The following is a 60948-nucleotide window of genomic DNA, read 5'->3' on the forward strand; positions in this document are numbered from 1 at the left end:
GCCGGCATTCAACCCCAGAACCCAGGTTAGCCGTGAAGGACTGGGTCTCCAGGCAAATAAAATTTCCCACCCTGATGTAGACAGTACTGGATCTGAATAGATCAATGGTCTGACTCAGTAGAAGTCAATTCCCCTCTGTCCCTGTGTAACTGAGCATAGGGATCAGGCTGTTAGTGATTTTAGAGGTGGAGGGAGAAGAAATATAGATAGATATTTTGTGGTTTCAGTTGGATATTTGCTCCTCTGATGCTTTTATGCAGTTTTATGGTTCACATTACATTTCTGTAGTAACTCTAGCCAAGAGCATCCCTAGCGAAATCAGGCAGCATCAAGTATAAACTTGGCCCACGGTCCAGAATGCGAATGAAGTTTTTGGACAGTGAAAAGCTAAAGCAAGCCAAACTGAGACAAATGAAAACCCTGCTGTGCTGTCGCGGAGCAATTCATTATTCTGTATTTTAGAACTGTGTAAGGAAAGTGGACAGAGAAATCCTAAGGGCCAACGCTCAGTAGTAGAGCAGATTTTTTTTTTTGCATGCAGAAGGTTCCAGGTTAACTTTTCAGCACCTTCAGGTAGGGCTGGCTCCTGCCTGAAACCCCAGAGAGCGGCTGCTGGTCAGTGTAGACAACTGCTGTGCAAGATGGGTCAGCAAGTCTTTATCAGTATAAGGCAGATTCCTGTGTTGCTATACTCACACCAGGGCCAGAGATATGCCACTGCTGGGAGGGGGAAACCACACAACTGGAGAATACAATAATGGCATAAAAACTACAGACCCTGTTCCCACCTCAGCAATACCCACATGCTGGCCATATCCGGAGGGAGCCAATGAACTCACAATGGTGGGAACACATGTACCCCACTCCATAAGGCCCAGTCAGCAATGCCCCTGTCCCGACTACTGTATTCCTGTCCCTACAACCTATCCCTATCAGCACTGGTTCAAATCCTCTTGTGTTGTCCTCAACCAGAGTTGTTGGACACAACACACAAAGGGAAAGGAGTGGCCTCACAATGCAGCAACTATACAACTCCTACAGCAGGCAAACAGTCAAGAACACACACACAACTCTCCTGTGATACGCATCCAGGACCTATTCAGGAAGAAAAAGATCCTTTCCTCAAAGAGAGTGCCCAGGACACACCTTGACCAACAGCAGCAACCTCCAGTGATCACTGCATGGGGCACAGAGCTGGGAAGCAGGAGATGGGTGTTCAAGCCCCAGTGATGGGAAGGAGGCAACATGCCCCCATTCACACTTGGAATGCCTGGCAGGAGGTGGGGCAACAGTCATGTCAGGTGGCCAAAGAGAGAGCTATCCCAGGGCTTGAACCCATAGTGTGAACACTGCAGCGCCCTGTTCACCAAGCCACAGGAGCAGACAGGAATTAGGGGACCACTTGTGTGTGTCATCCTCATAACCAACAGTAGATGCCAGGAGCACACCACCTACAAGAGGAGGGATAGGCTGGTGGAAGAGCTTCTGTTTTACATGTTGGAGGTCCCTGGTACAAATACCTAGGACAGCTCCACCCTAGGAATGGGGATGCCCAGGCACACCTGAGCCAATCAGCAGGAGCATCTGAGTGGACCAATAGCCTGACATAAGGCAAACAGTCCCCGTCCCCCGCCTGCAACCCACACCCAATGTTCCCTGATAGATCAATCTTACTAGGAAGCACCTCAGCAGGACTCAATGTAATGTCCCTCCATCATCATTCCTTTCCCTTCACCCCTTATTGACTACTTCATGTATCTTGGCAGCAGCACCCATCCCACCTGTGCACCCTCACAGTCCAGAAAGCCTGATGGAACAGAAAGAGGAGACATCACTGCCCCTGAGCCCTTCACACTCCCTCGCTGCCCTCCCATCACCAGGGTCTCACCTTGAGGCTACCTGAAGCCAGATCCTAACAGGCAGACAGATTGCCAACCCTAGCCACAACGGCACAACACATTTGTCACAAACCCCTAACACGAAAGCCTTTATTGAACATTGTGTCAGACACAGTGATTCAGCACAGATGATAATCACCCCCACCCAGAAGTGTCCTAACCCTCTGAACTGCGTGAATGTTGTACAAGTATTCTTTTATCCATTTTGTCCCTTTTTCTTTTCTTTGTGATGCAGTGCTTAGGATGCAAAATTTAACATGCACTCCAAAAATAAAGGACTGGGCTTTAAACAAATGAGGAAACAGATTCTTCTACGAAGGATTTTTCTTCATTCAGGAAGAAAAGCATTTTACTATAACGTTATTAGATGAGGGAGGGGTGAACCAAATGGAAAAATTGACCACATTCCAATACAAGGTTGGAATGCTAATACAAAACCAGTCAAGTTTTTATTAGGTTAAAGTTAAACAGAGTTTTGTGTCTCAAGTACTTGGCTCTGCAGAGACATAGAAAAATATTTCCTATGATGGCAGCAAAATCAACAAAAGATGAAAAATGTAAACTTGACAGAAAGCTTATTGAAGTAAACAGAGGTCACATATATACTGTGACAATCGAATACTGAGAAGTTATTGTAGGGGTAGCCAATGTGGTACCTTCTGGATGTTGCTGGACTACAGTTCCCATCATCCGTGATCATTGGGCATGCTGGCTGTGGCTGATGGGCATTGTAGTCTAACAACATCTGGAGGGCAACACACTGGCTACCCTTGGCTTATATTAATTGGCAAAAGAAGCCCTACTATGCTGCTGGAACACCTCAGATGTCAGAACATTCCAGAGCTGCTCTGATGGTGAAAATAGGGAGGTTGAACAACTGCTGAGAGACACACATTTTTGTTTCAATCTACCTTTTATTAATTCTCATATCTTTGTTCATTTTTAAAGTGGGTGTGAATTGTAATTTGATGGTTTCATATTGAATGAGATTACTTTGTACACTTATCTTGTGAGATCAATTGCCCTGGAAGTCAGTTTATTAATCTCCAGAAGCTGCCAACTCTCCATGGGCCACTTTGACAGGAGGGCCATCAATCATCTTATGTCCTATTACATCAGGTAATTGAAGGTTCAAGCTTGCTTCCATTCAAGCCACAACTGCAATAAATTGTTTCTTCATTTTGCAGCTAGGATTCAATCTGAGGCTGCAGAGAATTGCGAGAGTATTTGTAGCTGGCATTGTATTATTATTATTATTATTATTATTATTATTATTATTATTGGGACAGCTACTTCTGTCACTGTACAGGGTAGCAGAAAAAGTTATTCCCCCCTTTTTAATGACTTTTAGCTTCATGGAAAGAACTGGGCACACACTTGGAGCACAATCCTAACCCTTCCTTTGCAAGCAGCTTAGAACTTTCCTTTGCCCGCAGTGATATGACACCAAGCACAGTTGTCTGTGGTTTTCTCAAAGAAGTGAGCCTCAATCCCCAGTGGAACAGAAAAAATGCTTTTTGCCTGTACCTATAGTTACTACAAGAAGTTTAAGAATATAGGGTTACTAGTAGGAGTCATACATAAGGCTGCAAGATTGCTAGTTGGAGATTCATGCTATATGTTTAAATTAACAGACAAAGTAGAAGTTGAAGCAACTTTTGTCTCCAGCTTCATTGATTAATTTAAAGGAAATGTGTGGCCATCCAGAGTCCAGGCTGGCAATGCTATAGAAACAAAAACATGGCCACATATCTCTAAGGAAAGCTTGGGTGACCCAGAACAACATGAGGATTTGAGGAGATCTTAAATGCATGCATAATTAAAGTAGCAGTGAAAGGATGGGATGGCAAGGCAAGGCAAGGTGCATGTAACAAAGGGATTCAACACTGCACCCATTGAAAGTAAGAGAGCTACACTGCAGCCATGCCTTTAATTAGCTGTATGAGCAGGTGTGTCAAGAGTGGAATCTCCTAATGAGTTATAGTAGGTTTCCTGTTGTTGTTCATTTAACAGGCATAGTCATGGGGATTTAATGACTGGATAACAGTTGAAGCTAACAACACATAAATACTTGGGAAGGAAGTAGAAGCACCGTTCAACAGAGTATTGGAAAAAATAATAGCAACAGAAATACCCATGAGAGGATGCTCTGATCTGAGAGTTAAATGCAAGGCTGCCATGTATTATCATTATTAGTAGTAGTACTATACTGCCCTTCGTCTGAAGATCACAGGGCAGTTCACAACATAAAAATACAAAATGAGACTACAAAATACATAATAAGAACAAGAACAAATCAATAATACTCCCCCCACTCACTCCCACAAACAAATTTATAAGACCATAGAATGTTAATTAGCCAAAGGCCTGGTACAACCACCAGGGTACTGGAACTATTAAAATGTTTGTGTGTAATAATAATTTTGTTATACCAGTATAATTTTTTTTTAAAAAAAAAAAACCTCATAATGAATAGTATATATACTGAACCACAGGAATATAGTGAAGTGTCTACCTAAATTTACGTAAAAGTGTTTCAGTCCCCCTATGTAGCATAAGACCAAAGGTCTACATGACTGCTTCTCAATAGATGCCACTGTGGAAAAACAGCAGGCATTCTCAGTGAGATTGATTCAAAGTAAACATCAAACGAACGGTTCAGTTTTTGTAAGGATTGAACAGAAATCATATTAGTTCTCTTCCCCCACCTTTTATATCATACAATAAATGCTTTCCAGTTTCTTCTGAGGTGTCAATATTTTCATCCTCAACTGCCCTTGAGGTTGTCCCACTTCAAAAAGAATTCCAGTGTTGCCTGGCATTCTGACTGGTTGGCTCCACAGAAGACCTGGATGTGTTACCAGAAATTCCATCTGATTTCCTCACACATGGAACACATTACCACTATTGTCTCAGCAATGCAATTCCTTAGAAAATTGGAGGGCCTGCTGTGTCTCAGACTAGCTCAGGTAATGCTGCTTTCCAGCTACTCCACAATTATATTTAAGTGCGCGTATGTCTGCTTCTTATCTCAGATATAATGGTAGATATCAAGTGTGAGTTGACTGAAGATGAAAGGATGCCATTTTAAAGTAACAGGAAGGATGAGAGCGTTTGCATTTTAACAACTTTACTTTCAAATATATGCTTGAAACCACATAAAACAGTGGATCTTGTTATTCCCTTCCCCCGAGGCAGAATCGGTATCTAATCAATACCAGTTAATTATAATATGCAGTCTTTAAACTACGTAACTGCTTTGATTCCTATATACTCAAATTTGTTCTCTTAGTTAGCAATCCCCATACTATTAGGAATTTTATATACCTGGGACAGCAGACTGAAGGATAATGCTTTTCTCCTTCAAGCTTTTGCACATCCTGAATTCAAGCTGAGTCTGTGTGCACCTGTGCTCCATGGCTTACGCATCACATCCATGTGAGTCTGGGGGTATAAGAGGACCAGCTGGGTGATGGTGAAAAAAAGGCAGCCCTGAGTCCAAGGTAGATGCTTACAAGGGCAGTGGACATGAGCCTTTGACTTTTATTTAAAAGGAGCACAAGCTGGTCCAAAAAAACACAGTTTTCTACCTGGGCATAAATGTAATTGCAATTGGTAGATGCTGAACAACAGTGGGCCCAGGACAGAACCCCGTGGCACCCCACTCGTCGCTCTTCTCCAGGATGATGATGAACCATTAGTGAGCACTCTTTGGGTTTGGTCAGTCAACCAGCTACAAATCCGCCTAACAGTTATCAGTTGCTAGAAACCACAGGAGGGGAGAGTGCTCCCTGTTGTGCTCCCTGGTTTCTCATAGGCATCCGGTTGGCCACTCTCAAACCAGCATGCTAGACTAGATGGGTCATTGGCTTGACGCAGCAGGCTACTCTTATGGTCTTATGCCCCATAGGTGTTGTTGGACTTTAAATCCCATTAGCCATGGCCAATGGTAATTATAGTCCAACACAGGTTCCTCATTCATGCCCAAAATAGTCTTTACAGAGCATGGCAGTGGCTAAATAATGACAAAGGCATTGATTATTACAATATCAGTGGTGATGCTGACTTCCTTGTTCCTTTCAGCTTCTGCAAAGAGCTACCCTTGTATGAGGGTGGTCCCCTCAAGAGCTCAGCAAAAGTTTGCTTTCTTGGGCTGCAAAAAAGCTCGCCCTGAAGCGCTCTATGCAGATTATGTTCTGTGGATAATCAGAGGATGCCATCCCTCAGCTCTGTAATTTCAGCCCATTTTATGATCATTATAAAAGGAACTGTAAACATTATTAAAATTAACAGCCAGCCTTTCAATTTACTTGGGTGGACACAGCAAATAATTTCTCAGCGTCCCTGGGTTGCTTATTTGAATTGTTTTAATTAATTTAAAAGTGTGACTTGATCCTGCATCAAAACAAAAATTTCAATAAACTAAAACCATCATTACAATAATATGTAACAGTACATGTGAAAAGGATCGAGGGGTCTTGGTGGACCACAAGCTTAACATGAGTTACTAGTGTGATGCAGCATCAGAAGAAGAAGAAGAAGAAGAAAAAGAAGAAGAAGAAGAAGAAGAAGAAGAAGAAGAAGAAGAAGAAGAAGAAGAAGAAGAAGAAGAAGAAGAAAGCTAAGGCTATTCTAGGCTGCATCAACAGAAGTATAGTGTCCAGATCAAGGGAAGTAATAGTACCACTCTATTCTGCCTTGGTCAGCCCACACCTGGAATACTATGTCCAATTCTGTGTCCACAATTTAAGAAGGCTGTTAACAAGCTGGAATGTGTGCTGAGGAGGGCAACCAAGATGGTCAAGGGTCTGGAAACCAAGCCTGACGAGGAGCAGTTGAAGCAGCTGGGTATGTTTAGCTTGGAAAAGAGGAGACTGAGGGAAGATATGATAGCCATCTTCAAATATCTTAAGGGCTGTCATATGGAAGAGGGAACAAGCTTGTTTTCTCCTGCTCTGGAGGGTAGGGCTCAAACCAATGGTTTCAAGTTACAAAAAAACAGATTCCGACTAAACATATGGAAAAACTTTCTGACAGTAAGAGCTGTTTGACAGTGGAACAGTCTCCCTCGGGAGGTGGTGGACTCTCCTTCCTTGGAGGTGTTTAAGCAGAGGTTGGTTGGCTATCTGTCATGGATGTTTTAGCTGAGATTCCTGCATTGCAGGGGGCTGAACTAGATGACCCTCTATGATAAAATAGAGAAGAGGCGATACAACTGACACAATAAATACAGTATAATTAGAACAGCTTATAATTTTTTTTGCTAAATAAAAAATAGTTTTAGCCTTTCTCCAGAAAGACAACAAAGGACAAGTACTAGCTGAGGACCTCAGGGCAGTGTTCCAGGGATGTGGAGACAATATTCAGATATGACATGTGGCATACTATAGGATGCTCAAAAATCCAGTTAAGACAAAATAGTTGAACTGTATCTAAATATTTTGGCTTACCTGATTTACAGATCAAGCTTTAGTCGATTCTGGGATACAATACCTGCCACAATCTTTTTTAAAACAGTCTCTATAAGAAGCAGAAGAGGCCCACTGAAAAAACACACACCCAGTATTCCACAAGTATTTAAAATGCAAATGGTATTTAAGGCCAGCCTGTTTAGAATCTTTGTGTGGATTCCCTACAGCACTGGCTTTAAGACATAATTTTACTACCATGATTTTACTACTTTTGGTACAGAAGATGACTTCAGATGTTCACATATGACATCAGATTCCACATCTGTGTACACCTGTTGCTGAAAAAGACATCTGAAGCATTTCATCCCAGCAGGGAACTTAAGTAACGCTGAAAAGATGTCCATTTTATAAGGGATCAGTTTGAGCAGCCAAGTTTTTGCTATATTATAGTTTGGATTGTGATTTTATTATTTGTTTTTAAATATTGTATTTCGCTGTTCGCCACCTTTGGGTGCAAGAAATTGTCTGTATATTTTTTCCATTCTTTTGTTTACAGCACAGATTTATGCATAGTGCAGGAAATTCCCCTCCTATTCACTTCAACAGCAAGGGGGAGAATTCGAAAACAGATCAAGTGTTGATAAATGCCCCAACCATGACGCCAGGATGGAGGGTAAGATATTGTGTAATTCCACACCCAATCACAGCACACCAGGATATAAACTTCTTGTGACCCTCAGACCCACAAAACCAAAAGTTGCAAAGACCCCAGCTAAGAAACTGGACCTTGGCTCTGAGCCTGAGGTTGGTAACCAGAGGGCTGCTAAATCCAAAACTGGTGTGCAGGAGCCCCCTGGACCAGATCCCACAGCACTAGGGCCTATAGAACCAAAGCTGGCGCCCACATGGCCGTCTTCCCCTGGGCCTGAGGAATCTACCTCATCAGTCCAACAGCACACTAGGCAGGAAGTGATGAAGAAGTGGCAGTCTGCAAACGAGAGGCCTAGCCCTTTATAGACAGCAGTTCTCACAAAAGGGGTGCAGCCTGGGAGTCAGGACTAGAGACAGTGACTCAAAGGCCTCAGTCCACCTCTAGTCTTTGTTGGAGCAAGTGGCTCACTCAGAGCTCTCCATGGTGCTGCTACACTTCATCCTGCCTTGGGCTCCTTTACCAGATCAAAAATAAATACAAAATATAAAGACCAATTCAGGCAACAGGGTGTGCAGTACGAGGCTGTCTTGCATTATGCCATACACATTTAGGGCTCACAAAGGGTAGTGGAGATGGAAAACCTTGGAGAAAGGACACTTTTCACAGAAAGGCTGCACTTTGCAAAAAACAGCCCAGCCTCTCAACACTCATGGGAACTTGAGCACACTGATGACGTTTATCTGCCTAGAACCTTGCCTTGGGATACCCGGCAGAAACACCCAACACAAGCTCAGCGCCAACAATGGGGGTTGCCAGGACAATGCATTCACAGCCAAGTGAAGGCGGGCGGCACATATAGCTGCTGCCACTTCCTTGATCTCTACCTTGACTTCTGTTCAATAACAGGTGCTTGTTTCTCCTTCTTGCTGCCAATTGATTACGGCATCCTATTGACACCTCCTGCCTGCGCCTAGGAAACAGCAGGAGGAACAAAAGGACTCTGGAGCCGATGCTTTGCGAAATAGCATGTTGTATAGCCTGGGCCAGCAGCTCCCTGTTCAAAATATTGCTTCTATTCTGGCTCTGCTTCTGATTCGCTCTGGCAAATTTCACTATTATCAGGAGACCTGGTAGAGACAACAGGGAAATACAGTGCTACCTCGGGTTAAGTATTTAATTCGTTCCGGAGGTCCATACTTAACCTGAAATTGTACTTAACCTGAAGCACCACTTTAGATAATGGGGCCTCCCACTGCCGCCACGCTGCCGGAGCACGATTTCTGTTCTCATCCTGAAGCAAAGTTCTTAACCTGAAGCACTATTTCTGGGTTAGCGGAGTCTATAACCTGAAGTGTATGTAACCTGAAGCGTATGTAACCTGAGGTACCACTGTAGGTCTGCAGCAAAATCCTCAAAAGTGGATCAACATTTTAATCACATCACCCCAACTCTTGGTAATGTTGCCACCCAGGTGAGCCCAACCCCTGGGGACTGACCACGGCAAGACCTGTTGAGAGTCTCACCCTCCACCAAATTGCCTAATGAAATCTCCTAAATTGGGGGGGGGGGAGAGAGAGAGAGAGATCGTGTGGGCCTCCCTTGGAGCACCAGACGCTCAATCTCAGGGTTGTGCGTTCGAGACCCACTTTAGGCGAAATATACCTGCATCGCAGATAATCCTCGTGATCCCTTCCGACTCTACAATTCCAACCCCGCCAGCATGGTAAATGAGTGAAGGGAGTTGTGATCCAGTGATATCTGAAGTGCCCCCCCCCCCCCCCCGCGCGCAACTCTGTAACCTTCCACGCTATCGAGTGGCAGCGTTTTGCACACGCTAAATACACGTTGCGTGTGTATCTAAACTTTTATGAGGAACCATCTCCTGAGAGGAGAAGGAGGAGGAGAAGGGAAGAAATCTAGGCCATTGCCTTTGAAACTGACCTGCCTCCGCTCACCGTAAAATTCCGGTGTGAGAGAGGACTCTTTATTTCTTAACTATGAAGCAGGAGTTTGACTGGCCTTCCCCCTCACGAGCTCGCTCTCTCTCTCTCCACCATAAAGGGGAGGAGGCCGAAGGGGGCGGCTATTCTCTCCTCCCCTCGCCTTAAGGAACAAATGGGATATTCACGGCGAGGGAACTCCTCCAGGGGCAGCGCCGTCTCCTGCCTCAGCGAGCCGCTTTATAAAAGTGCATGCCCCCGAACCAATCCCCAACCACGCCGCCGTTGCCCAGGAGCTGACGCGGCGGCCCCGACTGCGAGGAGCAGGACACCATGAACGCAGCCGCCTCGTGCTCCCTGGCCCTGGGACTCCTGCTGCTCGCGGCCGCGCAGCCCGCCACCAACCGGCAGGCGCAAAGACCCAGGTAAAGCCCGCGAGCAGCCCACCAGCCCGTCGATGCAGGCGCGCGCGCGCGCGGGAGAGAGAGAGAGAGCGAGCAAAGAGCCCCCCGACGGCCAGAGAATCTCCCGCCGCCTGTCCGCTTCCTCCTCTTGCTTGGTTGCTCCTCTTGGCGCCGCGGCGCCGCCCTGCGAGCACGCGACGCGCGCGGTGTCCATCCCCACGTACGAGCACACCCAGTAACTGCGCGCGTCTGACTGGCCTCGCGAGGCGTGCAGAGTTTTCCGGGCGATTCAATTGCCGCAGGTTTATTAATTTGCCCGCTCTTTCCTGATGTTCGTTCTTGTTGAAATGTGCTGCGCCGACGGGGAGGGTCCCTTGCCGCGTGGCCCTGCCCCGTGCAAGAGCAAAAGTCAGGCTTTGCGCGCGCTCTCTCTGTGTTTTCAAAGTATGGGAGGTCTCGCTGCCTCGGCCTCTGGTGAACGCCCCGGGTTTGTTGGTTTGCATCAGAGTTAGGAACGCTAAGAAAATTTGGAGTTACCAAAAAAGAAGTGCTTCTGAGCGTGTGCAGATTGCATTTTCAGACCCTCCAAGTGTCCCTGTTTTCCAGGAACGTCCCTATTTTAGAGAAGCAGTCCCGGTTTCTGATTTGATTCTGGAATGTCCCGCTTTTCCTTAGGATGTCACTATTTTTATTGGAGAAATGTTGGAGGGTATGGAGTTATCCGACCCCCTAGCCGTTGGAAGGCAATTCTGTATAGGGAAGGGGTTTTTAAAAAATGTTTAATGCTTTATTATGTTTTTATATATGTTGGAAGCAGCCCAGAGAGGCTGGGGCAACCCAGTAAAATGTGTGGGGTAGTAAAATTATCATTATGGAGTGGGACGTCCCTATTTTCAACAGAGAAATGTTGGAGGGTATGGATTTCCAAGTAACCCCAACTGCCCCTCCTGTGCATACCTTAGGGAGAGTAAGGCGAATGAAAAAGGCATGGTTTCTATGCAGTCTGTTGAGATTCCTGCAAGGCAGGGGTTGGACTAGATGACCCTGGAAGCCCCTTCCAGCTCTACAGTTCTGTGATTCTAGGAACTACAGCACCTCTTATTTTAAGTTACAGATGTTGGTCTGCCATAGTCAAAACAAAACAAAATCCTTCCAGTAGCACCTTAAAAGACCAACTAAGTTAGTTCTTGGTATGAGCTTTCGTGTGCATGCACACTTCTTCAGATACACATTTTAAGCACAGCCTTATTGGCTATTGTCCTCTGAGATCATCATGCATTTATAAGTATTCACAAACAGGACTGTTTTGAGAGGAGAAAATTACAGTGGACTAGCAGGGGCCTGTCTTTGGTCTTGGAGATATGTGATATGCTGTGTACCAAAGCCGTTTTTTGGGAAGAGGTCAGGGATATATAAGCTTTAGTTCTTTCAAGTTTTCTGACTGAGCTATGTTTCAAAGTTTTGTGCAAATAAGGAACTGGGAACTAGTAACCAACTTCTGAAGAAGAGCCCCACTGTTCTGTTCCATAGAATTAGAGGTGATTTACAGTTAGATGGCATCCAGGTTTGCTACTTTGTTCACCACAGTGTCACCCAGTAAATATGGTGATGTTTGAATGGGATTTTTTTTGAAAAAAGGAAGTCTGCAAAGACATGAGACACACAGTGGACAGATACCGCTATGAACAGCCACAGCTCTCCAGAGCATGCCAGCCACATGTTTATGGATGCAATGTTCTGTTTTAAACATATACAGCACACTGATAGCCACTGCAAAATATAGGGAGTAAGGAGTTTTACATATGCCATATGTTGGTCTAAGGAAAAGGTAAATTATTTATTTTATTTATTATATTGATATGACGTCCGCGCGCACACACACACACACACACAATTTAACAGGGCATAGATTGTTTAATTAGCCAAAGGCCAACTTGTTAATTAAATAATGAGTTTACAGGTCTCTTCATCTGACCTTTTTCCTTCACAGCTGTAAGGAAAACCTGTGCATTTGTGAAGATTGCAGACAAATCTGTTTTGCTGCACAATACATTTGGCAGCCAAAGCTGTCACTCTGTTCCTAACACACACACACACACACACACAGAGAGAGAGAGAGAGAGAGAGAGAGAGAGAGAGAGAGAGAGAGATGTGCAAATGGGGCATGCAACAAAATGTTGCAGCGTCTCCCATCCTAATAGGAAGGCTCTTGTTTTTCACAGTTCTAGGCAGCCATGTCCTCCTGTAGGATACATACTGTGTTCTATCCTATACCCCAGTTTTCTATTTTTCTTTTTTCAACTGACATTCAGCATTCCTAAGTTTGCATTGAGTGTGCTTGGAAGGGCAGCTGCCCTGTTAGCTTTGCTTTTGAAACTATTATTTGAGCATCTGCAAACCCTGGAGGTTCCCCCAATGATGCTGAGATCTCCCTCTTGTTTCTGGTATCCAGTTTTAGCTACAATTCTGTCAAAGCCACCTGAGTTTGCTGTTAGAGTGAGTGATGCTATCTACAAACATGATGGTGTGTTGTCATTTTCTTACACCATTGTAAGGCAAAACACCATGGTTGAAGTGATCTAACTTGTGTCATTGATTATGTGAAGGACTCCCATTTAGAATCTGCGGAACTCCCAATTGTGGCTCTCTTATTACAATGCAGCAACTTGAAGCCTTTTTGTCAGGAATGGGATGCTTTCGTGGACTGCACTCAATCCCTGCAGAACCCTTCAACATGGCCTGATCCTTTCCTGATTCCCCTTTCCATCTGTATGGCAAATGGAAGTAATAGCAGGAGACAACTCAGGTCCTGTGTGCGGAATCCAAAGTGTTATGATAGTACAGGACTTTTTTTTTTACAGGGTGCTGCAGTTTGGGGAATAGATTCCTAAAAGTGACAAGTGGAACTTGCCACAAAGTGTTGCAGTATATCACAGGGATGTTCCTGTTTGGGGTCCCAGCCAGCCATGTCCTCACAAAGGATACTTCATTCAATTTCCCCCACTCTCATTCCTCTCTGCATTTTCCCTTTTCCAACTGCACTCAACGTTACATAGCTACTAAACATACTCATTCCTTAGTTGGCAGAGGAGGCAGGGGTTGTTCCTCTTAAAACATTATCGTATATCTACAGAGCTTAGGGTTTCTACCTCCCAGAGCCTGCATTTTGGCTCCGGTCCTGTTGGCACTCACTACCCGAGTTTGCTATTAGGGTGAGACAGTGATTGTCCAGCCTATTGTTATTCTGAATTGCTTTTCTGCAAGATAATGACAGGCAACAATTGAATTGTGCAGGCAACGATTGAACTGGTGATATAATACTGCTTCTGAAGGTCCATGAGTCTTTATATTCAAGCTGATCATAATAATAATTTATTATTTATACCCCGCCCATCTGGCTGAGTCTCCTCAGCCACACTGGGTGGCTCCCAATCAAATGTTAAAAACAATACGGCATTAGATATTAAAAACTTCCCTAAACAGGACTGCCTTCAGGTGTCTTTTAAAGATAGGATAACTGCTTATTTCCTTCACATCTGAAGCGAGGGTGTTCCACAGGGTGGGTGCCACTACAGAGAAGGCCCTCTGTCTGGTTCCCTGTAACCTCACTTCTCGCAATGAGGGAGCCGCCAGAAGGCCCTCGGCGCTGGATCTGATGAGTAAACCCACTGAGAATCAAATCGGTGCACCTTCACATGAGCCTTTTTCAAGGAATGCTTGATTCATCTGCTTATTTCCACATGTTACATGGAGCCTTAAACTCTGTCTGCCCAGCTCCTCTTCTGTTTGGATGGTAGATGTTGCCCAAAGCAGAGATGCTAGAGTGGAATTCCCCTGCATCACACCATATTTATTGGTCTTTGTTTCTGCTTTAAACAGTAGGCCGAGAATTCATGAACTATCCAGTGCAAAAACACTTCTAGGGAGCATCAGAGCTAAATTTTATAAAATTTGCCACCTCAGTAACAGTAGTTCAGTGACCCGCCTGAATGTTGCACGAGGATAGGGAAGCCCTAGAAGCAGCCTCAGAACTACTGTCCTCCCTTCTAAAATTACAGTATTTATCAGAGGCTTAGGGATACACCCTTTGACACATGAGACTCCAAATGCTTTTGCTTTAAATCCTATGGTAAATGTAAATCCTGGACTGAGTAGACGATTTAATTTTCAAGTGTTTGTCCTCTGCATCCTATTCCTCATGAGCCCGAAAAACACAAAAAGAGGCTCCAGTAAGTTATATTCTGGTGTCAGCCTAGTGATACAGGAATGAATCTAAACTTCTGTCTTTTTAAAGCCTGTAATATCTGTAGGATGGGACGCGGGTGGCACTGTGGTCTAAACCACAGAGCCTAGGGCTTGCCGATCAGAAGGTCAGCAGTTCGAATCCCCGCAACGGGGTGAGCTAGGTAAAAGGGTTACTGTTAAAGCGCTCTGGTTTTTCAAAATGTAATATATTCTCATTCAACTTTGGGAGTAAATCAGACTCATAAGATTTTCAAAAACCTATTTACTACTAAATTGCTGCTTGCCAGTTATGCCTTAATTGTTCAGTCATTCTGAGTATGTACCCTTGGTTTGTAAATTTCAAATACTTAGGTGAACCACAAAGCTTCTGGTAAAAAAGAAAAGTAGGCCATGCAAGTATGAAGTCAGTCCATTGCTGAATCTAGGTTATTCCTTCATTTGGCATTATTCATTTTTTTCAGTCACTTTTGTGCCATCTCCTATTCCAAGTTAGTCTAGATGGAGATGAGTCAACGGGTAAGTCTTGTCCAGTGACCTTGCCTTTGCTACTCCACCCAGCCATGTGGTCTGTTGGGTTTTGGCCTTTTGTTTACTGCTTGAAGACTTTGGTCTCATTTGCCTGCCTGATAATCTTACTAAGTCGTGTCTGTACCATCTCTTCATTCTAATACAGAGGATAATGGTCTTTTCCCCTCAGTACTACTGCAGGGGCAGTTATCCATCGTTCCACGTTACCTAAACACATTGAGTGCTGCAATTATAAGATATTTCCCTTGCTCTCTCCTACCTAAGTCCTGAATTCCCAATATATCAGTTTCTCATTATACAAGAATCAGATCTTATAACCTTTCATAAATATCCAGTTTCATTATTATTCACTCTGGCTACTTTAAATAGTTCTTCACCATCTATCTCCCTTCTATGTTAGACCTTTTCTGGTTGTCCCTAAAGGTAAAGGGACCCCTGACCGATAGGTCCAGTCGTGGACGACTCAGGGGTTGTGGCGCTCATCTCGCTATATATTATCCATACACATTTAATTCATTGCTCTGGTTCACCAGAAGCGGCTTAGACATGCTGGCCACATGACCTGGAAGCTGTACACCGGCTCCCTCGGCCAATAAAGCGAGATGAGCGCCGCAACCCCAGAGTCGGCCACAACTGGACCTAATGGTCAGGGGTCCCTTTACCTTTACCTACTCTTCACAAAGCAATTTAACCGTAGCTAATCTAAAACAGAAGTGGGAGCTTCCAGTCTCCTCTTCTTGAGGCCATACCAGAGGAGGAGAGGGGAAAACAGGGAGTGTGAGAGCCTTGAGTGAGGCTAGGCTCATTCTTCTCCTACTAAACTATAGTCTAGCACTATGTCTGAACACAGCTAATGCATGTAAAGCATTTTTAATACCTTGGGGGCAAACTGCTGTATACACACATCAAATTACCACCAGAGACAACTGCAAAGTGCTACTAGACAACTGATAAACATACTGTAGTTCTGCTAACTACCTTGGCAGTGGTGTGCATGAAAGACCAAGATAGAGATGGGTGTTAGTTAAGTTTTCCTTGGAATTCATCTATTTGGCATCTCCCTATGCAGAACAATCATTCTGTTCCTCTACACACACACACACACACACCCCATGGCATAGACTTCACCTATCAGTAATAAATTGCACTCCATAGATATAGATGCCAGTTATTTTAGGCAGCTGTATTGTGTTACATTTTAAATAGTTTAATTCCTTTACACGGATGCTCTAGGAATGGTGTCAGCAGTACATATTAGATAACAGCCATTCTACTCCGCCTTTATAATACTGTCTCAGAAGTAAAGCTTTTCTTTGTTTTCCAGGTCTTTTAAATGTGGTGGAATTCTAAGCGGAGCATCGGGGTTTATTGGCAGTGAAGGATTTCCAGGAATCTACCCTCCAAACAGCAAATGTACTTGGAAAATCACAGTAAGAACTTTCACTGTCACAAAACACATTGAAAAGAATAACATGCAGTTCCTTTTCTTGTTATGAAGTATGCAGTATGCATTCAAATCTGCAGTTCTCACATGCAACATTGACACTTAAATTTTAAGACCTTTGAACCTAGACACAATCTGGTTTCGTCATTTAATGTACTTAAGGACAACCAAGATCAAGCTATCTAATTTAACAGTTCTAGAAGCAGTCATTTGTCTCCTTCTGTTTAAGTTTTACAAGTGGTAAAGGAAGGCTAGAAAATCAATAAATTCACCAATACAGGGATTGTAAGATAAATTGGAGGGGAATCAGGTTCTAAACCACTTTACTCCACTCCTTGTATCCCATTTTTGTCTCAAAAGAACGGAGACAGGCAAAGTTCAATAGTTGCTGCAGAGCAGTAGGCAAGCAGCGATTTAGTAGTGGTTTTTTGAAAATCTTATGAGACTGATTTACTCAGAAAGTTGAATGAGAATATATTACATTACAGTAAAAAAGCTGGTTATTATCTTTTTTCTAATTTTAGAAGTTGGTCATTCAGCACATTGTATTGTAGTCATGTATTGTAGTGCTACTACAGCTGTTACTCTTACCATCTCTCATAGAGTAATTTATAGAGCACAAAGCATCACATACCAGTGGTTTTAACACAATCCCTCTCCTCAGTGATTTAGGGTGAGTAATCTAAGAACACTCAGTACATATATATAGGAACATGACATAAAAATAGCATTCTAGTCTGTCATACGTTCTTTATGTAGATAATTTAATATGTTCAGTAGCTGAAGTCCATTAAAAGGTTGGTGACAAGAAGCCTGTTTTGAAAAATGTTCCCTATTAACTGGAGGTACTCGGTTCATTTTTCTTATAATGTTCTTTTATGGGAGGAATAAGGAATGAAGCATTTTCCAAGTGGGGAAGATAACCTTTTAAATACAAACAAATGGTAGGATTTTTATTTATGAAATACATATTAATGGATTCGTTGTTGATCTGTGGCCATACCCCACAAAGCAAAGGATAATAGCTGCTCTGCAATTATATGGATACGTGTATTTACTGATATATTATTATTATTATTTATTGAATTTATATACTGCCCTATACCCAGGGGTCTCAGGGCGGTTCACAGAATAAAATCAAGATATAGAAGCACAAAATACATAATAAAAATAAAAACAACAACCCAATAGCCCCCCCAAAAAAAAACGCATTTTAAAAGGGCATAGGATGTAAATCAGATCAAACAAATGCCTGGTTAAATGGAATGTTTTTGCCTAACACCTAAAGGTGTATGATGAAGGCGCCAGGCGGACTTCCCTGGGGAGAGCATTCCGCAGATGGGGCGTCACTGCAGAGAAGGCCTGTTCCTGTGTTGCCACCCTCTGGACCTCTCAAGGAGGAGGCACATGAAGGAGAGCCTCAGAAGATGACCTTAGGGTCTGGGTAGGTTTTGTTAAGGGGGCTGAGAGGTATTAGGAGCCCCCTGTTCCACTCTGAGAGCTACCATTCTGAGAGCAGTTTAACAGTACAGTAACCCTTTTACCTAGGTAACTCTGAGAATTGTAGTTCTCTGAGGGGAGGGGGGTCTTCTAACTACGCTCGGCAGCTTTAACAAACTATATTTCCCGGGATTCTTAGGGGGAAACCATGACTATTTAAAGTGGCCTGCCCTAAAATGTATAATATAGATGAGAATAGAAAAATATTTCCTTCCCCAGTAAAGTTTTTAACCTTAACACCCTATGGCCTAACAGTTATTGTTGGGGCACCATGGTAGAGTTTCATACAGTGGCATCCAGCAGAGATAGCATTGAACTAAATTTATTGTGGTGTCATAATAAGCAGCGTTAAACTTTAGCTCTGTTGCCAAAAAAACTCACAGCCCATTGAACTTTTTAACAAGGTGTGAGGAAAAGCAGCTACCGACAGAAATCTAGAGACAGTGCTGTGATTCTGTCATCTGTTCACTTACAGTTGTGAATGCAGTGGGAGCTGTAGATTAGGAACCAGGTGTAGGAATCAGTTACTTCATAAATGGGAATGAGCAGCAAGAGATGTTTTGTTGCCTGTAAAAGAAGAGAATTGACATATATGCGTAACAAGATATTAAGCTGACTGGCATTTCTCTGCTTGTACTCCAGACATCAGAGCATGGGCAGATTAGAAGCAAATTAGTCATTACTGTCAAGAACACAGACAGAACATGAAAGTCATTAAATTAACCCATTGAACTGAGACATTATCCTCATTATGACTCAAATGGGAGCAGAATCAGACCCTGACTAGCTGGATTCAACACCCGAAAAAAATATTAGTTGATGATCATTGGGTGAGGTTTGCTCACATAGAATTTTTCTTTTATTTTCCTGCTGAGACAGCACTAGAAATAAATATTTTTGTGTGAAATTTATCACCGCAAAAACTGCATTGCTGTATCCCACTCAAAAAACAAATCCTTGTGCGTATTCAGTAATAGTGTTTTTGGAACCAAGCCAATATCTGCACTTGCAAGTTGCCCATTCATAAAAAAGTTAAAGCATCTGGCTTTCTGCAAAACATTTCAGGCTTGGGAAATGTTTATATACACTCATACATATAAAGGTTTCTTTAAAAGTCAAGGAGTGTGGGGTAGAGAATGGGGCTGCATTTTGGAAATAGGAAGCTTTCACTTTTCCCCCAATCTCTTTTATGGTTTTATTAAGTCATATCCATGACTTTTGATTTCCCTTCCATTCCGTGGGATTCACTGGAAGCAAAGTTTGAGATAGCTCAAAAGGTTTTCTCAAGTTGGTTGTGTGTGCTTTGACCTCTACACATCCAATTTGTTCATACGAACCTCCACTGCCACCCACCCCACCAATCACTGCAATAACTATCACAATTCTTAGGTTGACACAATGCATACATTTGGTTTCAAATTGGCTTCACTCAAAACATGTTTCTGTTTCCCTTATCGTGAGCGTAAGAGATCTAAAAATATAAAGTTCTTTTTTTAAAAACCAGCAGCTTAAGATTTTGAATTCACTCTCACAATTTTGTACTCTCTGAATGTGTGCTCTCTTCCATTCTTTGGTTCTTTATACTCTTCCCTCCACCCAGAAGCCTCATCTACTCATTGAAGGTAGTTGTCAGCACCTTAGGTGAGCAAAAGCAACGGTGAAAGGATCATACTGCACCACAATTTCCAGCTGTGCAGCAGCTGTATACTGGTGGGTGCACTACCAGGGAGCAAGAATATAAAGCGGGGAGAGGAACTATGTATGCACAACTGTCAGGAAATCTGGGAAGCTTTGGTTGGGAAAATAGCCTTCTTTTCCCTGGAAAAGGAGGAATTGGTTCATTTGTTCCCTAGAGAAAGGGTGGGAGAGAGAGAAAGAGAAACTGCAGCTGTTTTATATTTCTTCTTCTTCTGTGGCTGGCAAGAAAGGTTGGCAAAAAAACTACATTTGTTAAATAATCAAATGGGATCAGTGCATATGTGGGGTTGTGGGGAGGACATCTATCTAGTCAGCATTGCCCCAAAGAATTGGTTTTGCTACCTAGCTACAATTGTCCCATGACTCAAACCTTAGCTGTCTGACTGTGGTGAAGCCAAGGGTTCAGGGTTACAACAGATGCCTCATCCAGTCTGGGTGGTGGTCCTACTCTCACCATCTCACATGGCTGCTGAATACAGGAGCCACTGGGTAGTTCTTTATAAATGCATGTAATCTAAAGGATTGCATCAGTTCTACAGATGTCTTTTGAGACTTTTTGGCAGGGGCCTTCCTGCTGCATCCACTCATCAGCATATCATTTTAGATTTGTGCATGCAAAAAAAAATAGACTTAATATTTATAGTATTGTGATAGCAGCTTTCAGAGTTCTAAGACAACATTTATGTTTTCTTTAGGAAACGCTTTATTACTCTTTCTGTTGCAGCTGTGAAGTTTAATAACTCATTTGGTTCCTTAATTTCAGTCATGCAGCTCTATTTGAAAATACTTAGGAAACACAAAATCACCCCCAGTTAGCAAATCAACACAGTTGTTAATGCTGTGGACATAGGTAGTCCAGATAAGAGGTAATAGTTGGGCATGATTTATTCTCTTGAAGGAAGCACAAAGGTATTAGCAATTGCTTTACCTTGTGGGTCCCCGTGGCTGCTGTGATTTCCCCCCCACTAAGCAGGGATCATTCACAAGCAATTATGCATCTTTACATTCAGTAAATACTGAACCGTAGAGCACCTAACTTGAATGGAATCTCCATGTATTTAACAGTGAAGCATGGGTGCTTGCATAACTCTATCATACCTACAGAGCCATGCAAAGACACAAGCTTTATGCAGAAACATGGTGAAATCTTTCAACCCACACAATCAGTCTTTCAAGGGCAATGGAGGAATGCAAGCACTAATGCTGCTCAAAGTGCACACAAGAGAAGGTGAATTGGCAATGCTCTGTAGACTTGGAAGATAGGGAAGAGAAGAGGAGCAGAATGTCTTATTTGTGTAAACAGAAGGGGAAACATATGGTAGATGTTATATGTTATGTACTGTATTGAAGTTCTCACCCTGGGCCAGCAGGGGGATACTGTAGATAGTTCAGGTCCACATATGCAAATGAGTGGTCGAAAGTGACGTTCAGTGATTGGATAGTTACAGAAAATGGTTACTGTTGCGTTCTAGTGGAGCTCTACATAAGCAGGCCGGCTGAACCCTTCAGTTCAGTTCTGTTCTGGCCTGTGAATAAACAAGAGCTGTTTGAAGAATCGCTGTGTCGTCTGATATGTTCACCCACAAGTTGACATTATATGAGAAGAAAAGGGGTTTGAGAAGGACTTTATATTATTCTTGTAAGATATAAATATACGTAGAGAGTAAAAGTTACACCATAAGGTCAACGTGTAAACCGCAGACTGTTAATCTTTAGCTTTTTTTCTTTCTACAGGTTCCTGAAGGGAAAGTCGTGGTTCTTTCCTTTAGATTCATGGACTTGGAAAGTGATAACTTATGCCGATATGACTTTGTGGATGTGTACAACGGCCATGCAAACGGGCAGCGTCTTGGCAGGTTCTGTGGCACGTTGAAACCTGGTGCTCTTGTGGCCAACAGCAATAAGATGCTGGTGCAAATGATTTCAGATGCCAATACAGCTGGGAATGGCTTTGTTGCAAAGTTTTCTGCAGCAGAACCACATGAAAGAGGTATTCTGCAAGTTATTGAAACTTAAGGTGATAGATACACTGAGCCCTGTACTTTCATGTAAGAATCTTCGGGGGGGGGGGGGTTATAAAAAAAGTATTTTATTATTTTCTTACATTAGGAAGGAATCTTTGTAAAGCCAAAGGGATTCATCTATAATTGGAAGCCATTTGCTAGCCATCTAAAAAGGTGAAATACATAAAACAATGCATTTGCTCTATAAAATTAGAAGTAAAAAAAAAACCCCAGTAATATGGAAAGGAGTGCATTGTGTGATATGATTTCAGTGTTTCACCGAAATTTAACATTTTGCAGGCTGGGATTATAATGTGCTTTATATGAGAGTTGGGCAAACACCACATGAAACTCTGGTTTTTGGCCTAGCATTATGTCGTGTATTTTTAGGAGACCAGTACTGTGGTGGACGACTAGACAAGCCTGGATCCTTTAAAACTCCTAATTGGCCTGATCGAGATTACCCAGCCGGGGTTTCCTGCTCATGGCACATTGTAGCTCCAAAGAATCAGGTGAGCTGTGTTCACACATATGGCCTCTGCTTTCATCTTTCCTATCTGCAAAAGCCCTCTGATTCCCATCTTCCCTTCTAGCTCTGTTCCACCTGAAAAATTCCTAGCATTCATCCCCTCCGGATGCTTCCTGTCAGTGACTTTCAACCCCATCTTAGCTCACAGTCACAACCAGACCTACAGCATCTATGAAGTAGAGCAAGGGTCAGCAAACCTTTTCAGCAGGTGGCCAGTCCACTGTCCCTCAGACCTTGTGAGAGGCCGGACTGTATTTTGAAAAAAAAAAGAACAAATTCCTGTGCCCCACAAATAACCCAGAGATGCATTTTAAATAAAAGCACACATTCTACTCATGTAAAAACACCAGGCAGGCCCCACAAATAACCCAAAGATGCATTTTAAATAAAAAGGCACATTCTACTCATGTAAAAACATGCTGATTCCCAGACCGTCTGCAGGATCCGGCCCCCGGGCCTTAGTTTGCCTACCCATGAAGTGTAGTAGAGCAATCAGAAGACAGAGGCTACTTACACTCTGATTTAGGCTCAGAAAATGGCTTACACTCTGATTTAGGCCCAGAAAATTGCTACTTTGAAGAAAACCCTGCTCACCAATTAGCAGAGCTGAACATCTGGGTATTATATTGATTGCTGAGTTGCCAAGTAGCAGGAGAAATAATGGTATTAGCAGCAGCACAGTGAGTTTCATGGGAGATGTTATGAGCATTTATCTTCTCCTGTTACGTTGCACTGCAAGTCCCACTGCATAGGAACATGTTCAAATTCTGATAATACATTTAGCCTTTTAATCCTGATGATAATTTTTCATTTGTTGTGCAGCTGTGTGGCCCTTGTAAATAAGACCTGCTTTCATCAAACATGTAACTGAGACACACACAAAATACAGCTAGGGTAAAACTAGGTTTCGTTTTCAGATTTCTACGCCTTATGAAAACTGTTCTCTTTTTAGGTAAGTTAGAAATTCTGCCTATGCACCTGACAAGAGAAATCATATTCTCACTGTTCATCTGCCCCTGCTTAACCTGTTTCCTTTATTGTTCTGGTGCACCTTCGTCTAGTTTTTTGTGAACATTTATTTCTGTTGACTTGCTCTAGTTCAGCCTTTGAAAAGATAAGATTTTGTAGGAAAGGAAGGATTGTTGGCTTAAAAGACAGCAAGAAATACAATATATTTTCTCATTAAATGCAGTGTATATGAACAATCTCTGAGCACCATAGTGAATAACAAATGCTTTATTTTCAGTTTAAGAACATTATGGATTTTCTGTTCAAAATGATTGACTCAATATTACCTCTGCATGCCCACCTAGAACCAAGTAGGGGCACTTGCTACACTCCACGGTGTCTAAATATTGCCACATTCATTCAATTCCCTTTGCTTTTTGCACTTTCAGGTTTTAATTCCCTAATCTATTTGCTCATTCTATCGTTTTCTTAATCTTAAGGATGCTACTACCATTTCATTTCTTAGGACTGAAACCACTTTGCCTTGTTTCATATCCATTTGTCAGTCACCCCATATTAGTTCTACCTACGAGCCTTTTCACACTATGGCAGGCTACTCAACCTTTGCTTTCTCTCTTTTTTGTTGTTGTTGCCTAGGTTTCTGCTCCATAAACTATATTATGGCAGGAGGCACTTAGTGATTGAATACCTTTATCTCCAAGCATATTTGGTAGGTTGGCTGCTTTTCATATCTACTTTCTGAACCCTTGTCCATGCCACTTTGAGTTGCCTTTTAATCCACTTCTCATGACCATAATCCTCCAAATGAAAGAGCTGGCCAAGATAAATATATTCTTCTGATCCTTCATTTTCTCCCACCCCCTGCATTGATCAGGATAATATTTTCTTGAACTTGGGGCTGTAGATCAGCTTAGTCTTTTCCTGTATTCATCTTTAATCCACATTCCTTGCTTGCTACATATGGCTCATTTAACAATTTATGGATAGCCAGCGATTTAATTGAACTTGATAAATTACAAAGCATTTGTGATTGCTCTCATTTATTGCCAAATGTGCCTGAAAATCTTTTCAAACTCTTACTGAATTATACCATCCCATTAGTGTGCTCTTCACATCTTGGGTTCTTATTCTTGAGAAACTGTATTTGCAAGTGCTTAAAACATCTAACCATGTACTTATTCTCAGCATATTCCAGTAATGTACTTATTCTCAGTATATTCCAGTAATGCTTCTTGTGAAGGTCAATATCTACCAATGAATCAATGCCTCGTTAGCTCACTATCAAACACTGGCTGCATTTTTATTTCACCTGGATAGCATCAAATATTTAAACGAATCAGGAGAAAATGGATCTCCCAGCCTGCTTTGATTTATAGAACTGTTATTGTTCAGTTTCCATTAAAGCCATTATAGGCACAGGGAAGGAAAACATCTTATTATTAACATGGCATAAGCGTAGGCTTATAGCTATTCCTCTCAGCACCTGTACCCTGTAGTTGATGGGGCGTTGCCTTAGTACAAGGGGTAGCCACACTCCTGTTCACTTTTACAACAAAAATAGTAATTGGGACATTGTAGGTCAGAACTGGAGAAGATGCATACACAGGATGGAAAGACTAATGGAGAAAGGAAGGCTCTTTAAATGCTATGGCATCGTTGTCAGCAGAAAGAGCGGCACTTGGTAGTATTCACCAACTTTTTTTAAAGGCAAGACTAGCTTACTCATCCTTTGGGGGGGTGTCATTTTCTAAAGAATATGAAAGAAAACTTTACAAGTGCTAAAAAACAGGATCAGTAGAGAAGTGGCTATCGTGTCACTTGCACACTAGTAACTACCAAACTAGCAGTACAGCTTCATGAAGAACCTCAATTTTTCCGTAACAGCAATACCTCTTACAGTGCTAAGAGAAGTGTTAACTTGATGGTCCTACGCAAGAAACGAGCAACTAATGCACAATAAAAAAATAAACATCTGAAAGAAAAAGTGGATGGGGGCTTTCATTCCTCAAACAGTTCCCTTTCAGCAAAGCTTTAATCTGAAGGGCAAACTATGCTTTTGCTTGGTGCAGCTGGCAAAATATACTTTTTAACATGCACATGTCTGCTTCTATTTTCTTTCTATTTCTTAATTAAGCATTGTTTCAGAATATCAAGGTGTCTTGATGCACCATGAGATAGTCATGATAAAGCAAGGAATTAAAAGAACGGCCTATATATACATAAAATGTTTGGATTGAAATTACATGGAACTAAATAATAAAAAAACCACAGGAAAAATACCACTAGAGATTCACGTTATTTTTTGGGACAGTACTGTAGTAGGCTGTTCTGTCATCCAACATATTATGCTCTCTGAGAAACATGTTATCATCTTTGTTCTTACTGTCGATATAGACACACCCGGTACAGCTATTCATTCACCCAGTTATCATCTTTGTTAAACTGCTTTTCTACTAATAGGTCAATAAAGTTTATTGCAAACCAGTAATTAAAATTTGTTTCTACTAAGCATAGCACAGATTATGCATGGTTTGTTCAGGTTCAGGCAACCCAGCAAGCAGCAGATTTTAAATGGAAGCAAATTATTCTGAACTCCTTGCAGCTGTGCTTGAGGAAGAGGGAAGACAGGAAGAGCCTGAGGCGCCCTATTGTTTAGCATTATGTCCAGACCAGGCTATTATATTAGCATTTGTCTTCCAGGCAATGTGTTCAAGTAAAATCCCATGAGATGTTGTTAAGAGGGGTTAGAATTCCATACACAGTATTTTCCCTAAATAAGCAGCAGGGTTGAGTTATTTTTATATATACAGCCTTGGAAAAAATTATAAAACCCATCTAATAACCGTGAAGCATTCCACTGGCCATGCCAATTAGCTTGCCGGACATGATTTTCACTTTGTTTTGCTTTGTACATATAATTCACTTAATATGGATATTGCCTTCAAGGATTTGTGTTTTATATTTTGCAACAGTATTTGAGTGGCAATATCATAGCAGCTTTCTGTTAATATTGTTTCCTCCTTCTTCTTTTTAGCAACCAAAATTTGCCTTTATTACAAATACTTATCCAGAGTTTGATCTTATGTGGTGTTCAACCCATTAGTCTGAATTCTCTGTAGCACATCCTTATTCATTCACAAATAGCAACTGTTATGATACATGCCAAGTCTTGTTGAGGTCCCAGGCTGTGCTTACAAGAAAGCAGCATTCTGGTGTTGCTTTGCCACAACAGCCACAACAGAAATTACTGCTTTTATACAACCCAAGTACTTGGAAGGGTCTGGAGTGAGGGCAAGGCAAGGAGAACTGGCAAAAAATCCACACCCCTTTTGTGCCATGTTGCGAGAAGCTGGGAAACTTCTCCATATGTATGTCACACACTCTAGTCTCCATCAATCTCCCTTCATACAGCCTTGCCTTCCACTCAGCTCCCTTCCACTCAGCTCCCAACTCTTGTCTAAACTCATGACCATATGTAACATATTTCGGGCTGATTTTTTGCACCCCACCCGCCTAGAGGGCAGTTTCACCAATCCCTATGTCTGCCTCTGGTTAAAGGGGCTCAGCCCACTCCAGCAGTCATTTGCTTTGACAGAATCAGGTGGAGTCTGATCGGACTGGGCCTTCTGTGATGGAGCCCCTTGCCTTAGGAGAGCAATGTGGTGTCCTCAATTTGGTGGGGCAACAGTTCCACAGGCTCATCTTGCAGACTTGTTTCTGGGGCCAACCCTGCCCTGCATGCAATTTGCGTTCCGACACAAAGCCCTTGATCTCCTAACTGGAGATGGGGAATCTGATCCCAGGGTCATGGCAGCTTTAATATACTGCATGAAATGTTTTAGGATCATTTTTTTAAGAGTCTTTGAGATGCTGATTAAATCCAAGGTGCCAAACTGGATGGCCTCTGAGGATCTTTGTGGTTTTAGGGTTCATTGTGAAAAGAAGTCGGCCGTTAAGTAGATTCTTAATTTCCCTCCTTGCAGCTAATAGAGTTAAAGTTTGAAAAATTTGATGTGGAGAGAGATAACTACTGCAGATATGACTATGTGGCTGTGTTTAATGGAGGTGAGATTAATGATGCTCGGAGAATTGGGAAATACTGCGGAGACAGTCCACCAGCGTAAGTAATGGTATTTGTTTCATTTAAACTGCTGTTTCTATGAAAAGATGAAAACTGGATAGGCATGGTTGTTGTTTCATTACAATCCCGCCCATCCTGTCCTTTCATCCATTCATCTATTTATCACTTAGATTTTTATAACTGATTTTCCTTGCCTTAAAATTTACTGTAGCTGCAAATTGGAACAACAAACTGCAGCTTTATTACAACGTTAAATAGCTTTGCTGGCTATTTTAACAACCAGTTTTACCGCCCTACGTTCCTCCGGGTGGAAGGGTGGGATAAAATTTAATAATAAATAAAAATGATAGTGTAGTTCTTTAGGAATCTTGAGTAAGTATGCAAGTTAGATGACATATGAAGATTTTATTTTATTGTGCGTTGTGTCATATTGATGTATGCAATTGCATTAAAGCACAAGGTTTTCGCTAGCATTTTTCTTGCTGTTTTATACTTGTGTATTTTAGTGAAGTTTAATAAAGAAATTATTTTTTAAAATCAGTTAGTGGGAAAAGTAGAAAGTCCTGATGAAGATAATCTCAGTACCATGGGGGAAATAATTGTACATACAGATCCAAGCAGCATATAAAAGTCCAGATGGGAAAGTTGATCCTTCGCTATGTACAGTGGTACCTTGGGTTACAGATGCTTCAGGTTACATACGCTTCAGGTTACAGACTCTGCTAACCCAGAAATAGTGCTTCAGGTTAAGAACTTTGCTTCAGGATGAGAACAGAAATTGTGCTCTGGGAGCACGGCAACAGCAGGAGGCTCCATTAGCTAAAGTGGTGCTTCAGGTTGAGAACAGTTTCAGGTTACGTACGGACCTCCGGAACAAATTAAGTACTTAACCTGAGGTACCACTGTATTGCAGTGCTGCATCTTGATGCTCATGTGCCTCCAACCTCCACTGAGTTGCACCATTTTCTGTGTATATCTGTCATCTTACTAGCATGCACTCCATCTATTGTGGACAACTTTTGTGAAGGGCTTCCTTTCTTCCTTGCACTGCAGAGCTCAAATTAAGGTGGCGACCAAGTTTTCCCGTGTTTCCCATTCCTGTGGACTCGGGCTAGTTAGGCTTGGGCTCAGGGTTCCAAACACATGCATTTATTTTCCAAACTCCAATTATGAGTTTTGTTTTAATCACCGATGCAAATTTATTAAAAATTGACCTGATGAAGATCTACCAAGGGAGTATTTCTGATTTAAATCTTCAATCTATAGGACCTACTCCTGTTCCTTAAACTCAGCATGCGCACAAAACATTTCCAATGTTGTAGAGAGTCAAGACAAATCGTATACAAATCAGCAAGTGGACTAGTGGGTGTATTATAACATTTCATTTTAGATCTGCTTGTTTTTTGCTTAACATATTTGAACGTTACTATTTTCCTGAGAGCTTCAGTAAATATTTACCTGGAAAAAGGTTCCTTAAGGACTTGTGCTGCTTACTTCACTCTGAAAACATATCCAGCTGCATATTTGGTAACAGGAATCTTTATGCTCCGTGTGTGGGGAAAATCAGATTAACAAAGGCAGACTCGGTTTTCCATTCAATTTTAGTAAGGATATTTACACGTATAGTCTGTTTGTGTGGTATGCAGTGCTACAAAATCTGTTGGCTGCATATAGTTCAACAAGCAATAATATGACAACTACAAAAGACCCTCCTAACATGAATGATGCATTGTTCTCTTTCAGGCATATTGTATCTGAGAGAAATGAGTTACTTATTCAGTTCTTGTCTGATTTAAGTTTAACTGCTGACGGCTTTATTGGGCACTACAAATTCAGGCCCAAAAAAATACCTACAACCGCATCACCTACTACTGCAAGCCTCCCTGCCACAACAAGTAAGTCTGAACTCATTGTTTAATCTTTATTGAAGGTGTTGGTAGGAACAGGCAGGGAAGCTTCAGAATCAGCCATAATTCTTTTTTTAATTTTTAAAAAATCATCTTATTGTAAAGAAGAGGCTGGGGAAAAGGGTTGCTTTGATTAAATCAAAGTAGGAGGACCTTCTATTCTGAATGCTCGTGTGTGTAGTGATGTCACATTAGTCTGGACTGTTGTGATTTTAATGAGCCCTGCAGTCTTACTTGCCGGAGTGTGTATAGATTGTCATAAACAAAATGAGCATAAAGAAGGCTGATGGTTGGTTGGTTACTTAGATCTGGGAGCGTAGCATGACTGATAAAATTGTAATAGATTCGGGACCGCTTTTCCTCCTTGACTGCAGTTTGTTTCAGAGTTAGATATGCAGAATATCATCTGTGCCACCATGAATGTGAGGTTTGAGCATTGACACACAACTCTGTTAGAGCTAGAACTGTAGCAAACAGCAAGAGTACATGGCGCAAATACAGAATATTGGTTTCTTTGAAGTACGGTGTGTCTGGATTATCTGGGGTTTTTGCTTTGGGAATGTCAGTTCTCTCTGTATTTAATAGAGTAAACACACAGGAAAAATGAAAGTCCATTTTAAATGATTTCCGAAACACTTGAACTGACTTCACTAACTCTGCTTTCTCGACCTCTTTGGAGAAGCGGTGAAGCCTACAGTTGCCCTGTGCCAGCAAAAATGCAGAAGGAGCGGAACTCTTGAGAGCAGTTACTGTTCAAGTAACTTCGGTAAGAGCAACAAGTATTTTTTCCCCTTTCAACCAGTGACTTGGGCATGTATGCTTAGTTTCATGGGAGGGTCAGAGCCACTTATTTGTAAACTACCATTAGTGCACAAGGAAATTCTTTCAGATCATAGTACTTGCATCTCTTATACTGTGTGTATGACTCAGTTATATGCCTTCAGATGTTTTACAGAGAAGACAGTGTGGATGTTTGTCAGGGGAAAAAACTGTTCCAGTCTAAACAAAACTGAACAAACAGAAAGCAAACTGTTGCTCTATGAAAGTGTTGATTCAGTGATGATGCTGGCATGTTGTCTTCTTGGAACAGCCTGTATTCCTTATTCACTGTGACAATTTTGTTGTATGTACTCCTGTAATTCTGGTTGCATAATACTTTTTGGAAATCCTTCTCTGCAATGCAAAAGTTGTTCATCATGGTAAAGGCCTGTGTATCTTCTCCTTACCTATTTAGATATACAACTGTGACGATTGATAGTATTTGATTCAAATTGTTAGTTGCTTTAACTTGCGCAGGGCAACCCAAAGCAACTTACAACCCAACATTTATATGTGGTTGTCTCAATGCAACCGGGCAACGCAACTAGCATAATACTTAGGGGCCAACCCAAACTCTTCTAACTCTGTAGACCACCAGGGCCTTGCTGCACATTGTGGCTGTGGCAGAAGTTGGTAGGAACATGCAGATCACTATGCCACCCTGGACCCACCACCAAACTGCACCTATCCTACTGCAAAGTGGGGGTTGGGAGACAGAATGATGAGTGTAAGATACTGACTCCACTTCATGTTAATGTTACAGCATCTCCAAATTACAGTCCTTTTAAGATTCTGTGAACCACCAAGGCAGCCTTGTTAATTTGGTGGTCAGTCAATGTCCCAAACAAACAACTCACAATAAAAAAGGACACTTGTCTAACTTACATAGCCATAGCCAAAGGACATACTTGTTTGAGACTTTTATCTTCTGTACACGTAAAGGTGAAGTGGTCATGTAACTGTTTCATTGTGTTCCAATCACATTCCAGTGTATTAATCCTATGTATTTCTTTTATCTAGTAATAACTGGATCCATTATCACAACCAACATTAAAGGTGGAAGCTTGCATGCAACAGTATCAATTATTAACGTCTACAAAGAAGGAAATTTAGCGATCCAACAAGCAGGCAAAAATATGAGTGCCAAGATCATTGTTGTTTGTAAACAGTGTCCTCTTATCAGAAGAGGTAAGTAATTTACAGAATTCTGCTTTTTGCAAGTAACACTAATTTTCTAATTACTTCTTTAATTTTCAATAACTTTCTCAGGACATTTTATTCAGAATCAGATTGATCCTTTATAGAACAAAATGTCAAAGCAAACTATCCAAATATTACATACTGATGGGTGTGTTGTTTTTTAACATACTGATGAATGTTTGAGAAAATTCAGAGACCATAACAATTTGATTATAGAATTGCTTCTCTGAAAGCTCTTCAGTTAATCAAATTTAGTTAAATAGTGCAAATGAGTTGAATGAGAAGAGAGGATTGGTTGCTGAATCTGCTGTTATAATACCTCTGTAAACCAAGACAAATCTAGGATAATGGTAGACATACACACACCTTTAAAGCTGATATATATTGAAGGTGAAAATTTGGATTCAATTTACCAGCTCACCATCTACTTGCATTATACCACTATTTGACTCTCCTGTAGGCAAATAGAGAAGGCTTACTGTTTTTTATCTATATCAGTCAAACTCAATGTAGAAAAGCAAACTCAATGTAGAGCAGGCGCTAGTGGGGCATAATGAAAATTAAATAAAAGTCAGTTTTTCCCAACATTTTAGTGAGCACCTGTTGATTAAAAAAACGAGACAAGGTTTAATGTAACAGTGATTGCACTGCTGTTAACTTTTTAACAGTTAGCTTTATGCCTCCTCATCACCTCAAAGTGAAAGGACCTGTTCATAATCTCATCTCAATACATCCTAATATTTCCAAAACATCCAACCCTATGCCAGGGATACCTTCTACAACTGAACTTATTCTTCCTTAAAGGTAAATGTTCAGTTTCAAAATTAATTAATGTTCACTCTAATCCAGGAATACTTAATATGGTGCCTTCCTGATTTTGTTGCACTCCAACTTCCATCAGCTCCATCTAGCATGGCAGTGTTCAAGGATAGTGGAAACTATGGTCCGGTAATGTTTGGAGGACATCACATTGGCAATTTCTGAGTAAAGTTCGATCTGTTTCCCTTTCTGAGTAAAGTTCGATCTGTTTCCCTTTCTGAGAGGAGAAACCAAAAGATATTACACCCTGAAATCTACATATTCAACTAAGAGATTATAAAAGCTATAGAAGGCCATTGGCCATTAACAATACAGATATATAGGTTTACACAATGATCACACTATAAAAATTGCATGAAATAATAGAGCTGTATTTTCCAAATTGTAGAACCAGAAATTCTGTTCCACTATTTTTTAAAACTCTTCCCCTCTCAACAGGTCTAAATTACGTCATTATGGGACAGGTAGAAGAAGATGGCAGAGGTAAAATCCTGCCCAGCAGTTTTACAATGAGTTTCAAGACGAAGAACCAAAAGATCCTGAATATCTTGAAAAACAAGCAGTGTTGAATGTGAATTTTTGCAGCCGAGTCCTGTCATCTATCCTCCAGAATCTCTCTTCATGCTAATAAAATGGGAGATTTTCCAGGAACGTAGTGTACTTTCCGGAATTTTTCAACCTTGTTTTCCCCATAGACTGATGTTGCAAAAATCAAAAGAAAAATACCATGACTGCCAATTTTATCTTTCAAAACCTTCAGCAACATCAGCCAGCCTGTACCATACCAAATTTTCAATACCGTGAATTTCTTAATTTATACTTTTCTCAGAAGGATTTTTTTTAAAAAAATGACTGATGTGATGAAGTGCAATATTTATAGTAATTCATTTTAACTTAGTTTTCCTGTTTCCTTGCAGTATAAGCTACACCTAATAAACACTTCTAAAAACTCAGTGGCTTCAGTGTTGGGATTGGATATGGAAGTTCCAGGTTCAAATTCACTTGGATATGATATACACAGCGCGACGGTGTTTGTACATCGTGGCAAACCATTATTAAAGGTTTACTGTGACTCAAAACCATTCCTTCACTTTTCCCCTGGTGTGAGCAGGAGCAACAAGCCATGATCCCCACATCACGGCAGTTTATTTTGCTTCCAAACAAACTGCACTCTAAAGCCAAGGTTTGCTCTTAACTTATAAGGATTGCTAATCTGAGTAAAACAACTGTTTGTTGCTCAAATGTGTGCTAGGGGAAGAGTAAGGGAGGAGCAAAATATGCATTCAAAGCAATCCATTAACTACCATTTAACACGACATTAAATTGGGCATGTGTAGCTTTGTACAAGACATGATCTCAGCCAATCACACCTCACAAGGACTTCGAGAGGAAAAAATGATGTCCTGAGCTCCATGAAAAAGACAAGATACAAATGAAACAAATTAATCACCTGAGCTTTTAGGCAACAATTCTTTAATGTCAAAAAGCTTATTAGGAAATGAAACAACTCTTTAAAAAAGCTTAAATTACAGAAGTATCCAATTCAAGAATGATATGAAATGCAAATTCACTTTGAAACACAATGAAGTCTGGAAGGATTACCCCAAAGACATCCGCTGGCTCATCAGCAGAAAGCCATCAACCGCTGTCGTACCTTATTGGATTCTGCATTGTATACAGTATAAATCCTGAATTCTGCAGCAAAACACATTCTCATCAGGTTTTCTTCTGAGTTTTTTCCTGCATCACTTATTTTGTGCTATTCGTGCTGTGTGCTTGTGGAATGATAATGGCAAGATTTTTTTTAAAAAAACCAGAAACATAACATCTGAGAGAAGACTAGATTTGGAGCAAATCATTTGTAACTACTCCTTAAAAATAGTTACAACCACAGTACCACAAGATAAACATTCTGTAAAGGGCCCCTCAAATTAGTTGTAAGAACCTGGAAAACACAGGTTTTCTCATTTATTTCTATAAAGCCTTTTTAAAAAGCAGAAGCACAGTTTATAATCTGGTTGCATGAAAAAGGCAGGAAAACAGGGGGGGGGGGATAGTGTAACAAAAAAAGTAGCTTTTGTTCCGCATTTTACAATTAAGATCTCCAAAGCACAGTTTCATGTGATATACTGCATATGGTATCAATAGCAACAATTTTTCTGAACAGATTCTTAGATTATCCATTAGGTCAGCATTTGCCTCCCCCCGCAAAAAATAGTTATTTATTCTGTTTCTCTAGTGTTTCAACAGACAAGATATAACATATGGCACAAAGCATTCATATATCTTAAGCCACCAGCTTTTTCATAAAACTGGATTGAGTCATTATTTATATTGAAGTCTACATACAATTAAAAAAAAAATCTTTAGGTAATCTGCATTCTTTCTAATGAAGTCACACATATATCTTTTTAATATACAAAATATATTATTTTTTCATAAAAACATCATTACAATAAATAGGAGGAATATTTACTTAAACCTTGTTCCCTCATTCATCCCGATTTACACTACAAGGAGACCAGCACCTTTTGCCCTTAAATTCTGCAAGCTAATATAAAGTCAGACAACAGCAATTCCTACTATATTTACACCGCATGACATCAATGAGACTTAAGCACACCAGTGCCCTGTGCAGAAATAACATTTTGTCACTATGGGTGTGCTAAGTATTAACCATGGCATAGAATTAAGGGTTTTCCTTTCCAAGTAAACAGCATCAGTATTCCGTACTAACAATCCCTCAAGTAGAATGAAACAGCAGATAATGACAATACTTATTATATAAATAAGTGATAAAATGCAAAAGCAAAATGCATTCAAAACAGGAAGTATAAGGACAAAACCATTAATGTCTTCATAAAGTATTTCCCATGAACACACAGGACCCAATCCCATTAAAATCTGGGATGCTTCCAATTAAATCCATGAGTTTTAAGTTCACTGCATCTACCTTGACCCACTGATAACTAGAACTGGTGCTGCCATAATCTCTCAATCCTTATGCATAGGTGTACATATACACGCAGAGAATTTCCATTCTAAGAAATGCTTCAGCATGACAGCAAGGTGTCATTTCATCAACAGTGTTATAACAAAGAGTGCTTGCCTATTGCAGCTTTCCCCAACCTTTCAGCATAACTGTCGGGAGCTGTGGTTCATAACATCTGGAAGGCAACAGGTTGGGGAAGGCTACTGTAACAGCTAATGCTGTGATCTCAGAAGACCAGCTTTGAATTCCTTTCATTGTCATCTGTACGATATCTATATAGGTCCCGCACAGGTGGCGGCAGCAGGTGCCTGCCTGGCTTCACCGTGGCCTGGTCGAACATTGCTTCCTCCCCCCGCAAGCTATGCTGACTGCTGGGGCTCAGCCATGGTCTCAGCCAATCACAGTCAAGCTTGTGGGTGCAGCTTGGGGGCAGACCAGAAGGAAGACTTAGTCTTCTTGGCTTCCATCTGGTCTGTTCCCATGGCATATAAAGGAGCCGAGCCTGGGCTGTTTTCAGTCACAGCTTGGTCTCTGCCAAAAAAGGACATTGCCAGGAGGCTCCCAAAGAAGATCCTGGGCCTTGGAAATGTCTGAAACTGAAAGCTGGGCCTCCCAAGTGTTTTCTTCAGTGAGTGGCAACAGATTGTTGAACAAAAGGCACTTTTAAGTGCCAATCCTTAATAGCAGGGTAGGATTTCGGGGCTACAGGAGGCAGCAGCGGCAAGTGTAGTGGGGTGCCAGGAAGCGCTCAGTGCCAGGGGTTCTCCTCACCCCCTCTCCCTCACACCAAATGCCTATGTCCAAACCTGTTGACATCTGTAATCAATAAAGTTGTGGCTTGTTTAAATCCCAAGTGGTTGCCCTGTGTTTACTGCAATTTCAACACTGAGTCTGGGGCCCACAACTGAAAAATCTGTATTTCGTGTACAGTACTGTGCGGTAAGTGTGAATTTAGGAACTCACTTGAAATCAAATTGATTTAAATAGAGCCAAAAGGCATGGACACAGATGACACCTTAGAATTATCTATCAGCAATTTACTCAACTATTTTCTAAAATATTATCATTCAAGTTCCAAAGTGATATCTTTGGTATCATTCAGTAGAGTGGAGTACAAGAATGACAAATATTATTGTTATAATGATATGGCTTTTCATAGCTTTTTAAAAATGTATTATGTGAACTTTATTGATAGCCTTTTCACAAATGTGCTCTTTTAAAGTATTCCAATATCTTCCTCACATATATACTTCTACTTGAAAGGATAACAATTCTTTTAATGTTGTAAATATAGTTATTTGTGCTGCCTGACCTATATTGGTCTTGGGGATGGAGATTCAATTACTGTTTCCTTCTCAAAAATGCAAATGTGTGCAAACAAATCATAATCTTAACCATGTCTATCTACTCAGAAGTAAGTCCTATTGAATTGAATGGTGCTTTCTCCAAGGGATAGGAATGCAGCCTAAATTCTGAGATCCAATTGTTAATGACACATTACAAACTCTACATTTGCATTTGGCAGACTATGTACAAATTTTACATTTTGTATACTTAATAAAAAGCCTCAAAAAAACAAAAAAAAAGTTACTTTCTTCACAATTGAGTTTGGCTGCATTACATGCAATGGCATTTTAAAAATGTAACAAGAAGAAATTTCCATCATTTATTATTTGGGCTGAAAATAAATATATTCCAATGAATGTGTCTAAATTTAGGCATTTTATTTAAAACCTTGATTCCTAGTTTCTTTGATAAAATATAGCATACTTTGAAGTCCGGAACCCAAGCAGGTCTCTCATTTCATTTCGGAATTTTGATAAGTCTTGCCGTAGCTCATTGAGATTTTCTACAGTCGCTTGATCAGTGCTTTGCATTCTCTGTCTCATGGAAGTCAAATAACGATGAACTAAACAACACATTACCTTTTGGTAATTCTCATCTCTCTTTTGCTTCAGATTTCTCCACTCCTGTAAGCAAACAGTGACATATTACAGTGGTACCTCGGGTTACATACGCTTCAGGTTACAGACTCCGCTAACCCAGAAATAGTGCTTCAGGTTAAGAACTTTGCTTCAGCGGCAGCAGGAGGCCCCATTAGCTAAAGTGCTACATGCTTAACTCCTTAATAATATGCTGCACATATGCATCTTATGATGTGTCTTGAAGTGCAATCTGCATTTTGACTGCTTCAGCCTGTATAGCATGCACAGACACACACGACAACCATCAACAAATTCTAATTTCTTCTCATCTGCATTTACAAATCACTGTATCTTTTGGTTTTTAAAAATTCCTGGGCACCGCTGGGCACTCCCTGTTAGTATTTTATAACTATTTGCAGGGAATTGGACTACATGACCCTCCAACTCTACAATTCTATGATTCTATGTTTCTATGTCTTACCTTTAAACTATTCTGTCGCTTGACTTTGCCAGATGATGTATGAGAGCCGATCCACTTGCTGAGGCTGTTAAATAGGTAGCATATAGTCTTTGGAGATGGAACAATATTGAAGGGTGGTGGTAGCGTACATTTATCATCGAAATAGCTAAGCCAGAGCTTGGCACGAGCAAATTTCCATTCTTTATCTTCATGATTCTAAATTGGGGGGAGGGTTGGAAAAACAGATATTAAAAGGTTCTGCTGAGCGGTGATTATAAATTACAAAACCAAGTGACAGGGAATTAACACACACAAAAGTGCAACCCCCATACATGCACAAAGAAAAAGATGCACCCAGTATTTAATCATGTGCATGAAGCTTTCTTCTCCCCTTTGTAAGGGTGCTGCAGGTGAGAAGAAGAGATGGCTGACAGCAAACCCACCAAGAACCAGGCTCAAACTTGGGTAGAGGCTTGGGCTCAGTTCATAATGGGGCCAGAATTCCCGACAATACCTATTTTACCACCATGTATTTACATGTCTATTATTTGTTTCATAAAATTTATAAACTGCTTGATTGTAAAAAAACCCCAACTTCAAAGCAGTTTACAAAAAGATAAAACAGTAAAATCGTGTGAAATCCACAACCACACTTTAACACATACATTCCTAAGTCTCTGGGTAAGCTTGTCCAAACAAGAATGTTTGGGGCAGGTGTCGAAAACAGTACAGTGGTACCTCGGGTTACAGACGCTTCAGGTTACATACGCTTCAGGTTACAGACTCCGCTAACCCAGAAATAGTACCTCAGGTTAAGAACTTTGCTTCAGGATGAGAACAGAAATCGTGCTCTGGCGGCGCGGTGGCAGCGGGAGGCCCCATTAGCTAAAGTGGTGCTTCAGGTTAAGAACAGTTTCAGGTTAAGAACAGACCTCCGGAACGAATTAAGTACTTAACCCGAGGTACCACTGTACAGTGAAGGCACCTGCTTGATCTGAATGGGCAAGGATTTCCAAAGTACAGGTGCTGCCACACTAAATGATCAAGCTCTTACAAATGTGGAATGGGCATTTTGTGTCACCTGATGAAGGGACAATTCCGCTGATCGAAGTGGCTGAGTGGGCACATGTGGGGTAAAGCAATCTCGTACATAAAAGGGACCCAAATTGTTAAGGGGTTTATATGTGCTAAAAATAGCAGCCTGAGCCCAGCCTGGCAGCAAATTGGCAACCAGTGTAGATACCTGAGCACAGGTGTTATATGCTGACAAGACCCCACTTCTGTCAGCAATTGTGTTCTAGCATTCTGCACTAACTGCAGCTTCCGGATCAAGCCCCACATTATTGTGCTATACAGAATCAAGAGCACTGTTGACACTTAAAATACAATAAATCTTGTTTTCAAAACACTTACCGCTATCAGCTGAAAGCTTTTATGGAGCATCGCCACCAAGAGCTTGGTAAGGACAATTACAACTACTACATTGTATGTGCCAACAATAACAGCGCCCACAAAAGACTGTAGTTCTTCGCCATAGCTAAATCTCGTGACAAAAATGGCTACGTGTGCAAGAGAGAATATGTACCAAAAAAGGGCAAAGCAGGTGCCAATAAATCTGGGGGGAAAAGAAAAACTGTAGTTAGATCAAGTAGTTACTGTGCATTAAAGGCCAGATCAATGGAATCAATGCATTCATGTTCTATAAAAGAAAAACTGTGATCTCAATCAACACTATGAAACTCACGAGTGGAAGGTATCATTGCTTTGCTGCTCACAGAAAATCCCAGCACAGTCCTTTTCTTCATCCACTGTGAACCCTTTATCATACAGTTGGGTCAACCCAATGGTGAATGAGAACAACACAAGAAGAAACATTCCAAGAAATTTTCCGAAGTCCTGCAACATCTGCCCCATTGAAATCTGTAGGAACATATTGATTTGTTCTCAGTTTTAAACAGCTATGAAATATCAAATGGTGATTGCATATTAAGAAGGCATGCCAGAAAAACTATTTCCAGGAAAGCAGATTTTCCTGACCAAATTCACAACACTATAAAAAAGTCAAGCAGCTGTTCTGAACACTGTTGGGAGAGAGCTGTAATAAAACCACAGACTACAAGAATTAAATTTTATTGTACTGTACTGTACAAACACACATGCTATTTTATCCTGAATCATTTTTATTCTCATAGTAAAAGCAAAATACAGACTGTTTCCTTAACTCAAATGATATGTCTGAAGCAAAAATAATAACTATAACACGTAGAATCAATGATAATCTGGGGTATTGTTTAAGGAGTTATGTTGCTGATATTACTTTTCGTATCTTTATTTGAGATCTTATTATGATTTATGTGGAAATTGTTCAATTTGGTTGCATACGTTTTTGATGTTTTACTTATTTATGACAACTTTTGTTATTCTTGTAATTACGTACTTTTTCATTTTAGAAGCCATCCTGAGCATGGTTTTAAACTACGGAAAGGCAGCATACAAATAAAACTACGTATGTATATACATATAATCTTCAACAATTTCATGACTGAAGATGGTATGAAAACTTTAACTATGTTCAATGAGGTTTACATCCAAGCATGAATGCAAAAGATCGCAGACTTATGAGTAAATATGCATAGGATTGGGTTATGAAATTAATAAAGAGATTTAAAGCTTCTGATGTATAATTTCTATAGCAGGGTTAGCCTATGTAGTACCCCTCAGATGTTGCGCCTACAATTTTTATATTCCCCAGCCAACATTGTCAATGATCAAGGATGATGTGAATTGTACTCCACAACATCTAGAATGCACTATGTTGGCTATCCCTGTTTTACACTAACCCTAAAACAAAAATGGGAAGGGCTATAGAACTTTCTCTGGAGTACTGCACAGATACTAGGGGTACCAGATTCTTTTTTTACTGCCCAGAGAGATTAATAGGATGACAAAACAAATCCTGTTAAGGGTAGCTATAATTTAGGCATGAACTTTAGTAGTCAGCATTATACCTACAAAGTGTTATACATTTGTAGAAGACACTTTTTTGTGAAAATCTGAAGCGTTTGTTACACAAAAACAATCTTATTATAAAGATTATTGTAAAGACTGTTTTTAGTAGCAGTGAAGTTAGGATATATCCATCCTGCATTTTGACCCGTGTATCCACAATGACCGCTCCCCGCTTAAAACGGGGGGCGCCCTTTGCGTGGACGCACGCAGCCCCTAGATCTGGAGCGGCTCCAACAACATAGGCTTGGCTTTGCCTTCCCTCAGGTGGGATACCTGGAGGTCTCCGCCTACCTCAGTCTGTTGTCCAATCCCACCTGGGGGAAGCGTTGCCAAGGAGACCAGGCCAGGAGGGTGGGGGTTACCTGCCCACACAAGAGAGGGAGGATCTTACCTGGGAATCCTCACTTGGCTCCAGAGCTTCTCCCACCCTACCCACCCTCAGTTAATGTCTTATTTTGCAGGTTAACTTTTCTTCACAAGTTTTGCATGTTAACTTTTCTTCACAGGTATGCGGGCGCTGCTACGTTAAGGTCGCTGTTAAAGGGCCAGAAAGGAATTTCCCTGCATTGGCAGGTTTCGCCTTTCCCGTAGCAAAACGTCACAACTTTGGCAGTATCAGGCCTTGGGAGGAATCCTTTAGTCCATCTTCCTCTTTGCAGCGGTGATACCAGGGTTCCCCGTTAAAAGGGTTTCTGATGGGAGGCTTTGACCGTACGCCGAAAGGTTGTCATTGCTCTCCCCTGCAGCGGCGGCGTAACGGGGGCGGCTATCTCTGCTCGAACATGTGTTCTCCAGAGCCAACCCATCCCCACACACACACTGGATGACCCTGATGCTCCCTAGGTCCCCGGCTGGGGACTGGGGAGGGAGAACGCCCAATGCCTGAGCCAAGGTCTACCCACATTTGAAATTTAATAAAGGTGTGGCCAATTTAATCCCATAGCATGTTGTCTTGAGTCATTATTCCACATGACGGGGGAGACCGCTCGGGATCTGGGGACTCCGCCTGTCCACGCAAAGCAACTTACAATAAATATAAACATCAATTTATTCAACTTTTCAAAGCATTTATTAATAGAGTTCACAGTTTGAGATAAAGGAAGATGGCAAACTGCTTTGAAAGTATATATGATGCTGCAGTAATATGTGTTTCATTTCACTGATGGGGTGCAGTTTATGGGCATTTGAAAGTCACAACCTACTTTTGGAAAAGTATGTGGGTCAGTCTATGGTCGCCAACAAGAGCAACTAAAGCTCCAGTGTGCCACTGAATGGGGTGACTGTTGCCTGTTTATGTACAACTGGATTTCTGACTTCACTACATAGAGGGCTAATATAAATGGATGTTATAGTTGCAATACATAAATAAATATGTACGTTACATAGTGAATGTCTTCAAAAATGAATACGGACTTTTTAATGTTCAATATGTTGCCTCCCTGTACTATTGAGGAATTTGCAATAGAAAATGAGATTAAGTTGGTAAGATGGAAAGGAATAAAAACTGGAGAACTCTCCCTGCTGTGACACAAAGTGTCTTATGGGTAACATTTGATGTTTTTTCTTATATGTCTCATGTGTTAACTGTAATCGGGGACGAACACAACAATAATATGGCTCTTTGAGCCGTGTCTAACAGACAGGTGTGCACTCTTTTATATTACCTTCCTTGGTTGCTGTTGTCACACAACTAGATATCTTTGGAACTAGGCCTCTGAATTATTTCCAGAATATCTGGCACTATAAATAGGATGTGCTGCTAACGCTTTGATCTCAATTCACCTTCGAATGGCACATAAAGCAATTTCCTTTTTAAAGGATGCTGCACTCCTTTGTGTACCATGTGTAATGCCATTTTCGTTTCATTTCTAAAGTTTCTAGCCCAGTGAAAGAACCACCACTTTATATGCCCCAATAAGCCCACATAATCAGGTCACTATCCAACTACAGAAAGAATAACTATCAATACACACAATGATAGAAATTGAAATATAAGTAGAGAGTCTATCTGAAAAAACCAGAGGCAATTACGCCTAGGCATTTTCTCCCTAGGACAACTTACCTGAAGTGGCCCTAGGACAGAGCTTGTTGTATACATGAAGAAAAGTCGAAGGTAACTCAGAACGTTGGCAAAAGCAAACAGACCTTCTGCCACCAGGGTAGGGTGGAAGGCATCCCAATCCTTCCTCTCAGCAAAATTATGGAACTAGAGTTTTTGAAAGAAGTTGAAGTTACTTTAAGTTGTAATAGATAATCCAGCGACAGCTTTCATCAACCAATGACACACACTATCTGATTGTAGCCTATATTCCAACCATGAACAAACTGCAGCAAGCACCAGGAGTCACACATTTCTTTTCCCCCTTTTAAGTTGTGAGAGGCAAAGATCAGGAGTCATGGTTTATAATTTGCAGGATAATGATATTTTGCTGTTATATCCAAATGCAGTGAACACTGATTTGCACAAACCAATGCTCTGTGTATTTTGGATGACTACAATTTGTCACAAATCCGCCCACTCATGTAAAAAGAAGAGATGGCAAGACAATGAAGGAACACACCACCCTGAGGCTTGCTCATAACAAAGCATGCCTTGACATTGCTACTGAATGTAGCCAACAGGAGGCTGCAAAGAAACAGGAGTATTCTCCAGCTGCTAACAATCCAGGACAAGATCCAGCACTGAATGAGGTAAAATAATGGACCAATGATCAAACAGCTGCCCTACTGACTTTTTTTTTACACTCAATTTATTTCTGTCTAAAATATAAGCTAGCTTTATTTGAATGAGATTTTCTGACTCAAGGCAATATTTTGTCAGGATAGATATAAGCCTATTTAATCTGGAAGGTTCTTACATGACTAGCAAGCGGAGCTAAGAAGATACAGCTTTATCTTGCACTCCAAGATAAAGAAAGGCAACTCTGAAGATTCAGCCACATGAGGAAAGAATATCTGAGTGGTTCAGGTTAATACAGTTGCAGCAAGACGATTTCTGCCATCCATTAAGGCTGGTACAGATTTGTTTTCCCTCCATTAGTCATGACTGGGAGTGGGCAGTAGATCACATGCCCCTGTCTACAGACCCTTCCCTCAAGAGCACGTTTCCTTGTGACTCTTGGCCATTGTTCAATATTATGTTTGTATTAACATTAACAATGATTAATCCTCATCAGGGTATATTCCTCACTCAAGATTCATAACCTGGATTCAAATCTTGGGTTGGGAGCAAATTGTGACTAATATCTACCAGTTAACGTAGATGCAGAAGGAACACTGTACTGCAGAGACTAGTAAGATAGATATCACACCAAACCAAGGGGTGCAAAATTAAAAAGCTGCACATACATTATTATCATGAAGAAAAGCCCATGTAATTATTATATATGATTATATGATTAATGTGCCCAATACTTTAGCGGCCTGCATTTAAAAATAAAAAGGTCCCAAAGAAGCTTGTAATCTAAAGTGAAGAGAAAATGAAAGGGAAGGGAAGCACAAAGGATGGATGTATCAAATGCAGCCACACTCCCTTAGGGCCAAACTGCACAGTACAAGAAATATGTATCAGCATTTACATCTCTCTGTGTGTTCATCACTACCCACGCGTGCTTTAAGCATCAGCTGCAAACCCCAATCATTATCAGGATAATGGCACTGATGGAAAGGCCTTAAAGCCTTTCTCCATGCGGTCCTGATGAAAATTCCCCCTCTTCCCCCAGTCTCGCTTCTGCCATTGGCTCTGTGGCCTTCAGCAAGTCACAATTCTAAGTCTTAATGACTTATGCGTAAAATTGGAGTGTAAGCAGCACTCCACCCAAAGTTATTGTAAGGGAAAGAAGGATAGAGGATTTAAAGCAAAGCGATGTATAAGTTAATCAGATTACATCATCTTTAGGAAAACAGATGATTTGCTGATCATCGCAAATAAGCCAATGTTTCACAAATATTCTCCAAGAAAATAAAGGGAATATTTATTCCTGCATTGCAGGGGGCTGGACTAGATGACCCTCAGGATACCTTCTATCTCCACAATTCTATGATTCTAGGCTGTAGCTAAAACTTGTAACACAGCCTTCAATGGAAAAAAATGTGCCTAATTAGAATTAGTAGGAGTCTGGTGTATAAGCCTCTGTATTATATACTCATATGGCACATAAATCCCCAGTTTCATTTTATAATATGTGCACAATACATGAGACTTATGAATGCTCTGCTTTCCTTTGGGTCACATCTGTGAGGTCAAGAGGGGGTGGCCTTGTCATCTGGGCAGACCAGGCCTTCCATACACACTAGCCAGGCTCCGCACCCCAGGGAGTCACTTTGGTGCTGCTACTGCAGCAGAAACAAGGCGGGAGGCAGCAGTTACGAATTACCAGTCTCTGCATCCACAGGAGACGCTGTGATTCTCCTGCAGTTTAGCTTCACCCCCAGAGTCACACTCCAGATGGATGACAACAATGAATGCAACTAATTTCAGATAAGACTACAAATCTACTTTGATGAATAGCAACGTTGCTGTTGGGTCACATCCTTTTTTTCTATAATAGAATAAAAACACTCGAATACACCATCAAACACACCAGAAACATAAGAAAACAGAAAGACTCAAAATGCAGCTAGATCTTCACATGCTTACTTTCTCTACTAGTGCTAAATATATAGAGACTGAAATCAAAGACATACTTTGAGGCTTTAAATTAAGAATGAGTGTTCCTAGGACACCCTCCATTTTGAAAAACAGCGTAATTTTATGCTGGTGTCAACCACCAAGAGTTTTGTTGTTTTAAAACATTTTTTAAACTTATTTTTTTAAAAGGTTATACAGGATTCTGCACAACACAGTGTTATCAAACATTGAGTTGATGTTTACCTTGTTATGGGCAACTACTTTGAGAGCAAAAGTTGCCAAATAGAGAGAATTCATGACAAAACTAAGTTGATTTCGGGATTCTTCTAAGAAGTCTTCTAAGCCTTCATACCAGAGCCTTTTAACATCTGACCACACCATTCCTTAGAGCAGAGAAACAGAATGCAGTTAGTGAGATAGACTAGATTCATTTCACAGTGATTTCAGTGTATTCTATGTGTCTTTCCATCAACTACAAAAGTACCCCTCCCCCACCCCCCACCCCAGAGTAATGGGGAGCAGAGGAACTTAAGAACTGTGTGTACTGCCAAAGAAGCATTGGGTTAAAACATGCAATAAGGGATCCACACCTTCTAAAAGACAGTGGGAATTATGCTAACAACATAACTACAACAGCCAAGCAAGGGTACCACTATAGTGGCTTGGGTAGATAGCCACATTTTAACCTGGAGTCAAAACTCAAGCAATGTTGGTGCTATCCTTTAGCAGCCTTTCATATTCTAGTCTCTCTTTTCAAAGTCATAATCAGTGTGGTTAAAAATAGCAAGAAGTGAGTCTCAAAAGCAATGTCTGTATCTACATCTCTTACTAAGGAAAAAAAACCTCTTCTATGTAAATGACATACTCTTATGTCAATAGTAAATGTTAATAGTTTTTAAATTTCTAGTCAATGTCACATTATGCTCCCCCCCCCCAGTACATTCTATACTACTTTACTATCAAACATTTGTAATAATAGCAACATACACAATTCCAAACTGAGCATAAAGAATATATAGGGCCATTATTATTTAAGCAGTGTGCTTCACAAAAGATTAAGTTACGGTTTAGTGCCCCAAGTACAACTGTAATTTCATTTGCATTTAGAAAATAATAGCAAAGGTTGCTGAATTCATTTTAACAAACAATGTTGAAAAGTAGTGATCCATGCTCCCTCTGCTGGTTCGGTAGTTACTTCAGATAATCTGCAAACTGTTTCTGGAAAGACAGCTGACACACTTCAAGGAACAGAGTTCTCTATAGACATGGTGCAAGTCTATGAATATTTAAGTTCTATTTTCATAAAACTTGTTATGTGGACTGTAGGAATGATTTACACAATCCTTCCTTCCATATAAAGGGGGCGGAAAAGTACAAAATAACAACATCACAGCTTTGCTGTGTATGGGCTGGAGACACACATTTTCATGCTCCCACACCAGGCATACTCCAGCTATGTGTGAATCAGCACCACAGGGACTACTTCTCATACCTGAAAACTTCTTACAAAGTATTACTTTCATGTATGAAAATGGAATGTACAACTATAATATATGACAATTCCAACTTTTTTGTTGCTGTTGAGGGGTAAAATAGATATGTGGGTGCCTGTCACAGGTCTGTGTAATTCCAATTTTTTTGCAGCCAAAGATGCAACCTGATAAGAACTAAACTCATCCCCTTCCCTTGCCTTAACTTGCTACATTTTTATGACTTCAAGTACTTTTCTCCCCACCCCGACTCACTTCCAGTACTGAAGGTGGGGAAAGAGAAGAAAGTCTACACAACAGAAGATGTGAAGGTATTCAGCTTCTGTGATATGACATCCACCTTTTTTTAGACCCCCTCACCCTACAGTTCATATATGAAATAGAAGAGTTGCATGAACCAACAACGAACATGCCTGTCCACATTTAAGTCTTTTAATGGTACTTTGTTGTTTGGCTGAATTCTTACGAGACTTTCACCTCTGGCATCTTTTTAGAAACCTTAAGAATCACTGGGACATTATTTTTCCCTTCAAAGGTATGGGGTTCCCCAGTGACCATAGAGCCTTCTCTCCTTAGCATAAGTAAGGAGACTCAAAGGAAACTAGTAGAGGAATGTAGACCAGGAGAGGGTTTAAAAGATATGGGAGACCAAAAGAGTTCTCTCATTTTCCTACTGCAGTGTTACATTGTCTGTGCACACAAACAAAACTCCCAACTCTTATGCCCTACGTAGATCCAACTACAGCATAATCAGTCACACCCCTAGATAGTAATGGCACCTAAGCCTGGTAAAATAAAAATATATCCTTCAATTATATTAAGACTGGTATGCTCCTCCCTGTCAAAATAAGATGAAATATGTCTTTTTCCATTACTGGACAATATTGCCAGGGCTCCAATGTTAGAGTTGTAACAATTAATTTTATAACCATTTTATACTTACCAATTAGCCAAAATAGTAGAAGATAGTCTATTCTCTCCAATTCTGGCCCCATGGTATTTTTTTTATCTTCATTGTAGACAAGCGAGTACAAGTTAAGCAAGAGCAGAAATGTGAAATACGATGCTCCATGAATAATAAACTTCATAAACGGAGTGTGAATTATTCGGCCTATTTGAGATTTTGGAGCCAACAAGTAACAAAGAGATAGTATTGGCCAAAATATGCCAACTGTCAAGACAGTCAAAATCTTCTTAAACGTGTGCTTGCGACGGTAACCAGCCATTTGTCCAAACCAGACCGTATTGAGAAATTGTTGGCAATTAGACTGAGAAACAAACTGCAATAGGAAAAGAATTCTGCATCAATAAATACTGTCCAAAGTAGCCAATAACTCATTACTCAAGCTTTATTTAAATCAGTGGGGAGAAAACGGGGTAAGATTACAATTGTACAGTACAACTTATACAGTCGTACCTTGGTATTTGAACAGAATGCGTTCCAGAAGTCTGTTCGTCTTCCAAAACATTCAGAAACCAAGGCACGGCTTTTGATTGGCTGTAGGAGCATCCTGCAGCCAATCGTAAGCTTCGGAAATTGCGCCAGACTTTCGGCTTCCGAGGCAAAGTTCGCAAACTGGAACACCTACTTCCAGGTTTGTGATGTTCGAGTTCCAAGTTGTTCATGAACTAAGCTGTTTGAAAACCAAGGTACGACTGTAGTAAAGGTAAAGGGACCCCAACCGTTAAGTCCAGTCGCGGACAACTCTGGGGTTGCGGCACTCACCTCGCTTTACTGGCCGAGGGAGCCGGCGTTTGTCCACAGACGGTTTTTCCAGGTCATGTGGCCTGCATGACTAAGCCACTTCTGGTGAACCAGAGCAGCGCACGGAAACGCCGTTTACCTTCCCGCCAGAGCGGTACCTATTTATCTACTTGCACTTTCACGTGCTTTCGGACTGCTAGGTTGGCAGGAGCAGGGACCGAGCAACGGGAGCTCATCCCATCGTGGGGATTCGAACCACAACCTTCTGATCAGCAAGCCCTAGGTTCTGTGGTTTAGACCACAGCACCACCCACAACTGTAATGGTAAAATGTAAAAAGGTAAAGGACCACTGGATGGTTAAATCCCATCAAATGCGACTATGGGGTACGGTGCCCATCTTGCTTTTCCAGCTGAGGGAGCCGGCGTTTGTCCTCAGACAGCTTTCCAGGTCAGCATGACACTACTGGTGCAACGTGATACTGTGACGTAAGCCAGAGCGCATGGAAACGCAATATGACTTCCTGCCACAGCAGTACCTATTTATCTACTTCTGCTGGTATGCTTTCAAGCTGCTAGGTTGGCAGAAGTTGGGACAGAGCAGCGGGAGTTCACCCTGTTGTGCATATCCGAACTCTAATTTCAATGGTTCTGTTTTTAAGAGGTAAAATTTAGAATAATTATTCAGGATCAAGATAACAAACAGAACTTCACAACTAGGGATGAACAAGTCTGTCATTTTAGTTTCTTCTCAATTTGTATTTTTCCAATCCTAACTTCAGTTCCCCACATTTCTCCATCAATTCATGAAGTTTAAGAAAACTCATCAACATTATAGAATGAATTTCTCCAAATACAAATGTTTTTGTATGCAATTTTGCCCAGGATACATAGTTCTGCAAGCAATTTTCTCTACCATAATGGATGTTCTCCATTTGATGGGACTAGTATTGGATACAACTCTTTACTTACCTAATGCTGCGGTTCTTGAAACTATTAGAAGCAGTGTGCCTATGAAGATATATATCTATCATAGTCTGGTCTATCCCATCAATTAGTCAGATAGCTTTATAATACATTAGGAAAGAAAGAAAGAAAGAAAGAAAGAAAGAAAGAAAGAAAGAAAGAAAGAAAGAAAGAAAGACAAAAAGACATACCTCTTTTTGGTTGTATTTAATAGCAAGCTTTAGGCGACTCAAATTCATTCTCTCTTCTAACAGCCCCCTTTTATCCACATGCTCATCACTTGCTGTATGGTTGAGTATAACTTCAAGCTCCCGAGAATTCCGTGCTTGTGCAAGCAAATCTTTGGCAAAGGTTTTACACTGTTGAGCTAATTCTTCATAATCATTTCTAGGATATGGAGAAGGTAAAAGCATACTAACATACAACGGACATGATGAATATATTTTACTTTAACTCTTGGGAGGCAGTATGCTGCAGAATATCAGCTACAGGGAATCACAAGTACAGAGCGTGCTCTTGCACTCAGGTCCTGCTTGTGGGCCAAGTAAGACCAAGATGCTGCACTTTATGAGCCTTTGGTCTCACGCAGAGGTCTCTTACGATCTTATGTCTTTTTAATGTTAATTTCACCAAAGAAAGGTCCTTCAAACTGAATACAGACTGGAATGAGTTAAAAATGAATAATAATAATAATAATAATAATAATAATTTATTATTTATACCCCGCCCATCTGGCTGAGTTTCCCCAGCCACTCTGGGCGGCTCCCAATCAGTGTTAAAAACAGTACAGCATTACATATTAAAAACTTCCCTGAACAGGGCTGCCTTAAGATGTTTTCTGAATGTCAGGTAATTCTTTATCTCTTTGACATCTGATGGGAGGGCGTTCCACAGGGCGGGCGCCACTACCGAGAAGGCCCTCTGTCTGGTTCCCTGTAGCCTCACTTCTCGCAATGACGGAACCGCCAGAAGGCCCTCGGCACTGGATCTCAGTGTCCGGGCTGAACAATGGGGGTGGAGACGCTCCTTCAGGTATACAGGACCGAGGCCGTTTAGGGCTTTAAAGGTCAGCACCAACACTTTGAATCGTGCTCGGAAACGTACTGGGAGCCAGTGCAGATCTCTCAGAACCGGTGTTATGTGGTCCCGGCGGCCACTCCCAGTCACCAGTCTAGCTGCCGCATTCTGGATTAATTGCAGTTTCCGGGTCACCTTCAAAGGTAGCCCCACGTAGAGCGCGTTGCAGTAGTCCAAGCGTGAGATAACTAGGGCATGCACCACTCTGGCGAGACAGTCCGCGGGGAGGTAGGGTCTTAGCCTGCGTACCAGGTGGAGCTGGTAGACAGCTGCCCTGGACACAGAGTTAACCTGCGCCTCCATGGACAGCTGTGAGTCCAAAATGACTCCCAGGCTGCGCACCTGGTCCTTCAGGGGCACAGTTACCCCATTCAGGACCAGGGAATCCTCCACACCTGCCCGCCTCCTGTCCCCCAAAAACAGTACTTCTGTCTTGTCAGGATTCAACCTCAATCTGTTAGCCACCATCCAACCTCCAACCGCCTCCAGGCACTCACACAGGACCTTCACCGCCTTCACTGGTTCTGATTTAAAGGAGAGGTAGAGCTGGGTGTCATCTGCATACTGATGAACACCCAGTCCAAACCCCCTGATGATCTCTCCCAGCGGCTTCATATAGATATTAAAAAGCATGGGGGAGAGGACAGAACCCTGAGGCACCCCACAAGTGAGAGCCCAGGGGTCTGAACACTCACCCCCCACCACCACTTTCTGGACACGGCCCAGGAGGAAGGAGCGGAACCACTGTATGACAGTGCCCCCAGCTCCCAGCCCCTCTAGACGGTCCAGAAGGATGTTATGGTCGATGGTGTCAAAGGCCGCTGAGAGATCCAGCAGAACTAGGAAACAGCTCTCACCTTTGTCCCTAGCCCGCCGGAGATCATCAACCAGCGCGACCAAGGCAGTTTCAGTCCCATGGTGAGGCCTGAATCCCGATTGGAAGGGATCCAAATGGTCCGTTTCCTCCAGGCGTGCTTGGAGTTGTTCAGCAACCACCCGCTCAATCACCTTGCCCAAGAATGGCAGATTTGAGACTGGGCGATAGTTGGCCAAATTGGCCGGGTCTAAAGATGTTTTTTTAAGAAGCGGTTTAATGACCGCCTCTTTCAGCGGGTCTGGGAAGGCTCCCTCACAGAGGGAAGCATTCACCACCCCGCAGAGCCCATTGCCCAGCGCTTCCCGGCTCGCTTTTATCAGCCAGGATGGGCAAGGATCAAGGAGACAGGTGGTCGGTTTCACTCGTCCAAGCAGCCTGTCCACATCCATCCTCGGAGGTAACAGATTGGAATTGATCCCATATAACAGGACCAGACAGAACTCTAGCACTCTCCCGCCCTGGCCCTGCTCCCACGGTGGAGTCTACCTCCTTCTGAATCTGAGCGATTTTATCTGCAAAAAACTTTGCAAAAGCATTGCAGGAGATCTTGGGGTCCCTACCAGGCCCCGGTGGTACAGGTGGTTCCGATAAACTGCGAACCACCTGAAAAAGTCTCCTGCTGCTGTTTTCTGCAGATGCAATGGAGGCGGCGAAGAAGGCCCTCTTCGCCGTCGCCATTGCCACTTGGTAGGCTCGACGTTGAGCTCTAACCCGTGTCCGGTCTGATTCAGAATGAGTTTTCCGCCACCGGCGCTCTAGCCGTCTCAACGATTGTTTCATCACCCTCAGCTCCGGGGAAAACCACGGGGCTGTCCGGGCTCCATGCAATCGGAGAGGGCGCTTCGGAGCCAGACAGTCAATTGCCCTGGTTAACTCCGCATTCCAGCGGGCCACCAGGGAATCAGCTGAAAGGCCATCAACTTGGGATAAAGCATCCCCTACCACTCTCTGGAAACCAATTGGATCCATTAAGTGGCGGGGGCGGACCATCCGAATCGGTCCCACCTCCCTGCGGAGGGGAAGGGTTGCGGAGAAGTCCAGTTGCACCAGGAAGTGATCTGACCATGGCACTTCTTTTGTTTCGCTTTTAGTTAATGTCAGATCACCAACATCCGTAGAGGTAAACACCAAGTCTAAGGCATGTCCGTGGCTATGAGTTGGGCCAGACTTATTCAGGGACAGCCCCATGGAGGCCATGCTTTCCACGAAGTCCCGAGCGGCTCCTTGTAAGGTCGTGTCGGCATGGATGTTAAAATCCCCCAGGACAACCAAGCTAGGTGTCTCCAGGAGCATATCCGCCACGACCTGAAGCAGCTCGGGCAGGGAATCCTTGGTGCAGCGGGGAGGTCGGTACACCAGTAGGAATCCTGTACTGCCCCTATTGCCCAACTTCCAGAACATGCACTCAGAAAACTGGGTCTTCCCAATAGGACGCCTGGTGCAGACTAATGACTTCCTAAAAATCACTGCAACCCCCCCTCCCCGCCCACATGACCTGGGTTGCTGTGTGTAAGAGAAACCTGGTGGGCAAGCAGCGGCAAGGACAGGCCCATCTGCTTCATCCAACCAGGTCTCTGTCACACATGCCAGGTCAAATCCTCCATCCACAATCAGGTCGTGGATGGCAGTGGTTTTATTCATCATTGACCTGGCATTGCACAGCAACACTTTCAGGTCACGTGGGTTTCCCTTGCTGATTACTGTATCCTTCCGGTCAGGACCAGACCTGGAGGCCGGGATAGTCCTCAAACAATGACTAAACCCATTTGAATGTGATTCAAATGGATGATTTAACTCAAAACCAATCCTAAGCACAAATGCATAGGATTCCACTGTAAATTCTCTGATATCATTTATAACTGATCATTGGGATTTTGTTGACTCACTTGTGAAGTGCCTGGATCCAATTATATTTAGAAGCATAATACTAAAAAGGAAACAGTAGTAAGAATTAGGAATTACTTTGTTACTGATACCTGAATTCAACTTCTACAAGGCTGAGTTCTCTTAAATCTGCACTAAGTTCAAAGGCTCTCAGAATTGGATCCTCCTCCGTCAACATTATTAGGGCAGGACTGGCCAAACATCGATAAATATCAAGACGAAATCTGTTATAAAAATATAAAAGAATACATCTTAAGTCAACCAGTTTTTATTCAATGGTATTTTCAGCTCATAGTTTGTTTGTAATCTATTTAATTTCAGGTGTCTGGTATATTTATCTACATTTAAAGCCATTTCCAGTACGACAAAAGAAACATGAAATGCCCAAGGTACTCTCCAAAATCATGCATGCTAAGGCAAATTACTTAAGTGTATTTTGGCTTCAGCATTGAAGAAAGCTTATTAATTCAACTTTGTAGTTAACAACTCATCCGGTAGCCACCAGAAGCGAAAAATGTCTTGTGGCAACTTCATGATCAGGCTGACAAATGAGGGATGGATTGCTCTAGTGCTACTCTGCTAGCCTGCTTGTTTTTATGCTAGCCATTAAGGAAGAAAACTTATTTTCTCCATGACCAGCAGAGAAATGCAAGTTACTAGCTATTTGGCAGGCTACTAACAGTTTTGCACAATAGCAAATATATATATAGAGGGGGATACATTAGCTATTTCAAAAGGATAAGCACACTAATATTAAAATGAAAACTGCAGCAAATACTTGCAGAATTCCCATTATACTGGCAGTGGAACCCAAACTTTAAGTCTGAGTACATAATTAGAGACATCCTGTACAATTCAGCTGGAACATATTTGGTTGCTATGCTATTTGCAATCATACAATAACTCACTAACAGGGGTGTCTGAATGTAACTGGTTCCCTAATGGCTAAAAAGCCTGGAGGCTGGGACACACAAAAGTCTGTCCTGCCCTGGCACATCACCACCCTGCCACCCATTTATGTGCTGCATTACAATCTTGCATAAATAATATCAGAACACAGTACAAAGAGGGGAAAACCTCTCACGTCCCTCATGCCGAAATATGTGGCGGGCTAAAAATCTTGAGAAAAGGGACAATCCTCTTCTCAGTTTAGCAGAAGGTCATGCAATTATCTATTTCATGTCTGTGGTTTATAATGACCTGAAAAGGGGGGGGGGATAACCAACCCTCTTTTATAAAAACTTCTCTCCTGGGTCACCTGAAACAAAGGAAACCAGAGCCATTTCCCAGCTGTACCTGGAGATGCCTGGGATTGAACCTGGAATATTTTGCATGCAATGCATGTGCACTATCACTGAACTTCGGATTTTCTCTCAAAATGATTCTTACTCACTACAAGTGATCAGGCAAGTGGTTGCTTAAAATCTAACTCTTCTAAAAGACAGGAAGGAAATTACATGCATTAATAAACAGCTAATTACTGTAACCTGGAGTGCCGGAGGCTATCTTTTTTGTTCTTGGCAGTACATAATGTACATTCACAGCCAACAGCATGAGGTTTGGGTAGTGACACATCTTGCTTTAATAGCATAGTGAGAATTTCATAGTTGTTACGGTGAGCAGCTAAAATGACTGGTGCCACATCCATTGTTGTTGAATATTCTGGATTCTGAATACGTTCCATTAATTTCTGAAACAGAGAGAAGGAAGCCTGGCTTTATGAATTGTTAAATCAGAGATCAAATCTAAAAATTGTCAAATCTACAGCCAAAAATAATATATTTATTGCAGTCTCTCACATTTTAAAACTTTAAATCTTCAGAACTGAATGTGCTTATGGCAGAAAATATAATTTACCTTGTTAATTTTGTACCACACTGCCGTTTAATAACTACATCTCTTTTAGCTAGAGCTGCCGGAACTGAGTTCTGGCTGAAAAAAGCCCTAGTTATTGCTACTCTACTTTTGCTTAAATCTAAGATAGCCCTGGCTCAGTCCAAGTCTGAGTACTGATAATAGGGTACAGGGTACCCTATTATAATAGGCTACAGGGTACAAATAAATAAAAACCGCACCCATTCCTCTCCCAAAAAGGAAAACAAAAACAAAAAATACCCTGCTCATTTTCAGATATATAACCAAAAGACACTTAAATGTACTCTCCAAAACTTCCACTATCAAATACAGTGGTATCTTGGTTCTCAAACTTAATCTGTTCTGGGAGTCTGACTCCCGAAACCATTCGAAAACCAAGGTGTGGCTTCTGATTGGCTGCAGGAGCTTCCTGCACTCAAGTGGAAGCTGCATCGGATGTTTGGCTTCCAAAAAACTTTTGCAAACCAGAACACTTACTTCCGGCTTTGCGGCGTTCAGGAGCCTATTTGTTTGACAACTAAGCCGTTCGAGAACCAAGGTACTACTGTATGTGCTTAAGACAAAGATCTGAGCAGAACAACAGTATTAAGATAGGGCATAATACTTTTAATTTATGTAATACTAACAACAATTGTTGGTCTACTGGTTCGTTTGGGTCGATGATTAAGGAGTATATCTACAGCTCCCACAACCTCTGAGTCAATGGCCACCAAGAGTGCATCTGTAGACTGAAAAAATGGAACATTAAAGCAGAAGTAATAGCAACCTGCATACTAGGGAACAAAAGACTATTTTCAAAAATGACAAAGATAGGTTCACTGATGGAAAATGTTTCTTTTCTGAAACAACAGGTAAAAAGAAGTTAAATCTCACGATTATTCCAATGGCTATCATCATCATCAAGAAGAAGAAGAAGAAGAAGATTATAGTACCTGACAACCATAATCCAGGAGCAGCTGTAGTATGTCTAGATTCTCATTTTCAATAGTTATGGTAACAGCATTTCTCCCAAGCACATCCACACAATTTATGTTCATATCACCAGAGCTATTCTCTTCTAAAAGTTTCTTCACCATGTAAAAGTCACCTAAACCAGTAATAGACAAAGACCTATTTTAGTGCTTTTTATGTGCTGATATTCTATCATATTATATTATACAAGATTATATTTATTCCTCTTTTCCTCCAAGGGGCTCAATATGCCATGCATTGCTCTCACCTTCTCTGTATTATCCTCAAAACAACTCTGTGAGGTAGGTTAGGCTGAGAGTTGGTAACCCAGCAATCTGCATGGCTGAGCGAGGATTAGAGCCCCATGTTTCAGGTCCTAGTCCAACACTCTAACCCCTGCACCACAAATAAATATTACACTTGCTTTTAAATTCAGTCATCCCTACAAGCTTAATTCTATGTTCTTCTGTGCAGCAGATGCTTTAACACTCTGACTTAGTGACACCACACTGCTTTTTGAAGTAGAGATTTTAAAAACCTACATCCTATACTTGCAGTGCACAAGCACTGATCCTGCACCTTACATGTACTGCCTAGCCAATGAGCAATGCTTTCAGCTGCCACATTCCCGTGAAAAAATAAAGCTTTAAGGATCCTTCCCTCATCCTGCCCACCTAACATACTATTAGCACAGTGTGGTGTACAGTAAATATGTGGTGTATATAACATTTTTATCATGTACACTTAAATACTTTATTCTGTTTGTTATGTTCCAGTCCATGAGAAGAAACTCAGGATCTGGAATAATATCCTAGATAGAAGAACTATGGTGGCAACAAGTGGTGAACTGGAAGAACCACTATCCTTTGATTGAAAATTAGTATACAAAAATAGATCTATCCACGAAGCAGCAGATAATACAGCAGGTGTAGGAAACTAGAAATGATTGATGAATTGTGAGTAGTTTTATAGGAAAAAATTAGCTTCCCACCAAGTGAATTTCTAGAAATGAAACTCTTTATCAAAAAATCCCGCCCCCCAAGACAACTATACAAAAATGCTTGAACTTCATAGTTATTTAACATCTCTTGATGCAGGTGCAACCCCACAAACTCCCTGAAAGAATAACAACCTCTGCCACCGTCTTCTAACATTTACCTTTCTGTACAAGATAGCAGAGGTGACATATTATAAAAGTCACATAGTGTTACAGGTCATACCATTTCAAATATTTCCACAGGACCAAAGCCACACAACTCACAAGGTAACCCCCATGTTAGTTTTAAAATATGCCAAAAATAATGGGCTCAATATTTCAAGGTAAGTTACATCTGTTTCTTCCCATTGTGTACATATTTTTAAAATTTAAATAAAACAAATTATTTGGATCCAAGTGGGAAAGTGAAAAAAGTCAGTAGGCCTTCACACATTTTGCATATTAGACAGAAATGCTGAATTTATAACATGTGAATGTCTTTCTGATATTATCTATTTTTAATTTTTAGTAAGGCAACAGCAAGAGAAAGTGGAAATTAAATTAGCCTTAAATACGTAATGAGTAACAGCAATCAAAATAACAGCAGTTAATAATTTTTGTACTTACTACATACATTTCTAAATCTCAGTAACCTTTATGTTGGCCACATATATAAAGAATCACTTCCAGATTATTACTGTTTCTCCCACTTTTTACATGAATGCATGTGAAAGAATAAATTAAAACCAACAGGCAGGGCTAGCCTGTCAAAAGGTAAAGTGAGTTAGCCAAGTCACATGCCAGATGACTGGGGAAGGAGGCAGCATTGTAATGGTCCCCTCATTTATTCCCCATGCCAGCTGTTTAGTGGAGCACTCTGTAGGTGGTGAATCTGTCTGCCCTGCATAGGCTGAGTGAAAAACTAATGAAGAAAATGACTGTAATGGGCAGGCACACAGTGCTCTGTTGACTGCCCTACTGCACATCCATAAATGGCAGGAGGAAAGGCACAAGGCCAGAACAAGCTGCAAACAGGAAAAAAAATACTCAGGTGGTCAGGGCCTGCCTCAGTTAAATGCGTTCACTGGTTCTCCCTCCCTTCTACCATTTTACCCTCACAGCAACCTTGAGCAAAGGTGAAGCCACAAGTGTGCAACTTGCCCAAGTTCACCTAGCGTGTTTCACAGCTTGAGTGGGGAATTTGAATCCAAGTCTCCTGCACCCTTGCAACTCAGAAGGTGACTGCAACCAGGAGTAGGCAGTGCATCCCATGAAAGCAAACTAACAGAAATGCAGCACTTGGACATAAGAGAGCTCAATTGATTATGCAGAAACCAACAGAATTTCAGATGAACTCTCTTCCCAATATCATGAATGGAGGAAAGGGAGAAAAGCCCTATTCGTCCTCAAGGACAGAAGCCAGCAACATTTTCAATCTGCTGCGCAAAGGGTAGACCAGTGGTTCCCAACCGTTTTTTGGCCATGCCCCATCTAAGCATCTCTTAAATCCTGACCCTTTCCAGCCCGCCCCCGACATATAATTCTTATTATTCTAAAAGTGATCTCCTATTCACACAGAGGAAGCCTAAATGGCCATTAACTGTTAATAACTCATTCTCGAATTGCCTTCCTTCAAAACCAAATTGCCCACCTGTGGGGCACGTGCCCCACGTTGGGACATAGCTGTCAACTTTTCCCTTTTCTTGCGAGGACTCCTATTCGGAATAAGGGAATTTCCCTTTAAAAAGGGCAACGTTGACAGCTATGCATTGGGAACCTGGGAGGGTAGACAAAACACCCCAAAGGATGCTCATTCAAGGAAATCGTTTTGCTGCCAAGTTAAATCCGACTTCCTAAGAAGGCGCTTCATCCACCTTGCCCTGCTTTTGCGTTTTCCCTGTGGCATATATATATATATATAACCACAAGGCAGTGCGAGGAAGGTTGGGTTTGAGAGGCAGCAAACAACCTGTGCAGGTCATCACCATCCCGTGAGGAAGTGGGTGCGGGTGTGAGAGGCAGAGAGGCTGAGAAAGAGCGAGGCACCCATTCAAATCCAGGGCATAGCTGTCAACTTTTCCCTTTTCTTGCGAGGAATCCTATTCGAAATAAGGGAATTTCCCTTTAAAAAAGGGAAAAGTTGACAGCTGTGATCCAGGAACTGGATCCTACAATCCTCACGGGCAGCCTCATCGGCTGCTCAGCATCCGTTAACACACTTCAGCCACCAATGTATAGCGGCCACAACCATAGTAGCAATATACAGTAATATTCCCGGTATCCATCCCTTTTCGCGCAGCGGAGGGGGGCACGGACTCCCTCTCTCCTCAGAGACCCTTAGGAGCCGAGTCGGAGGTTTGCGCGTCAAGCTGCCTCCGCCGCCGCCGCCCTAAATCCACGCCGGGCCGCTCCTCTCCATCCGAGGCCCGCAAGGGCCCGTCCTAAGCGACGCCCTACCTTTGTCGCAGGCGAGCAGGAAGAGCTTCTCGTCCAAGGTGGTCTCCTCCTTCACCTGCCGGACATCCTTCAGCGCCAGCAGCTTGTTAGGGGAGGCCGAGGCCGACGGGTCCGCGCTCTGGTAAAGAGCAGCCATAGCCCCGCCAGGCGGAGGCCCATCGGGAGAGGCCGCGCCGCGGGAAGGGCCCTTCCTCCACTCCCTCACGCTCCCCTTCTCTCACGCAGCAGCTGCAGCCGGCGAACCGCCGCCCGCCAGGCCGGCCAAGCGCGCCCCTCTAGCACGCAAGAGGCTGGGGAACAGCCGAGCGGCGATGGAGATGTCAAAGCAGGAGGGAGAGATCTCCGCGCAGGCGCAGGGAGGCTCCGCGGTCTCGAGGCTGTGCTCCGCGGTGGCCTAAGCAGCCGCGCGCTCTCTTCATTCGTGCCTCGTGAGGCAGCTGGGAAACATCAGCAGGCAGGGGAGGGGGCACAGAGCAAATATTCTCATCCCTCCTCCGCCGCATTTTAGACCATAGATACAGCTATAATTCAGGTCACTGGGAGGTATTTTGAAAGGAACTGCCGCAGGCCATTAAAATTCGATTGCATTGCAATGCAATCCCCTTTTTTCTCCAAAAAGGTCAAGGTGGCAGACAAGAGTTCTCCTCCCACACTGCATCCTCGCAACAATCCTGCGAGGGAGGTTAGGCTAGGTGAGTGGCTGGTCCGAGGTCGCCCAGTGAGCTTCCTGCCCAAGTGGGGATTTGAACCCTAGCCTCCTAGGTCCAACGCTCGTCCCACTGGTTCTGTTTTCTAGAAACTTAACCTTGAACATGCTTAAGTGCAGGCATTTGAAGCTTGTTATCAATTGCAAGAGAAGTAGCTTGCCGGGTTGGCCCAAGCCATTTTGCAGCCTATGGGTTTTTTAAGAAAAAGAACCTCAGTGAAATGTGTGTGAGCCTGCTGGTGCCTCCTCCTTCCATGCTGACCACAGGAGAAAATCCCATCCGTTTTCAATGGATGCTGGTATTGGACAACAAGGAGAGGAAGAGGCAGAGGGAAACTGGGGGCTGGGAACTGTAGTTTGTTAAAGGTGCTGAGTTGTTAGAAGACCCCTACTCTCCTCACAGAGCTACAATTCCCATAATTCACTGTGAACAGGGATTGGGTTAAACCACTGTGAATTGTGGCTCTGTGATGGGAGCAGGAGTTTTCTAACAACTGTCAGCACCCTTAACTATGTTTTCTAGGATTCTTTGGGGAAGACATGACTGTTAAAAGTGGTTTAAAAATATACGGTGCTGATGTGGCCTCACTAGACTAAGGGCTTCTACAGGAGACTATAGCGTATACCTTGCTGACTATATGGCTTTTAAAGATATGAGAGATTTGTCATATGCAACCCATCATAACATGCTCCTTTACATTAAGCTAACACTGGTTTGTATGGCTAAATGTTCAGATACAGTCCTACACTCCTTGAATATGAATGACCAATTCTTTATGAGCCAGAAGTGTGGTATGTGCCTACAGTAAACTGCCTCAAAGGTTTTGCCTCTTGGATGACAAAGCCAGCCACACTTTGAAACTACTGTAGTTATCTATAGCATCTCCTAACAACTCTCAGCACCCTTAAACTACAGCTTGCAG

General features: G+C 41.9%; 2 protein-coding genes across 4 annotated transcripts; one reads left to right on the forward strand and one right to left on the reverse strand.

The window, feature by feature from the left end:
- The first annotated feature begins 10182 nt into the window (after positions 1 to 10182).
- On the forward strand, positions 10183 to 33000 carry PCOLCE2 (procollagen C-endopeptidase enhancer 2). 2 transcript variants are annotated; one of them, XM_081911257.1, is made up of 9 exons: positions 10183 to 10326; positions 16403 to 16508; positions 21455 to 21710; positions 22114 to 22235; positions 27205 to 27341; positions 29046 to 29197; positions 29889 to 29975; positions 31049 to 31216; positions 32486 to 33000. In XM_081911257.1, the coding sequence occupies exons 1-9, from the start codon at positions 10235 to 10237 to the stop codon at positions 32614 to 32616; spliced, it is 1251 nt and encodes a 416-aa protein (XP_081767383.1). In that variant the 5' UTR covers positions 10183 to 10234; the 3' UTR covers positions 32617 to 33000. The 2 variants fall into 2 exon arrangements, with proteins under 2 accessions (XP_081767383.1, XP_081767384.1); XM_081911258.1 differs by having other exon boundaries at positions 10184 to 10326; positions 29892 to 29975.
- Positions 33001 to 33503: 503 nt separating this feature from the next.
- TRPC1 (transient receptor potential cation channel subfamily C member 1) lies at positions 33504 to 59688 on the reverse strand. 2 transcript variants are annotated; one of them, XM_081910942.1, is made up of 13 exons: positions 59320 to 59688; positions 55868 to 56022; positions 55562 to 55663; positions 54548 to 54750; positions 53153 to 53284; positions 49414 to 49609; positions 47497 to 47833; positions 45307 to 45446; positions 42496 to 42639; positions 39169 to 39344; positions 38838 to 39039; positions 37446 to 37640; positions 33504 to 37009 (listed from the first exon to the last, which is right to left on the reverse strand). In XM_081910942.1, the coding sequence occupies exons 1-13, from the start codon at positions 59453 to 59455 to the stop codon at positions 36782 to 36784; spliced, it is 2346 nt and encodes a 781-aa protein (XP_081767068.1). In that variant the 5' UTR covers positions 59456 to 59688; the 3' UTR covers positions 33504 to 36781. The 2 variants fall into 2 exon arrangements, with proteins under 2 accessions (XP_081767068.1, XP_081767067.1); XM_081910941.1 differs by having other exon boundaries at positions 54542 to 54750.
- Positions 59689 to 60948: the final 1260 nt, after the last annotated feature.

The sequence above is a fragment of the Podarcis melisellensis genome (genome assembly GCF_964234715.1).
Source record: "Podarcis melisellensis genome assembly, chromosome: 5".
Taxonomy (NCBI): domain Eukaryota; kingdom Metazoa; phylum Chordata; class Lepidosauria; order Squamata; family Lacertidae; genus Podarcis; species Podarcis melisellensis.

What these genes read in the sequence shown, in the direction of transcription:
- TRPC1 (XM_081910941.1), bottom strand. Translation starts at nt 59,455, where the DNA reads ATGGCTGCTCTTTACCAGAGCGCGGACCCGTCGGCCTCGGCCTCCCCT. An exon ending in AGCAATGATACCTTCCACTC is followed by an intron (nt 39,040 to 39,168) that starts GTGAGTTTCATA and finishes TTTTCCCCCCAG; the next exon opens with ATTTATTGGCACCTGCTTTG. An exon ending in AAAGCTTTCAGCTGATAGCG is followed by an intron (nt 37,641 to 38,837) that starts GTAAGTGTTTTG and finishes CCCCCAATTTAG; the next exon opens with AATCATGAAGATAAAGAATG.
- PCOLCE2 (XM_081911257.1), top strand. Translation starts at nt 10,235, where the DNA reads ATGAACGCAGCCGCCTCGTGCTCCCTGGCCCTGGGACTCCTGCTGCTC. An exon ending in AGCAGAACCACATGAAAGAG is followed by an intron (nt 21,711 to 22,113) that starts GTATTCTGCAAG and finishes GTGTATTTTTAG; the next exon opens with GAGACCAGTACTGTGGTGGA. An exon ending in GTGTCCTCTTATCAGAAGAG is followed by an intron (nt 31,217 to 32,485) that starts GTAAGTAATTTA and finishes CCCTCTCAACAG; the next exon opens with GTCTAAATTACGTCATTATG.